Genomic DNA, 72,089 nt, shown 5'->3' with positions numbered 1-72,089 from the left:
ATCTCTACTAAAAATACAAAAATTAGCCAGGTATGGTGGTGGGTGCCTGTAATCTCAGCTACTGGGGAGGCCGAGGCAGGAGAATCACTTGAACCCCGGAGTCAGAGGTTGCAGTGAACCACGATCATGCCACTGCACTCCAGCCTGGGTGACAGAGCGAGGCTATGTCCAAAAAGAAAAAAAAAATCTCTTCCAAATCAAGTTTAATGATACTTGTCTCAATGTTGTCAGTCCTGAAAAAATCTGTGCTTTTTAAACCTTTGTTTAGTTTTTTAAAATATGCTAGACTTCATTTTGAACTTTTTCCTGAAGCTGATTATTTGAACATTTTCTTGGACTCCCAATTATGTGTATGTTGAATCTGCTTTCTCTGCCTTCTCTACATGTTGTTTTTTATCATTCATACTAAGATTATGTTAGTTTCATTTTACTGTATTTACATCTACCATTCCTGTCTTCTGTCTTATTGGAAGTGTCTTTTCTCCCTTTGTGTGCCTTATTTTTTCACACTCATTTCTGTTATGTTTACATTTTTAAATATTTGTTTTTTTAAAAATTTTTGATACATTTCACGTCTTTCTAGTGTATAGTCATCTGACTCTTGTGTCGTTACTTTGTATTCTTATTTTATAGATTCAATTGCTTTGTTACAGTATTTGTTTTTAAAAAAATCACGAGAAATATTTAAGATGATTTTGATCTATAGCCACATATTTCTGTTGAACATTATAAATTCACCAGTTTCTCTATATTTTGTTTGTTTTATAATGCTATTTTATAGATGTTGCACTTGTTCTTCTTAATTACTGATCTCTGAATTAAATAAGTTTTTGCCAAAACAGTTATTTGGGGGAGAGTTTTCTGGTAAGTGAGGATTATTTACATACGAGGAAGAATCTGTGTCCTGACCATGGCATTGTGAGTGAGTTTTAATCCCCAGCCAGTGAAATGTCCAGGCCTAGGGCTGATTCCAATAAGAACCTTCTCATTTACTTCTGTCCTGAGGAAGATGCCAACTTCAACATTTTCAAATGAAAAGTCTCCTGGTGGCTTCTTGAGGAATTGATTGGAAATAAATAAAATAAATAAATAGAGTTGTAGTATATCTTGTGTGAGTGTATAAGTCAGACTATAACTGATTCATAGGGTTTTGAAACAGGAATTGTATATTAAAATTGGCTAAAATATTTGTAACCAGCACAGTCACATTATCTCCGTAGACTGTGAAATAAAGATGTTATACTAGACCATTTAAGTGTTTCTTCTTTCCCTTACAGCATCCTAATTCACATAGCATTCTGTCGTACAATAGGAATAGTCAAGTCTCAATTATCTAAGATACTCTTTAAAAAAAAAGTGTGCTACTTTCCTCTTGGGATATATTCTTCCATTAACAGTCAATAAACCCACAGATTAATGGAGAGACAAGAGAGATGCTGACAAAAATAATGAAAGGTAGGCCCTTCATATTTTTAATTCACAATGAAATATTTTTCACAATAGCCAAAATCCATATCAAATAACTTTGTCTAGGATTATTTTGTGTCTGGATGATACTAAATTAGACTTTGATCTGTATCATCCTTAATCACTACCATCACTGTATCTGTCATCACTTTCTCTCCTGTCCTTAATCACTTAATCATTCTATTTCCACTAGCTTTTAATTAATAGATTAGAACCTCTAAAGTCATGATAATTGTATCTCAAATACACTACATATTGTATAAATATATATTCTATTAGTCTGACCTCACACTGTTATAAAGAAATACCTGAGACTGGGCAATGTATATGGAAAAGCGGTTTAATTGGCTCACACTTCTTCAGACTGTACAGGAAGCATAGCAGCTTCTGCTTCTGGGGAGGCCTCAAGAAACTTAAGAAACTTACAATCATGGCAGAAGGCAAAGCTTGAGCAGATGACTTACATGACTGGAGGAGGAGCAAAGGAGAGAGGAAGGAGGCGCTACACACTTTTAAACAATCAGATCTCGTGAGCACTCACTCACTACCATGAAAGGAGCACCAAGAGGATGGTGCTAACCTATTCATGAGAAACCACCCCCATGATCCAATCATCTCCCACCAGACCCCACCTCCAACATTGGGTATTATAATTCAATGTGAGATTTGGGTAGGTACACAGATCCAAACCACATCATATGTGTGTATTTAATTGGGCTTTCAGAGGAGAGTAGTGATACCTAAAGCAATGACCTCTGCAAAGGAAGATAGAATAAATTTTGAGATTGATCTTTTTGGTGGACTAGGGGAGATGGAAGGGCAGAAAGGATCATGGGGTAATCTCATTAAGCAGCAGAATAACATGCAAGCAAAACAGGTCTTTAAACTTAGAACCAATTTAAATTATCCAATTCTTTACCCACACACATTAAGCTAGGTGGTGTCAGGATTGAAAATAAAACAAAACTTTGTGTAACTCATAAAATGTAATCCATAAAGCTCCCAGAAAACAGATTCTAGTGTCTTAAGGCATGCTTGTCCAATACAGTCATTCCGACACCATCACATTTATGAAATCAAACGCAGAGGAATAGGGGTACTAGGGTTTAGATATGGTTTTCTTGGCCCCACCAGGTCTCATGTTGAAATCTGATCCCCAGTGTTGGAGGTAGGGCCTAATTGGAGGTGTTTGTTCTTTGGGATGAATCAGTCTTGAATGGATTGATGCCATCCTTGCAGTAATGAGTGAGTTCTCTCTCTTATTTCCTGAAAGAGTTTGCTCAAGAGCTGGGTGTTAAGAAGAGCCTGGCACATTCTCCCTCTCTTTTGATTTTTCTCTTGCCATATAATCTGCACATGCCAGCTCCCCTTGCCCTTCTGCCATGAGTGGAAGCAGCCTGAGCCCCTCACAAGAAGCAGATGCTGGCACCATGCTTCTTGTCCAACCTGCAGAACTATGAGCTAAATAAACCTCTTTTCTCTTTGAATTACCAAGCCTGAGACATTCCTTTATAGAAACACAAATAAATAAATACAGGAGGTACAAACATAAAGGGGTAGCATGAAGGAGTTATTTTGTAGTGATAGAAGAATTCTGTATTTTGATTGTGATAATGATTGTATGAATCTGTATATGGGACAAAATTGCACAGAACCACATACATACACACCTGCATGAATACATGTAAAAGTACTGAAAACTAAGATCTATAGTCCAGTTAACAGCAATGTACCAATGTCAATTTCCTTGTTTGATGTTGTACTATCATTATAATAAGATGTCATGCTTGGGAGAAGCTGGGTGAATGGTACACGGGTTCCTAGGTACTCTTTTGCACAACACTCTGAGTCTATAATTACTCAGAAAGTTTTTTTAAGCTAAGGAAAAGTTTCTATTATTCAATTATCAACATCAACATTAACTTTCAACTGTTGACCTACATTACCACAGGGGCTCCTCAGTCCTGGTGTCAACATGTTGTTTCTTGGCACCCCCACTGTTAATCTTGAGCAGACCTCCAGACCTACTCCAAATAAGCACACCGGTTGTGTAAAACCAAGTATCCTGTTCAAGATCTTTTCCTAGTTGTCATCCTTCCCTAGTTAGATTGCCACTTGAAAGACATTGGAAGCCACCATGAGACTGAGGATCTGTCTACTACTGGTAGTTCAGGGACCCAGACTGAACAAGACACAGAGGTCAGTTGGAGAATTATAAGGTCTTCATAATCTTATCAAATGTTTTTCAAGGATGGCAAATTAAATTCTGTCACTAACTTGGTTTTATTTGTTTGTCAAATATTTATTCAGTGACTTCCCAGAAAGTCCTGAAACTTGTGTAAATGATTCCTGGTTGCCCAGTGCCGACAGGATAAATTCCAAATCACTGAATCGCTCACATAAACTCTTTCACAATATTTGCCCAGTCTGCCTCTCTAGACCCATTTTTTTCTTACTCCTTTCACCATCATTCTTCTTCAGGTTACCCCTACCCCAGAGGATATGATGCATTCTATATTCATCCATGTACATTTACTTGCAGTTTCACAAATATTGCACCACCCATTGTTCCTGCTAATCACTGAGTTTGGAATGTTTCCTCTGCCATTCCTGGAATATCCCTTGTCCCAACACACACACACACATACACACACACACACACACACACACACGTTTAAGCACAGAAAACACCTACAAATCTTTTAAGACCCAGTTCAAGAGTGCTTGCTTTGACATATTCCCTAACAAACCTTTGTGATTTAGAATGGCCACTTCTTTTCAGCTCCTCCCATTAGGAGGTAGAGACAGTTTTCCCCATTCTTGATTCTGGAATGGCCCATTTAATTGTTCTCACCACTTGAATGCAGTAGCAGTGGCACTGTGTGACTGCCCAGTTTCCCTCAAGAGGCCTTGCAGTTTTTGTTCTCACCCTCTTGGAAAGCTCTTGCCCCTATATTAAAAACCTGGGTCAATATGCTGGAAAAGCCACATGGAGGAGAGCCAAGACACTCAGCTGCAAATTCCATGTTACTGCCAAGTATGTGAAGGAAACTTTCTTGGATCCTCTGGCTGCAGCCAAAACACCATGAGTAATCCCAAGAGATGCCAACAGAAGAACTGTGTGGCTGAGCCCAGATCCCAGAACAAAATCATGAACAATACCTTTTGTTTGAAGGGTCTTTGTTTTGGAATGATTTGTTACACAGCACTAGACAATTGATATAGCCTCACCCCAACTCCAATCTCAAATAACTGGTCATTCTGAATTCTGAAAGATCACAGCACTCTGTGTCTACTTCTATTATAAGATTCATATTTGACCATAATTATTTATTTCAGCATGTCTCTCCACTACCAGACTTTGAGTTCCCTGGAACTAAAAACATTGCTTGGACTTCACACTGTACCTGCATACCTAGTAAGCACTAAAATAATAATTGGTAAATCAATGAAAAACTAAAGGACTGGCCTTCCTCGGGTTGATCCTGTCTAAGTGTGTTCGTCACACTACAGGCAGAAGGAACTTTCACTTCGTATACTGGAAAGAATAGTGAACCTCATGCCTCAGTGGTGTGGCTCACCTGAGGTTAAGTTTAGCAGCAGTAATAGACTGGAACTTTTTAGAATGCTAAGATTCAATAGCCTCAGATGAACAGTATTTTACTAGCTCTGCCAATCTAAAAGCCTAGGGAACTCTTTGCTTGCAAATAACAGCATAGAATTCCAAGCAACATCCTGTAAGGCTTGGCTTCTAGTCAAAATTATAAAAATAAAAACATTTGTTTTTTACAATTCCTCTCTAGAGTTTTGTGCAGCATTATCCAGATGAAGTTGAATTATTCACTATAACCTATAGTTATTTGCATATAACTGGTGATATGGCTGAAAAAAGCAGTATCTTATCAATTATCTTCAAATCATGATTTCTCCAGTTTAGAACCATATTTTGCATATACTTTAGCTGGACTAGTCCAACTATTGAATCATTAAGTAATCCATTTCTAAGCATGGATGTTAAATTACATTTAGTTAAGGTTGCATTATTGCATTTAGTACTATTTTCATCATATGTATTACTGTTAATATCATGTTATCTTTAAAATAATCACTAGCATGAAGTTGGAAGGCAAAGAAAGATTGAGTAAGGGACTTGGAAGAAGAAATTTTCAATTCTTGTTTTGCTTTGTCAGTGACTTGCTCTTGGTCCCTTTTCATCTTAAATATTTGTCCCTAGTTTCTTTACCGGCAATGCCTTTTAATGAGAAAAGAAATGTTTTAATTAACCACAACAGTATTTGTTTATGTTAATTTAAAAATTACAGCATTTGCAAAATTTTAACTATAATCAAAATCAACAGCTAGCCTAACTTTTAAAAAAAATTCAGAATGCCTTATTGATATCTATTGGAACGTTTCATATTTGTTATCCATTTTACTTTCTACTGTTGAACAGCAGATCCTTCTGGTTCAAGAAAGGCTACAAATCCTTATTATGTTGCTGTATTTTTGGCAAAATACAAACCGAACTCCATATTAGTGAGCCTGTATTTATTTGCAAGAAAATTTAATCCATATGATTTTGAGTCATTGTCACTTATAGTAATACAAGCAAATCATGCTGCATAAGTGCTACTTGATTTCCAGGACTCCTTTTGAGCCATCTTTTGAGGTGGTCTTTTTTATTTAGGACAAGAAGGTTTATTTTTACTGGTTGAAAAAAGGCTCAAGTTTGAGTAAAAATATGGGCATTCATCACAACAGAGGATGAAAAACAGACTTCTTCAGACAAGTAACAGCATAAGTGTTGAGGAGTGTTCTAGACAGATAGAGTGACTCAGCTGTGAGGTGTACACTTTCTGGGCAAAGATTAACCCTCCTGCCAGCATAGGCCAACAGTAATAAGCAAGTCAACTTTTCTTTTCCACATTGTCCAATGTAGATAACTGGTGACTGAATTAAAAATACAAATCAAATTATTGTAAAGTGAATGTTTGTTGATTTTGTAACGTTTATGTAGGTGGGAGAGCCAGGGTTTGAATCAGTCTTGTGTTCTCTGTTGAACTGGGTGCTGAATGGAATCCACCTCAACTGGCTAGTCCTCAAACTTCATACCAGAGCAATGAATCACCTTCAAAGCTAACTCAGGGAGCATACTGGCTCCAAAGACCATTAACCCTGGGAACTCCCCAACTGAAAGGTGGGACTGTTGAGATTTAGAACTGCTGGCTTGGAGTTGTGAGTCATGTTTGAATGCCAACAACCTGGCATAAATCACGGAAGCACTTGAATTTCACATTCATTGCTTACAACAGTGTGGAAATTGCTCAACATTTATGGCAGACATGCATTCCACAGATATAAAAATAAAACTTCATTAGAAATCTTGATCTTTAATTTAGACATTGAGAATTAAATTCCAGGAGAGTCAATCTTTCTCAAACCATAAATAAGAAATAGAGTGGTTCCACTGTTTAACTTAACATTTCTTTTTCATAATCTATATGGCCAAAAATCTTAATCAAAAGACATGACATTTAGAGACAAAAAACAGATTTAAGACCCTACGCTGCTGATCACTAGTTAACTGATGTTGGAAAATCACAAAACTCTCTACTTTAGCTTAGTTTTTTCAGCCTAATGTGCATCATAGGGTTAACATCAAGATCCAATGAGGTACTATGTCTAGAAACCTTTTAGTCATTAATTTAGAATCATTCATTTATTCTTTGGCTTAATGTGCAAAATTGAGAAAAAGGCATTAGCACAAAACTTCATGCGACTAAAACCCAGGAATCTCTGAATATTTTTAACCTCTGTAGGAAAATGTTGTAAGATCTATAACACTGCATTTCAATCTGTTTCCAGGCATTAAGAACAACTATTTATTTGCCTTATAACCCAAATTCATGCTCCCCAATAAAAACTGAGTATCTAACATTAGGGTGTAAAATGCCAGCTGAAAGAGTATTCACAACCATATACAACGAAGAGTCACACTTCCAAGAAGAAAGTCAATGTCCCACTTCAGCATCAAATCTAAGACACTGCATTTCGCTTTCTCTGTACCAATATCATAATTTGTTGGTTAATCTCTTGGTTTTATTTCAAAAATGAAACTATATTTAGAGAGGAAACAAATTCTACAGCTGCTGTTGGATGCAAAAGATCTTTTTCTTTCTTGGATGCTTTAGATTTGGACAGAGAAAGGTACATATTTGAACCATATGTGAATTCAATATAATGTATTAGCTTTGATTGTGCCAGAGTTCCTAGAGGGCTCCAAAAATCAAAGGATGTGGCTGGTCACCCTAATTTTGGAGACTTGAATGCCTTTGTTCATAGTAGGAATCCAGAACAGAATGTAGCAACTTCTGTTCCTCATGATTTCATATACTCCATCCATAATCATCTGTCCTAATTCCAGATGCTAGTTTGGTTTACCCTATGGTAGCAAAATCAGTCAGTTTTCATTTTCTCAGGAAGAGAGGAGACTACTGGCAGGAGGAAGAGGAAGGCAGAGTAGAATGATAAAACCATGTGTGTGAAACATGGCTGCTTAGCCCAGTACTAGCAATCGCAATCATTTTGCTCTCTCTCTTCCATGTCTATTAAGTGAGAGTTTGGCTTGGTTGATTTCTAAGATCTTTTCTATGTCTGACAGTGAGTAATCTTACCAAATTCTTGAATTAGGCCACCACATAAAGATGAATTAATGCAAAAATGCTTGCATAAATGAAGGTATGGCACAAAAGAAATATAAAGGAGGGAAAGAGAGCTATACCATTTTAATGCAATCATGATTTTGACTTCAGTACATTCTGGAATCTACCAATCAAATCACAATATCTTCTCCCTAAGGCAGGCAATTCAGTAGCGGACATAAGAGAACTAGTGTATCAGTCAGACTCCTCCATAGAAAAAGAACAAAGAGAATATGTAAATTCACCTTTGTTTGTTTGATTGATTGTTTGAGTAGTTGCCTCATCCCACAGTTGTGAGGACTGTCGTGAGGACTGTCACGTCTGAAACGCATATGTAAGGCTCACAGTGTGGAAACTCAGGTAGGATTTGATGCCACAGATTTGATGCTGGGGCCCTGAGACAGAATTCCTCCTCCAGGATAGCCCTTAGGCTATTCTTCAACAGATCAATGGTTCAACTTACTGTGCTGTTCAGCTTTCAATGGATTAGACGACATTCATCCACATTATCAAGGGTAATACCCTTTACTTAAAGACAACTGCATCAGCAAAATACCTTCACAGTAACACCTAGACTAGCGTTTGATTAAATAACCTGCTTTTCAGTTGAGTTAACTCAGAAGACTAACCATAACAACTAGTCTAGTGATGAGTTAAAGACTATTACCTTTTCAATAAAAACATTAGGGATTCTGCAAAATAGAGTTAATGCTCTGAAATTTGTCAGAGTTTGTAGCAGATTTTACACTTCTGCCAGTCAGTGTCGATGTTTTCTTCATGCATCTAGTTTTTACTTTATTTAGTTAAAGATGCCCAGACCACTTGGTGATTGAGCAGATGACTTTGTTTCCAATGGCATTATGTATAGGAATATTTTAATAGGAACTTGTTCACAAGTCCACATTTATGCACATTTTTGAATATTTTAAAAATTACAGAATTTTTAAAATCAAGGGGCATAAACATGTAGAATCTTAGAACTGCATGGGCCTTCAAGATTATGTCGCTCTACTTTTCACTCAATGCCACAATATCTTCTCCCTTAGTGCTGAAGTTTTTAGTAGAATATTCCTGATGATGGGTAGATTACTACTTCAAAAATCAGCGGATTCTAAGTTTTAAATAGCTCATTACTGGAAAGATCTTTCACAAGATGGCCTGTGTCTATCAACCTGATAGTTCCATCCTTTGGCCATCTCTCTGCTCTGTGAAGACATGTATGATAATCTATCATCTCTATAAATCCAATCCTAGTTTCACATATGATCTCTAAAATATATGTAAACAGCTTCCTGCTTCCTTCACCATGCCTCAGGTGGCACTATAAATTGCTTTCACTCTCTCCCTAATCTCCACTATGCTCTAAAAATAAAAAAAAAAATAAAACGGAGTATTAATTCATCAGATGTTTATTGAGTTGAATCTATATGTCAGATGCTAGATGAATTTTTGGCATTGTGCCATTTATCTAAAAAACTCACACAAAGGCATTTTTAGTCAATGTAATAAAGCCTTAAAATGAATTTAAGGCCAAGATATGGGTATCTATGCTTTCAGAATAACTAAATCTTGGTTATTCCTTCACAAGAAAAAAGGCAAAAGTCGTGTTAATAAATGGATAATACTGTTTTATTCAAGCTAGATACTCATCATTGGAAGGAAATTAATAGCAATGTTGGTGAACTATGTTTGAGTTTAGGAATTTAGGAGAAAATCAGAGAACTTCTGGAGATAACCATTTTCTTTTCCTTTTCTTCATCAATCCAAACAGAATCAGAATCCATCCTTCTTTTTCCTAACTGGAATTTGAGAGGCACGAGAAGGGAGCTAAACACGCAGACTTCAGTATCTGGTGGAAAGAGATAAGGTGTCTCAAGGAAGGTTAGGTAAGGATGGGGTGTCAGGGACATCTGAATAAAAAAAGAGTTTAAAGGAGAAGCACGATGATTAAAGAGAAGAGTGCTTACAATCTTCTGGAACACCTTCCCTTCTCTGTAATTTCTTAAATATCTCAGTAATATTTTATAATTACTAAAGATATTTCTACAAATGGGAACATTTCCTTATATGTGTTTGTTCAACCTAATTCAATATGGTGGTTAAAACCTGTATATGAATGTTTAGGGCAGCTGTATCCATAATGACCAAATACTAGAGCAACCCAGATGTCTTTCAAAAGATGAATGGTTCAGCTAACTGTGCTGCATCCACAGCACGAAACACTCACTACTCAGTGATTAAAAAAAAAAAATACCAAACTACCGATACACGCAAAACTTTGTATCCAAGGAATTAGGCTGAGTGAAAGAAAAAACAAAAGCCAGCCCTGAAGGCCTACATACTATTTGATTTCCTTTATACAATATTCTTTAGGTGACATAATTAGAGAAATGGATAATGGATTGATAATTTTTAAAGACTGAGGGAGGTGGTAGGAAATTGTGGCTACAGAAGAGCAATACAGAATCTTTGTGATGACAAAACTCTTCTATCTCTTGGCCGTATCAATGTCAATATCCTGGTGTAATATTATAAGATGGTTTTGCGAGATGTTACGATTGAGGAAGACTAGGTAAAGGTTACATGGGATCTTTCTGTATTATGTCTTACTGCTGCATGTGAATCTATAATTATCTCAAAATAAAAAGTTTAATTTACATAATCATATGGGCATATTTAGGTCTGCGTCTGCATTATGTATTCTGCTTTGTTTCTACTGATCTATGTCTGTCTCTCCACCAATTCTACACTGTCTTGATTACTGCAGCCTTAGTAAGCCTTCATATCAGGTGGAGTGCTTCCTCCCACCTTATTCTTTACTTTCAAGATTGTTTTCACATTTCTAGGCTATATATCTTTTCATATTAATTTTCAAATACATTTGTATATGTCTACAAAATGTCTTGCTGAGATTTAGATAGGAATTATATTATACCTATAGATCAATTTGGGGAGAATTGACAATTGTATTACTTTGAGTCTTTTCAATTCATAAACACAGTATTCCCATTTATTTAGCTCTTCTTTAAATTTCATAGCGTTTTATAATTTTCAGCATAAAGAGATTGTACATATTCTGTTAAGTTTATAGCTAAGTATTTCATTTTCTTTACAGTTATTTTGTAAAAGATTGTGTTTTGAATTATGTGTCTAATTTTGATTTTCAGTTATTTGTTGTTAGTACACAGAAATGTGACTAACTTTTGTGTGCTGATCTTGTATTCTGAAAACTTGAGGACTTTTTGGGGAGCAGGTACCTTGAAATTTTCTATGTAAATAATTATGTCATCTGAAAATAGGGACAATTTTCTTACTTTAGAAACTTCCAACCTTTTTGTTTGTTTGTTTCGTTTGCCTTATTGTAATGGCTGAAACCTCTAGTACTATGTTGATTAAGATTAGTGGATAGATATCCTTACCTTGTTCCTAATCTTGAGGAGAAAATTTGGTGAGAAAGTCATCTACACTTAGGTTTGATGTTAGATAAAGGGTTTTTGAAGATGCTCATTAGTAAGTTGAAGAAGTTCCCTTCTATTTCTATTTTTCTGAGTTTTTTTTTCAACCATCCATGGATGTTGAATTTTGTCAAATGCTTTGCTCTATATTGATTTATATGATCTTGTGATTTTTCTTCTTTAACATGTTGATATGGCGGATTATACTGATCAATTTTGAATGTTAGGTCGGCCCCACATAGTTGGAATAAAGCCTGCTTAGTCATGGTGTATAATTCATTTTATACATTGCTGTAGTTGATTTGCTAATATTTTGTGGAGGATTTTTGCTATGAGGAATAATTGTCTACAGTTTTCTTTGTTTTTTAAAATTTGTATTTTCTTTTCAGTTTTTGGTATCAGAGTAATTCTAGTCTCAAAAAATGAGATGAAAAATATTATCTAAAATTGGTGTCAATACTTAAAAGTTTGGTAGCACTCTCCTGTGAAACCACCTGGACTTGGACATTTCTTCCTCAGGACATCTTAATTACAAATTGAATTTCCTGAATGGTTATAGAAATATTCAGACTGGTAAATCATCTTAGCTGAGTTTGGGTGGCCGGTGGTTTTCAAGGAACTGGTCTGTTTTTTCTGTGTTGTTGAATTTATGAGCTTTCAAAGGTTTAAGACATATGAATAGTCTGCTATGGTGTAGCCAGCCTCCAATATGAGCCTCAATGATTCTTGCTTCTTGCTATTCACACTCTTGTGTAGTCACCTTGCACATTATACTGGAGTTGGCCTGTGTGAAATATAGACTGTGTCAGAAATGGCAATTATGTCTCCTCCAACACTGGGCTATAAAAGACTTTGCAGCTTCTGATATAGTCTCTGTCTCTGACTATGGCTCTGAGGAAAGCCACCTGCCACACTGTGTGTAGCTCTATGGAGAAACCACGTGGCGGAGACATCAGCTCTGTGAGTGCACCATCTTGGATATGGATTCTCCAGCTCAGTCAAGGTTTCAGATGCCTGCAGCTCTGGCCAACACCTTGCTCACAATTTCATGAGGGACCATGAGTCAGGTCATTCAGCTAATGATTTTCCTTTTTCTCCAGTTTTAATTATTTGATCATTCTTTTATTCACTCATTTACCCATTCCTCCATTAAATAAATATTGAATAGACCTCTACTATATGTCATACATTATATTGGGTCTGGGAGTAAAAAGAATGTTAAACAGAATATTAAATAGAATTTTCCTTTTGTCTCAGCCCCAAATTAAGGGGCAATAGATAATTGCCCCTTTCTCCTAAAGATAATATCTTAGAATTACAACATATACCTTCTAGGGCTTAATAAAAAATAGTAGGATTAGTCCTGTGCCTCTCAAGCCAGGCAGCTTCTGGAGAAGCAACCAGTTTCTACAAACCAAAGGCCAGAAATCTAAAAGGAATTCATAAATGAGAGTTGTTAGAGTAGGAAGAGCATGAGAAAAGTGCTCTGGCCTTTCTCCTTCCCATTGGGAGGGTTTCCTCACCACCCTCAACCCTACTGGAGGGATTTTCCAAGAGGGTCTCCACAGAGATGGAGTTGAAGTGCCTCAAGAAGATTGGCAACTTATTCACCAGCCTAATGAAGTGGAGCTGCAGAACCACTTATGCTTAAATCAGTACTGCTGCTGAGCTGAGAAATTTCACCCAGGTATGACAAGCATGCATTGGGGTTTAAAGGTTATAGGCTAGAATGAAAACCAATAACTGCTTCTTTTATGGTGCATTCCTAAGGCAGGAGACTGTCTGGAGTAGCTGCCATTGTAAAGAAGCAGAGAGTGCAGCAGTAGCCAGCACAGCTTCTATGCACCTGTCTCCAAACCTTCATCCCTTGTATTTTTCCTCTTGGAGTCCCAACCATCCCTTGCATCATAAATGAAGCCAGGAACAAAAAAAAGTTATGTTGAATAGAATTTGGTAAACTTATCAGATGCCAAATTAAATGATGTGACATTCCATCTCTAGCAACAAGAAAGCTGTAACTTTGGACCTATGAACACAGAAGTGTTACAATAATTGTTCAATCACACGCTATTGGTCTAAGAAAAATAACTTGCCTTTATAAATCACTCACTAGCAGGAAGTATCTCAGCACTGAATGAATTCCGCTATATTTTCACTAGCCTTCAAATAAAATCTCTTCATCATAAGACACTGAAATGGACAGGACTGTTCATGAAGTAGAATTTAGGCTGGGAACAGTGGCTCACACCTGTAATCCCAGCACTTTGGGAGGCCAAGGCAGGAGAATCACTTGAGTCCAGGAATAAGAGACCAGCCCGAGCAACATAGTAAGGCCCCATCTCTACAAAAAATGCAAACGTTAGCCAGCGTAGTGGTGCAAACCTGTAGTCCCAGCTACTCGGGAGGCTGAGGTGGGAGGATAACTTGAGCCCAGGAGGTTAAGGCTGCAGAGAGCTATATAATTGCACTCCAGTCTCAGCGACAGAATCAGACCCTGCCTAAAAAATGAAAAGGTGGAATTCAGAAAGTCAGCATATATTTCCTCTGCTTTTAAAACACCTCTGCAAAGATATCTTGCATAATGATGCCCACCTCCCACCTCTGTGGATCGAGAGCCACCTTATGTTTGCAAAAACTTAAATTTTCCAGAACATTTTAGAAGAGGTCTGATTAGTTCTTTCTGGAACAAGATGGACTTGGTATACCAAAGACACACAGAGAGTAAAGAAGCTTGGGTCTAAGTGAAGGCTGGTCCTTTTATCTTATGTGTAACTTTTTGGGTTTTTTTGTTTGTTTGTTTGTTTGTTTTTTGAGACAGAGTCTCCCTCTGTAGGCCAGGCTGGAGTGCAGTGGCACGAACTTGGCTCACTGCAACCTCTGCCTCCCGGGCTCAAGCAAATCTCCTGCCTCAGCCTCCCGAGTAGCTGGGATTACAGGCATGCGCCACCACGCCTTATTTATTTATTTATTTATTTACTTATTTATTTATTTATTCATTCATTTATTTTGTATTTTTAGTAGAGACAGGGTTTCACCATGTTGGCCAGGCTGGTCTCAAACTCCTGACCTCAGGCAATCCACCCATCTCGGCCTCCCAAAGTGCTGGGATTACAAGCGTGAGCCACCACACCCGGCCCTTATGTGTAACTTTTAACAAGTCATTTAAGCCCTCTGACCTTCAATGCATTCATCTGTAAAGTGCAGACAATAATGTCTTCCCTATATATTATAAATACTTAGGAAGATTAACCAGTTAATATGTGTATTAAAATTATCATCACTGGGCATGCTGCGTTGGTTTCCTGTTTCTGATTTCCTACTAACTGCACCAGATTAATCATAAAATTCCACTTTCTTCATGCAATCAAAGAATGCTGACTTTGGGCAGGACAGTATTATTCTGTATCCAAAACATGCCACAGCATAGCCTCAGTCTACCCTTTTCAACCTTCAACCTCATTTCCCAACACACCACAACATGTGTGCTGTGGACTCAGGCTGAACTATCCTACAAAGTATCTTTACCTCCATGTCTTTGTTTACCCCCGAGATAAATAAAGTATACATTCTGCCCTTGCATGTTTGGGTTTTCTCCATACCCTTGAATGTTTCCCTTGGAATTCACAAGGTAGTGTCCAGGTTTTTGGCTTGAAATGTGACATTATTCATCTTTTTCCTCTCTCCTGTATTGTCTCCTTGAGGAAAGAGATAATATATTCTGATTGGTTGTTTTCTGTTTTGGGTTTTTATTTTTTGTATTTTTCACAACATAAAGAACAATAGTTTGCACATAGCAGATGCTCAATAAATGCTTTTTAAATAATGAATGTGTAATTTTAATTTCATATAAATATGAGACTTGTTCCCTGGACTCCACCTTTCAGAAGAGTGGGTGGAGACAGAGGTCGCCTCTCCTTATCTCCCTCGGAAGCTTATTGAAAAAAGAAATGTACGGCCCAGAAGAAACAAGGGTGCTGAGAGGCTCTTGGGAGAGCACCTTGGTCCAAAATGAAGAATGCAGAGGTTTATCCTTCAGGCTTGAGTAATAAATCCCTCAAACATTGAATTATTTTTCACTAGAAACAAGAAGGCATTCTTTGAGTATTTAAAAATTCTTTAGATAGCAGCAGGTCATGGGAAGCCACGCAAAGGCTGCTCAGTGCAGGAATCTGGTTCTGGGTGTCCCCCTGGGAAACCAATCTCCTGAGCTCAAGGAGATCCTCATTTCTGATTTTTTTCAAATAACTGCAAAGGAGACCTAAGTCGGAAGACTTAACCTCTTCTATGCTCAAGTAAGCCCTTAGCTGCAAGTGGAATTCAGAGTATTTCCACTTCAGAATATAACACATATTTTGGAGGAAATGGGGGATTGACTTAGCCTGGAAAGATAAGGCAGCAAGGGGATCTCAAAGGAGAATGGAGTTTTTAGCCTCTCCACACAGTGCATTACTAGGGAAATCACCAAACATGTAACATATGCACTGTGGCTTCAGCAGGGAGCCCTGGCTTCTGCTTCAGCCCTGCTGAATTCCCCTCAGCACAAAGAGAAATTTCTTTCTTTTTTAAAAATTGTAAGTTATGGGGTGCATGTGCAGGATGTGTAGGTTTGTTACATAGGTAAGTGTGTGCCATGGTGATTTGCTGCACCTGTCACCCCCTCACGTAGGTATTAAGCCCAGCATGCATAAGCTGTATTTCCTGATGCTTTTTCCCCTCCCTCTGACAGGCCCCAGTGTGTGTTGTTCCCTTTCTGTGTCTATGTGTTCACATTGTTCAGCTCCCATTTATAAGTGAGAGCAAGTGATGTTTGGTTTTCTGCTCCTGCGTTAGTTTGCTGAGGATAATGGCTTCCAGCTCCATCTGTGTCCTGCAAAGAAGGACGTGATCTCGTTCCTTTTTATGACTCCAGAGTATTCCATGGTGTATATGTACCACGTACCACATCTTCTTTTGCTTTTCTTTCTTTCTTTTTTTTTTTTTTTTTTTTTTTTTTTGGAGATAGAGTCTCGCTCTGTTGCCAGGCTGGAGTGCAGTGGCACAATCTTGGCTCATTGTAATCTCTGTCTCCCAGGTTCAAGTGATTCTCATGCCTCAGCCTCCGGAATAGCTGGGATTACAGGTGCACACCACCACACCCAGCTAATTTTTCATATTTTTAGTACAGACCTGGTTTCATCATGTTGGCCTGGATATCCTTACCTCGCGATCCACCCACCTCGGCCTCCCAAAGTGCTAGGATTACAGGCATGAGCCACCGGGCTCGGCCACCACATTTTCTTTATCCAGTCTATCACTGATGGGCATTTCGGTTGATTCCATAGTTTTGCTATTGTGAATAATGTTGCAATGAACATACATGTGCATGTATCTTTATAATAGAATGATTTCTATTTTGCGGGGTATATACCCAGTAATGAAAATGCAGAGTCAAATAGTATTTCTGGTTCAACGTCTTTCAGGAATCACCACACCGTCTTCCACAATGGTTAAACTAATTTACATTCCCACAAATAGACTTAAGATTACGCTACAAGGCTACAGTGACCAAAACAGTATAGTACTGATAGAAAAACAGACACATAGACCAACAGAACAGAATAGAGAACTCAGAAGTAAGACCGCACATCTACAACCATCTAATCTTTGACAAACCTGACAAAAACAAGCAATGGGGAAATAATTCCTCATTTAATAAATGGTGCTGGGAGAATTGGATAGCCATGTGCAGAAAATTGGAACTGGACCCCTTCTTTACACCATATACAAAAATTAAATTAAAATGGATTAAAGTCTTAAATTTACAATCAAAACTATAAAAGTCCTAGAACAAAATCTAGTAACACAATTCAGGAAATAGGCACAGGAAAGGACTTCATGGCAAAAACATCAAAAGCAATTGCAACAAAAGCAAAAATTAACAAATGGAATCTAATTAAACTAAAGAGCTTCTGCACGCAGAAGAAACTACCATCAGAGCGGACAGACAACTTACAGAATGGGAGAAAATCTTTGCAGTCTATCCATCTGACAAAGGTCTAATATCCAGAATCTACAAGGAAATTAAACATGTTTATGAGAAGAAAAAAACCCATTAAAAAGTGGGCAAAGGACATGGACACTTCTCAATAGAAGACATTTATGTAGTCAACAAACATATGCAAAAAAGCTCAACATCACTGATCATTAGAGAAATGCAAATCAAAACCAAAGTAAGATGCCATCTCATGCCAGTCAGTATGGCAATTATTAAAAAGTCAGGACTTCTTTACAAGCTGAGACATCACTTGTCTCTGGTTAGTAGGTCTGTCACAGCCGCCACTAGACATGGCTATTCTCAGAGCCAGTCCTCACTTCAGATTTCATATCATTCCTGCCTGCTTTCTACCTTGGCTCCATGTGTAAGGGATTGCTTACCACAGGAACATATATTCTCCCTCTCCTCTGTATCTGTGTAGAGAAATATGGAACATGTATTTCTAAAGAAGAAAAAAAGATTTTTTTTCAAGTACAAGGCCATTTTAATGCAGATTTAGAAAAGTAAAAGTAAAACTTACTCATGTGAACAGTTTGAACCTGCCACTACAGATAAAAAATTAAGTCAAGAATCATAACTAGCTGGTAAAGTAAACATTTACACAATTGACACATTATTAAAAAAAAAAAAATCAAGCAGCAGCTAGGTGCAGTGGCTCATGCCTGTAATCCCAGCACTTTGGGAGGCCAAGGCAGGTGGATCAACTGAGGTCAGGAGTTCCAGACCAGCCTGGACAACATGGTGAAACCCCATCTCTACTAAAAATACAGAATTAGTTGAGTGTAGTGGTGCATGCCTGTAATCCCAGCTACTTGGGAGACTGAGGCAGGAGAGTCACTTGAACCTGGGAGGTAGAGGTTACAGTGAACCGAGATCGTGCTGCTGTACTCCAGCCTGGGTGACAGAGCAAGACTCTGTTTCAAAAAAGAAAAAAAAAAATCAAGCATAGTAGAAGCAATCAACACACAAAGAAATTAACAATAGCTAAAACTCCACACAGTAGAATTGTTGAAAGTGAAACATTGAGCAAAGAATCACCTTACGATTAAACAGACAAAAAATAAACTTGATAGAAATCATTTTAGATAGACTGAAAATAAGTAAAATTATACACAGTAAATATTGATGACAATAATATTTGTTAAAATATCAAAATATCCTCAGAAATTTAGATCTAACATCTTTTTTTTTTTTTTTTTTTTTTTGAGACGGAGTCTCGCTCTGTCGCCCAGGCTGGAGTACAGTGGCCGGATCTCAGCTCACTGCAAGCTCCGCCTCCCGGGTTTATGCCATTCTCCTGCCTCAGCCTCCCGAGTAGCTGGGACTACAGGCGCCCGCCACCTCGCCCGGCTAGTTTTTTGTATTTTTTAGTAGAGACGGGGTTTCACTGTGTTAGCCAGGATGGTCTCGATCTCCTGACCTCGTGATCCGCCCGTCTCGGCCTCCCACAGTGCTGGGATTAGATCTAACATCTTTAGACACAAAATTTGGACTTTGTAGCAGTTATGGCCACAAAAGATAGTTTACAATTGCATATGAGTAAAAATTGATTTAAATTCAAATGAGATATTTTTTGTAAAATTTACACTAAAAAGGATTTGTCCAGATGAAAACAAGTTTAGTAAAATAAATTTTTTTAAAAAATTGAGGTGATTTAACTCTGGATACTAAATTGATAAAGGAAAAATAACCTTAATGTCATTTTCTCCAGAAAATTTTTTTCAGTTAAAAAAATTATCAGCACTAGTACATGTAAATATAGTGTTAAAATATACTCAGTCTAAGAACAGGCAGATGTTAATAACTGATGTGCAAAAAGGGCCAGATGCACTTCCCATGTGGAGTGAGCACACAGCCAGCTTCTTGTATAAAACCAGGAGTCGAAAAACCCTTCGTACACTCTATACTACCTCCCCTGACACTTCTTCTATGTCCCCCCTCAATGTTTGTCACCTCAGCCTCTGCTGGGGTGATTCCACTATCATGGATCCTCTCTCCAGAGAATATCCTTCAATGCCAAGCTTGCATTCTGGTAGATTGGTCTTAAATTCTGACACACACACACACTCACATTCAGCCTCACACATAAAGGTGTGGAGGTTGAAGAGGGTAACAGAGTAGTCTTCTGAGATGCAGTGAAGATAATTCATTTCTGGTCATGGAGTCTCATTTGAGTTTTACAACCCTACAACTGCAGTAGGCTCCAGCACAGAGAGTGATGAGACAGCCATCCACCCATCTCCCTCTATGAAGAGGAGAAACTGAGACTGGGGAAAGCCGGGTGACTCGTGGTGACTGGCATGACAAGTTGAGGGGGCGAGGGTAATGGAAACATTCATTGTTCTTTGCTAGTACTTCTATGGAAAAACAAATCAACATGGTTAATTACTCTTAGTCAGCCCTGCATGCAATTTAAAGGCAAGAAACATTTTTCTTTCCTGCCTTTCCATTCCACTTCTCAGAGCTTGCTGACACTTCTGGCCTTATGTTAGCACATTGCCCTGGCATCAGCATCCTGCCCAGGCCAGCCCTTTCCAGCCAGGTACCACATGCTGGCTAACCCTCACCACCATCCTGTTTCTCAGAACTATTTCTCACCTAATTCCCACGAGGCTGCTAAAAGCAGGAGCAGGAGAACGTATTTACAATAAATATATTTTAAAAGGATTTATATCTAGAATAGATGAAGTCCTAAAACAAATTGAAAAGACAAAGGCAAATAACCAATTGAAAAAATACATGAGAGACTCGAGTAGATACTTCACAAAAGATAACATCAAGATTGCCAATAATCATGTGAAAAAAATCATTCAACTGGATTAATCATTGGTAATTACTAATTAAAACCACAATGTGATACCACAACACACAACCTACAATAACTACAATGAAAAATTCTAAATGTGGCAAAGAGGTGGGGCAACTGGAAGACTGATACACTGTGTGTGGGAGCTTTAATTGAGTCAACCACATTGGAAAACAGTGTAGCAGTGTCTACTGAAACTAAATATGTAAGTGAACTATTGCTTAGTAATATCACTTTTAGTTATATACCCAAGAGAAGTGCAAACCTATGTTCACCAAAATACGTTTACTAGAACTTTCATAGTAGCATTATTCATAGTAGCCAAAGTTGGAAATTACCCAAATGCTCACCATCAGTACAATGGATAAGCATGGTGTATTTTACACCATGGAATACTACGCAACGATGAGAATTAATGATCTATAAATCTATGTACCAAGATGCACAATTGTCAAAAACACAATATTAAACAAAAGAAGACAGTATATATTTGTGATTCTAGATACAGCCCAAAAGAGCAAACAAATGTGTTATAAGTCATAGTAGAGGTTTCTCATGGGGAGATGGGTAATATCTGGAAAGGAATACAAAGAAGGGCTCTGGGGTGGTGCATAGAGTCTGTTCTTTTAGCTGGGTGCTGGATGCACAGGTGTAGCTGGTAAAAAATTAGCAAATATATTCCCGGAATATGCTCATTTATATTTATGCATATTATAGTGCATTAAAAATATTTACAAATATTAAAGTAAATTTAGGCAGAAAATTATACCAAGTCCTTACCTGCATGTAAAAACTAATTGCAGACTGGAGAGATGTTGGCTTGAGAGCAACACATGGAAAAAGGCCTGAGGTTTTAATTGACTACAGTCTCAATCCAAATCACGAGTAGAGTGTGGATGCCAAAATTAATTTAAAAAAAAAAGGGTGGTTCACTAGTATAAGAATTAAGTGTATTCAGTATGTAAAATGTTCTCAGCGACTATACAATATAGCCCTTTCATTTTACATGTGAGAGAATCAGAGCCCACAGAGGACTTGGCCCAATAAAATTTAGATTTTAAGAAAAAGAGAGCTGAACATCATGCTTTCTGACTTCCTCACCCAGAGCACATTCCTTTAGATCTGCACTTCCCAAGCCTTCCTGAGCATAAGAATCAACTTTGAAACCCTTAAAAAAAAAACTAAATTGGCCGGGCACAATGGCTCATGCCTGCAATCCCAGTACTTTGAGAGGCCAAGGCGGGTGGATCACCTGAGGTCAGGAGTTTGAGACCAGCCTGGCCAACATGGTGAAACCCCATCTCTACTAAAAATACAAAAATTAGCCGGGTGTGGTGGTGCACACATGTAATCCCAGCTACTTGGGAGGCTGAGACAAGAGAATCGCTTGAACCCAGGAGGCAGAGGTTGCAGTGAGTCGAGATCATGCCACTGCACTCCAGTCTGGGCAACACAGTGAGACTCTGTCTCAAAAACAAAACAAAACAAAACAAAAACAAAAAAAATTTGAATCTCTACAACAAGCTGAGGACACACTCTATTCCAGTCTATTCCAGACCACTGTACGAGAATTGGTAATGCGATGCTTTTGCTCTACTCATCCCTTCATTCACTGTGATTGATTAATCAGAGTAGTTTCTACTTCTTGCAAGACAGTTTTTTTGGCAGTGGTCAAAGAAAGTGAAAAATACACCATACACAATTTCCGGTCAGTGCGTATCCTCCGAATATGTAATGCTGCAAAATCATATTTCAAGTGAAAAGAGAAAACACACTAGTTTTACAAAATGAAAGAAACCTCATCGTTGGCCAGAAAATAACTAAAATACATAAGCAATAAATTTGACTCCTAGGGACCATAGTGTTCAAAACAACCCACATGCTATATAGGACAAAAACCAAGTTCATTGGCACAGGGCGTAGTGGTAAAAAGAGGAGGCCAAGCCCATAGTTTACACAAAGCTGTGTCACTCAAGTGCTGGTCTGCTGGCCCATGGCCTGGCTCCTGCCATCCCAGTCACAGGGCAGAATGGGCAATGATGGAAAGAATGGTTCTGCCCTGCTGAGGATGGGAAAGGGGCCCCAGGGGAAAGCAGGGAAGTGAAAATACAGAGAGGCAGAAGAAAAACATCTCCTTACACAAGACTAGTTTGCAAATAGAAATTACAAAGGCCATGAAGAAAAAGACTCAGAAGAGATTGCCTGCAAAATAAAACATTTCAGACAAAAATTCACTCCTGACAATATTGAAAATAATGACATTAAAATCTTCAAGATCCTTAAAAACTGGAGGTGAAAATTCATAAAACAAAAATGGTGTCATGGAACAAAAGACATAGATACTGAACACAGGTGGATGATAAAACCAACCAATCCCAAATCATAAAGTGAAAAATACAGTCATTAAAATAAAAACTTGACAGAGGAAACAAAATCTAAATTGGATACGGGTAAAGATATAATTAGCAAAGTAAAAGAATGAAGTATTTAGTAAATGACACTAGGAGAGCTGTCTATCCATATACATAAAATGTATTTTGCATATATAGTAGGCATAAATGATTTTTCTTATTTCATATTATTAATAAAATAAATTAAAATATAAATGTTAAAAACACTTTAAATCTATTAGGAGAAAATATAGGTGCACATATTTAGGATTTCAGAGCAGGGAAAGATTTATTAAAGCAAACACAAGAAGACAAAATCATAAAGGAAAACTCTGATAAACCTGACCAATTTAGACTTAAAAGTTATGCATAAATAATGGTATATAAAACAAAATTAAAGGCCACTGAAAGGAAATATGTTCAGCACATATAAGTCTACACTCAGAATATGAAAATAAATATATTCAATACAAAAATATAAAAGAATGTAATAGAAAAATGGGCAAAGTATTTTCATGTGTCATTCATGGAAAATGACAAATGAAATGGAAAACTGTATATGTAAAATGCAAGTGAAAACATGCTCACCTATAAAAATGATCAGGAACATTTTTAAAAAGTTAGACACACTTTAAAATCCACCAGATAGTCAAAAATATCAATATTTAGCCAAGAATGAGAGCAAATCGGAACTCTCATTTAATACTGATGAGAGTGTGCTAATAGAACCATCACAAAGAGCAGTGGCATCACCCCAAAACATTTATACTCTGTAGCCCAGCCATCCAAGGTGAGAATGCTTCCCTGTGTGTGTGTTTGGCCTATATAAAATCTATGAACTCTTACAGAGTAGAGATAACTATATACCAGGATGTCCCATACAACAATCTTGTAGCAAAAAGGAGAAGTAATGCAAAGGTCAGGTGGTAGTGAATAAAGACACATAGTTAGATACAAGGATAAATCACATGTGTTCATATAATAAAATATACTGCAGTTAAAAAGAATAACCTACGTATGTATTGTCATGAATCTGCCTTGAAAATATAATATTGAATGAAAAAGCAAGTTAGAAAACTTTACATGTACTGTATTTAATTTAAATAATGCAAATGAATGATATAGCTTTGCAAATATGTATAAACTTATATATTTTTTATATATGTGCATATATTATAGTTAAAGGGTACATACATAGAACTGGATGCACATCAAATACTTCTTAATCGCTAGCTCTGGAAGGGAAGGGAATACAAATTAGGAAGGACATCACAGGGGTCTCAATTTTACCTATTATTTTCTTTGCCTCCAAAAAAGTGTAAAGAAAATTGGAAAAGTATTAACAGTTGTTCCATTTTGGTAATGGATGAGTATTTATTAATTAACTGTTTTTTTCTTTTATTAAGGGAAAATACCTAATTCAGGAGCTTAGTGAGGACTACAGGGTTTCCAAACCTAGAGAATTTAAAAAGGAGCTTAAAGAAGTAGTATATAGCCGGGTGCGGTGGCTCATGCTTATAATCCCAGCCTTTCGGGAGGCCAAGGCGGCTGGATCACCTGAGGTCAGGAGTTCGAGACCAGCCTAGCCAACATGGTGAAACCACGTCTCTACTGAAAATACAAAAATTAGCTGGGCGTGGTGGCAGGTGCCTGTAATCCCAGCTATGTGGGAGACCAAACCCAGGAGGCAGAGGTTGTAGTGACCTGAGATCGTGCTACTGCACTCCAGGCCTGGGCGACAAGAGCGAGAATCTGTCTCAAACAACAACAACAAACAACAAGAAGTAGCATATTCACAAGCAGAACAGCTACTGCGGTAAGGGCACCCAAGCACATCATGTTTGGAACAAGTGAGAGAACAAGAAGGAAGAAAGGAGTCCATCAACACAAATTCTCTCAGATGCTAGAACAACTGTCACTGACTTGCATTCTTTTGCTCCAGGGTCCCTAATGAAAATCCATATATGGGTATTAGAAGATTAGCCTCAAATTAAGAAAGAATTCTCTAGCAATTACAATTTTGAAAAATTACTTGGCAATCTCAGGAGGCAGTAAGATGCTATCACTGAAGTTAGTCAAATCTAACGTGAATACAACCTGGTGTGAATACAGCTTTTGGACTTGAGTAATGCTTGGTTGGCATAGTTTGAGGTTTGGCTATGGGGAGAATGGCAAGCATGATAACACCGTTGACTCCAATAACAAGGCATTTTGCTGAGCATTTCAAAAACTCCCTTACTTAATTCTTTTTTTTTTTTTTTTTTTTTTGAGACGGGGTCTCCCTGTTTCCCCCCGGGGGGAGCGGGGGGGGGGTCTCAGCTCATTGCAAGCTCCGCCTCCCGGGTTTTTACGCCATTCTCCTGCCTCAGCCTCCCGAGTAGCTGGGACTACAGGCGCCCACCACCTCGCCCGGCTAGTTTTTTGTATTTTTTAGTAGAGACGGGGTTTCACCGTGTTAGCCAGGATGGTCTCGAACTCCTGACCTCGTGATCCGCCCGTCTCGGCCTCCCAAAGTGCTAGGATTACAGGCTTGAGCCACCGCGCCCGGCCACTTAATTCTTAAAATAACACTAGAGGTTGGTAATACTTCATTATTCTCATTTTACAAATGAAGGTGAATATCACATGCTTGGTAGAGATTTGAATTCAGATTGTTCTGACTCTAAGACCTGAACACGTCATTAAGTTCCTTACGACCATTAGAATGTCAAGATTTATGAAACCAAAGAACTAGATTTCTAGTTGTGAAATTTAAGGTTCACCAAGGATACATGTCTTGAAGATGTTAGGGCCAATTCAGAGTCCCTGAAGGCAAACCACTTAAAAGTGAACTTCAAAGGGTACTATTTGGTCTCGTAAAGTCTAGTTTTAATGCTATGAATGTTACGGACTCTACAACATCATATAAAGTTGCAAAAAAAATAAACAAATAAAACCTGACAAAATGATAGAGGGATTTGTACAAAAGAAGAAATAAGTACAAAGCCCAGTTCTGGAGACATTTGGTATCTGTGGGTGTGGATATTTCACCATTTAGTGATCCCATGACCCTACACAGTCCACATTTTCAATGTACCCCTTACTCTACTCCTGTCATATGCTCAATCCTTATCACTTGAAAAATCTGTGAAATATTCTATATTCTCATAGCCTCAACCAAACCCTTCCCACACAGCTAACTGCCTGGCATTCATTTTATCTATATCTGAATAAGAGAGAAGTAGATGAGTCAAATATGCCAGAATTGTAACCTATAGTGTGAAGGAAGTGTAGGTGTTTGCAACGCCAAGTTTCGCTTACTCCCCTAGGCGGGGGGACCCTCTGGGGATGACATGGAATTTTTCCACTTAGCCTCGTGCCTATGTTGGTTAAGAAGGGCACTTCCCCAAGGATACTATGTCCAGGTAGGGGAAACAAATTACAAGAAAATTAAGCCCAGACCAAAAAGTACCTGTCATTGAACCCTCATGGCCATGCAGATTCCTCAAAGAGAACCTGAAGGACTCAGTGAGTTCTGGTTCAGAGTTTGGGGTCAAGGGTCAGACCCACAACTAAAGGTGTTTTGTGAAGTAAGAGAAAAAATGGTGGGAAGGGGTGGGTGGCACAGTGGTGATGTGGGTGCTGCCGTGTCTCAGCCACATCCAGTGAAAAGCTCATCACTAGTGTTCTGGGACAGCCTGAAGGAGGACAAATGGGAGCAAACACAACCTCTCCAGCTCAAGAAGCTCCCTTAACACTGATTCTCTTGCCTGCCTTCCTTTTATCTCTCTCACCTCCACGGTGATTAGGATGCTCAGTATGTTAGAGGTCATTCAAATGACTTTGCTAATGAAGACTTAATTTCCCCCAAATATGTGCATGGAAATAGAATCAGGGTAGCTATTGGATCCCAAAGTTTTGGTCTCCAAGGAGTACATCTCCAGACAGCCACCGAAAGAAGCCAGTTGGTCAGAGCCCAGAGAGGTAGCTGTGCAGAATGTTCAGGGCACTCTGGACCTTTGGGCTTCTCTGTCCAGGACAACTCTCAGGCCCTCATGGTCGCAGTGGCTCTTCAGCAGGGATTTCTCCTAAGCCCAAAGAGCAGTCAGGACTGGGTACTGAGGAGATTTTATGAATCCGAGCAAGAGCGACGGAGAGAAAAACGTTCTTGGCAGGAGCTTAAATTTCTGATTCTGGAAAAGGATTCTACTCAAATTTCTGAAAATTACATAATTTTAAGTACAAAGTCCAGGCTGGGCATGGTGGCTCACGCCTGTAATCCCAGCATTTTGGGAGGCTGAGGTGTGTGGATCACCTGAGGTCAGGAGTTTGAGACCAGCCTGGCCAACATGGTGAAACCCCGTCTCTACTAAAAATGCAAAAATTAGCCAGGCGTGGGTATGCACCTGCTTAGGAGGTAATCCCACCTGCTTAGGAGGCTGAGGCAGGAAAATCGCTTGAACCCAGGAGGCGGAGGTTGCAGTGAGCTGAGATCGCACCACGGCGCTCCAGCCTGGGTGACAGAGTGAGGCTTTGTCTCAAAAAATAAAAAAAGTAAAGTAAAATAAAAGTACAAAGCTCTATGTCATTATTCATTCCAGAGAAAACTTCCCTTTGAAAAAAAAAAAGTACGAAGTCCTATGTAATTTTTTGTTACAACCCATCTATGAATTGAGGGCCTCGGTAAGCTCCATCTGAAACCGGCATCATGAGATTTGCATACATAAGGAGAGTTCTGAGACCGGGTGCATACTTGTGGTTAAAGTCCCATTAGAATAGCTCCTGTATAGAATACATTGTACACACAGGCTGTAAACTCAGACAGTGATGGGCGAATACCAAGGCTAGGAGCCACACGCAAAGACACTTGCAGGCATGTGTCTGGAGCAAGTAAACCTCTGAGCTTCAATTTTCTTGTCTGTAACAATGAAAGAGTCGTAATTACTCTAACCATCTTGGAAAGGTGATTAATTGTGGCAATCAAATAAGGTAATTTCATTGTTCTCCCCAGACTGCTACAACTAAATGCCATAGACTGGGTGACTTAGACAAAGACATTTATCCATTTTTCACAGTTCTGGAGGCTGAAAGTCCAAATCAAGGTACCAGCGACATGGTTTCTGGTGAGGGCTGTCTTCCTAGATTGCAGACGACCATTGTCTTGCTGCAGTCTCACATGGCAGACAGACCGAGCTCCTTCTTGTCTCTTCCTCTTCTTATAAGGGTGCTAATCCCATCATGGGTCTCCTCTTGGGACCTTACCTAAACTGAATTCGTGTCTGAAGGGCCTAACCCCCCAATACCATTATGATGAAAATTAGGACTTCAACATATGAATTTGAGGGGGTCACATTCAGTTCATATCAGTAATAAAATGAAAGTTTTTTAAAGTTATTTAGAACTCTGTAAATCCACTTGGTATTATTACCACCACCATTACTAATGTGAGCTTCATATAATATGTTAGAGCCTGATACAATATCCTGTAATTTTCTTTTCCTTAAGGATGATGGCATTTTGAGGAAACTTATAAACATGCTCTAATCCCTGTCCCCATCCCTACTTTCCACATGAGAAAACAGATAAAGCTGGGAAATCTGGGTATAAATTCTACCTTCATATTTTAATAAGTATTATCCTAGAACAAGTTATTTCACCTAAGACTTTGTTTCTTCATTTGTAAAAGAGAGACAATGCTGATAACACCTACTTTGTCAGAGCTGTGAAGTTTAAATCACACAATGTATGTTACATGCATACATTAGTCCATATTAACACAGAGTAATAGCTTGATATTGTTAGTGTTAAATGTCACTGAATGCTAATGCTTCTGTTATGTTTTGTTATTATTAATGTTATTGTTAATCACAGAGTTGGACTACATACCAAGTCTCCTGACATCTGGTGTTCTTCAGAAAAAGACGGCGTTCTAATCTAGCAAAGCCAATTAAGACTAAGAACAATTTTTTTCTTAATGACAAATCTTACTAGGTCTTTTGCAGCTGTGTTTTTTCCATCTAAACAGTAAAGTTGAGTGCAGGGGAAAGCTAGTTTCTGGAAGCACCCATTAGAAGGGCAGTAAGTAGAATAGGACTCAGGTTACAAAGTTGAGTAGGTTTTAGTTGAGCCTTGTTGCTAAGATACCTGTATTTTCCCGAAAACCAAAGGCAATATAACATCTAGTTTGAAGCCATACAGAAAACTTCCCTGTGCAAAGAAACATCACTGGATCCTCTCTTCTGCAGATAGCTCGCTGTCGAGGGGAGTCTTTTCTCACATGGTATTTACTTTCTCTCTGTACTAAGTCTATTTGTTACTGCTTAGAATTGCTACTTTTCTAAAACGAGAACAACCACCACCAAAAAATCAAAGTATGAGTGCCCAGTCAGAACCGGTAGGGTTACCACTGAGTGTTCAACGACCAAGTTCTCTGCTAGAGGGAGACTGAATGTTTGCCTCATTCCCAGGCTTCCTCAGCCTAAGTAGAAAAAGTTAAAGGATTACCCCTGATGAATGACTGATGCTCTCAGCAGGCATGGGCTCCAAGCCAGAAATCAGCCCTATGTACAGACAGCAGCCGTGTCTGGGGTTGCTGGACGTGGCTGATAACAGGACCGGAAACCCATCAGAGACACCCACCCCCTTACCTCTGGGCCTCATCAAAATTACCTGCCAAAGAGACTCTGCTCCAGACCAGCACCTTGTCAGCCTGTTTTGTAATAGAAAACAGCTGTCCCTGTTGAGAGGGAGAGGTGGAAAGAGTGAAAAGAATGGAGAAAATGTACCATTCATAACTTTTCTGGTTGTGCAGAACTGAAAGTTGCAATCACAGGGCATGTAAAAATGGGAAATTCTAGGAACCCTGTGGGAATGATAGTATCCTCCTCTGAATGGGGCTGATAGGAAATCACAGCTACTGAATTTAAATCCAAACATGACTGTTGATCCTTAATAATGGTTTTTGAGTAGAAGCTGAACACTGCTTAGCAACATCCCAGGGATAGCAGAGGCAAAGTGGTAGAGAGTTTTGATCAGGCAATTCAGGTAGGGAGTAGAATACTCATTGCTGCTTCTTCCTGTTTGTTGCTGTAATCTAGTGCCTACAACAATGCCTATTGTGTGGCATTGTGCTCCATAAATACTTGTTGAATGAAGAATTAATAAAATTTATGACCTGCATTTTCTAAGGCTGAGCAGAATGAATTTTTCGGTTCATTTGATCACAATTTGACTCAATGTTCTGTCACTTACTAGCTCTGCTGTCTTAGGAAAGTTCCTCAATATATCCAAACCTTAGCTCATTTTTCTATAAAATTGGGCTTGAACAGTTACCTTATATGACTTTAAAGATCACTAAATTAAATAGAATGTGTTCTTAAATATCTTTCATGAAAGGTAAGCTCAGTAACTGATAAAAGTGATCATGAACTGTGTGATCATTCGGTCCCACAGTAGCTATTAATGTACATAAATGATGCCCAGATTTACCAGGACAGGATAAAAGTAATACCACAAATACTAAGAAATGTTAATATCAGACTGTTACCTCGTTAATAGTAGCCAGAGGGAAGGGTCCTTGCATGTTTCAGCGACATCCTAGTTATTTACATCCAGAAGAGGTTTCACCAGGCACATTATATAAAGAGCTCACCAAGAAACAGTGGGCTGAAGAGACCTTGCACAGCCAGCTAACACCAGGGACAAAGATCATGTGAAAAACGAGAAGCCAGCTGTGACAGGGGCACTATCAGTATCACTGGTTCTTGCATTTATAAAGAGGCAATTTAGGTTTTTAATTAGATCAAGTTTTCTGACTAATGAAATAATCTCTCTGTACAAGCATACATACACACATGCAGGTACCCAATATACATAGAAAAAAAGAGTTAATTCAAGAATAGGAAAGGGATTTAAGATCATTCAAATCGAGATCTTCAAAATTCGAGTATACGTATTTTACTCATAACAGGAACAGGAAGCTGTGAATAAGGAGCAGTCATAAAACAAGAAAGATGTCTTTGAAACCAAGATTATAATTTCCATCTACATGCAGTTGCTTGCTCTCTCTCTATCTCTTTCTCTTTCTCCCTCTCTCTCTCTCTCTCTGAAACTTCCATATGTCTTCTATTAACAGGACACTTAATTCCTGGTGACGTATGTATCAAATTAGAATTCTAGCCCTTCTATATAGTCGCAGGTTGTCTGTCATCTCTCCCTGAATGTTTCCCAGTCCCCCACCTGCGGTTCCCTGTGGCTTGTTCAGTAAGAATACGCCACTCAGCTTTTCTAATGGGTCTTCTGATGGCTCTGAGTGATGAGATCACTAAGGAAATACTTTAGTGCTGAGAGACTCACCCTGGGCCCAAACAAAGCCCACCTTCTGATGTCAGAAGGGGCACTAAGAAGTGAATCAGCACTCTGTCCTATCAGGCTTTCTAGTTATGAAGAACAAGAGGTGAATAGCGCTGTCCTTGCTGTGCACACTCGTATTCCTCTGAAGCCCCTTTGATACAATAACTTAGCTGGTTCTCTCTGCCTCTCAGAGCATGGAATCTGTCCTACCAATGGGGAGATTGTGTGTTTTGAAAACCTCCTGTGGGTGGTTCTGATACAGAACACCCCCCCCATCCAGCACTGGATTAGGAACTAAGGGTCAAAAGGCACATTGAATGGTGGATGTGAGGCTTCCTAGGCCTCTTACTTCACAGACCTTATGGAAAAGCAAGTTTGGAAATGAATGAGCCCAGGATGAAAATTTAAGTCTCTGTAAAACATCTTTCATCTACAAAGAAACAGTTTTTTCCTCTACCAAAGTCATTTCAGATACATATGTCTTCATTATGGTCATCTGGGTATTTATAAGGAATACCACGTCCCTTGCATTTCAGGTGTGTTGTAGATTAAAGATTATATTATTTCCCTTTTATCTTTATCATCTCCAAACCTCCTATACAACAATTGAAAAGGAAGTGATACTGCAAACTCTCAACTTTGTTGTGAGGATAAATTTACTTATATTACATAAGATATCTAAAACAATAAAAGCTGCTTAATATATAAAAGCTATTATCATAGTTAACTTTTCTTTTAGTCTTATGACTACATTGTGTAGTCAATATTGTATAATCTGGATTGTGTAGTCATACAAAAATGCCATCTTCACAATACATTTCTAATAACCTGGAAAGCATTCTGTCATTTTCTTAATATTGGCGTGATTCTTGGGTTTGGTTAAAAGGGATTAGAAGAGATTCATTCTCCCCGTCTGTACTAAAAATACAAAAAATTAGCCTGGCGTGGCGGCAGGCGCCTGTAGTCCCAGCTACTCGGGAGGCTGAGGCAGGAGAACCACGTGAACCCGGGAGGCGGAGCTTGCAGTGAGCCGAGGTCGTGCCCTCCAGCCTGGGCCACAGAGCGAGACTCCGCCCCCGCCCCGCCCCCAAAACACTAAGGAGATTCATTCTGTGTTTGGTCTCTTTTCTCACCTGTTTGGACTTGTCACAGCCCTTTCCCTATAATGAATCTGATTGCTAGGAAAGAGTCCGTTGTGAAACATGTCTCAATGTTACATTTATTTGCAAGATATTCAGCTTTACTCTACTCGTTGGCATTGTTCTCTCTAATGAGATCAATGTATGGCCAAACTGAGTCACTGGTTCCTTCCCTTCTTCCAAAGAAAACAACGGCAATTCCAAGGAATTCTTTTCTTTGTTAGTTTTTAGCCTCCTATTTCATTTCTATTATAAATAGCATCAATTATCTGATGTGGAGCTGACAGAGAAGTTTGCCTCCCACGAATCATTTAATTCAGCTGATTCAGCAAAACATTTGACCAAGAGTGTGCATGCGTGTGTGTGTGCACAGACTCCAATGCCTGAGTTTTAATATAAGCTAGATACAGGCCATTTGTCTCCGGATTAATGATAAACAAGGTTAAGAACACAGTTGCTAAGTTTTGTTTCATTTGGGCCTTCTCGAGCTGCACTTAGCAGATACTAAGTTATAATGACCTCTGGAAAGTTCGCAAGTTTCCAGGGGTCCAGGACAGTAATTGTCTCTTAATTGTAAAAACAAGTGCTGCTGAAGAACATAAGGTCAAAGGAAAATCAGGAATCAGGACTTTGTACAGAAAAAAAAGTGAATACAATAATGTTTATTCATCTATGAATCACTCATTCATGATTTTCTTTTTATAATATCATCAACAGAAATAAAATGCCTTATGTTTAAATTTTCACTGTGCTTGTATTTCAGCATCATCAAGAGATACTACTACTGATGTTTTCATTTTACTTTCCTCGGATCTGCCTAAATTCAGTGTCTCTCCTAGAAAACCAGTCAACTCATGAAAAACTGTTTGTAAGAAAACGTTCTCGACACAAAGAAAAATAAAGGTTTGAGATGATAAATATGCTAATTACCCTGATCTGATCACTATACATGATACGTTAGAAAACATCACTATGTACCTTGTGAATGTGTATAATTATTATATGTCAGTTAAAAAAGGGAAAATGTGTTGTGCTTAATTATAATAAAATTTAAACAGATTGATGAGAATTCAGATGTTTTCACTGATGTAAATATTACTTAATGGAAAAAAGGACTCATAAAAACCGTTCCATACTTTTTTTTACACCGAAGAGTTAATCCATGCTGTTATAGATACTACCCTGTGAGACATACAAATGCTTTTCCAACTTATTGATTTCAAATCAAAGGGCAAAATATACATTAGTAATGATTATCTGCAAAACTCTCCTCAATGTGAATGTCAGTATTTACGTGTTAATGTCAGTTACAAAGATCCCTAAGCAGAGATTTGGGATGCTTTATATTCATGAATCAAGCTCTAATTTAGGAGTTCAAGATACCGCAAACTGGCTGAGTGTGGTGGCTCATGCCTGTAATCCCAGCACTATGGAAGGCCAAGGCAGGTGGATCACTTGAGCTCTGGAGTTAGCCTGGGCAACATGGTGAAACCCCCCATCTCTACAAAAAACTACGAAAATTAGCCAGGCGTGATGGCCTATGCCTGTAGTCCCAGCTACTCAGGAGGCTGGGAGGATGGCTTGAGTCCAGAAGGTGGAAGTTATAGCAAGCCGTGAATATGCCACTGCACTCCAGCACATGTAACAGGGCAAGACCCTGTCCCCTTCCCCCTCACAAAAAAAGAAAAAGAAAAAAAATCACAGAACTACATTACTGCATATATGTTTGTGTAGGATTTACTTTTAATGTAACAACTTCTTGTTTCCCAATAAACTGAAATCCTACACTGAAAAAATAAATCCAGTAACTCACAATTATGTGTTTTAGCTGGCCAAGCATGTTTGTCATTTTAAAATAAAATACAGTGTTGAAAAAAAAAAGTTATACTATCTTGGCAATTGTGTTTCAGTATTGTAATGTGTTGGTATCAGAAGAGATTGGGTAGATCTCAGCACGTTAAGTTACATTTTATTATAGTTCATCACATTTAAGAAAAAATTAACTGAAAATGCCATTTTTTTTGCTATCAGCATGGAAAGGCCTCAGTATAATAAGTACCATGAATTCTCTTATTGAGCACTTACTGTGTGCCAGTCAATTGACACTGTTGCCACGTAGTCTTTTAATATCCTTATGGTGTAGACAGATTGCTTTTATTTACATTTATAGATGAAAGTGAGTTTTGGAGAGGTAAGGTAACCGTACGCAAGTTTAAAAAGAAGAAAAAAGGTAGTAAGTACAGTAAGTAGAGGTGCTGAGAATTAAACCCAGCAGCATATGACTCCTTGGACTATGCTAACATCTCTGCTAGTCTCACTTGCACAAGCTGGCAAAAAAATAAACCAATGCAAGGAGCAAAACTAAAACCAAGAGATCTCATGCACACAAGATGTGCACATAGACATCTATGCTTAAGGAATCATCATACACTAAAAGGCCATATGTTCATACGTTTCCAGGAATTTTTCCTGAAGAGTTGATGGAAATGTATCCTTTGAAGGGTATAATGTGCCACCAATCTTTACCATTCTCCTCCCTCCCATTGCTCTAGTGTCTTGTGTTTTAAGGCGAGTATGCTGAACCAGACCTCTGAGTAGCAGAGTCTGTAGGTAAAACACACATTCATATCATAGGTCCTAGGGAGGCTGTGCGCCAATGTATCCATTCTTTTACATGCTAGATCAAAGGCTGTAAACATTGATGAGATGAATGTGATCATCTTAGCAATGCTGACATGTACGAATGTGGACGAAGATCAAATTTGCTTAGAGTTGTCTTTCTTTAGCTCTTTCTCGTTTAAAATCTATGCTTGGAGTTTAAAAAGAGTTCAAAGCAAAAGTTAAACAATTTTAGATGAGTTCTCATCTAAGATAAGACCAGTAGTATCACCAACACAATCAAACTGGCCCCAAGCAATGTTCCCTTTGAGAATTCTTTTACCAGAAACTTTTAACCCTCATGTATTTCAGAGGAAAACATTTTGTTTATACTTATTTCAGCAAACGTGACTGAGTAAAACTGATGGGCTCTTTAAGTTGTTTCAGTAGATTTGATTTTAAATAAAGATGCTGTAAATTAAGAAGCCTTTTAAAAATTCAACTTTCTAAAGATGTCAAATTTTACTGGGTCTGTTAAAAATCAAAGGAAATGTTCTAAATAATATTTCAACTTGCAAAAGATGTTCAACTAAAACCTGATGGAAAATAGCTAAGCATGGACAGCTTTACAGCAGAGGGGAGATGAGGCAGGGCTAGTCAGGACTAAATGAGCCATGAAAATCATTCAAATGTGGGTTCCAATCATGGCTGCACAATCGCCTTCTATGAGACCTCTGCTCATTATCGACTCAGAAGTCAACTTTTAAGAATGTATAGAAGATTAAATTGAGATAAGATATGTAAAATGCCTGGCACATGGATCACACGGATGTGTAAATTAAATGTACTACTATGACCAACTAGAGTTCTAGACCAATAGAAAGTGTGATACTGAAACATACAAATTGGAGGGTAGCGCATAACAGTTCAGCTGCTGCTTTCGACAGTTTTAGCATGCTGCTCAGGAGGTTGTCCTTGCAGCAGAATCATCACACATAAAAACCAACAATTCCAATTGGGAGAAAATTCACCCTACTCTCACCCCTCCAACAGAAGGGTGATGGTTGTACTCTGAAAGGTGTCTGGTCACAGACGGAGAAATTTCTCTTAAAGTCTAGCTCATTTTTATCACATTGGATCCCAGAATGAAAATGGATATTCTTGTGGATAAGAGCATTGATTCTAGGTCTGCACTGCCAACATTCAAATCATGGCTCCCTTCCTCAGATCCAGCTCTATAATTTATAGGGCCCAATTCCAAATGAAAATGCAGGGTCTCTTGTCCAAAAATCAGGGGTAAAGTGTCATTACGAGAAAAAATTAAAATTGTAAATTATTAGCACAAATGTTACCATTCATCTTTACATTGTGCATACCAGTTTAAATGCAAATCTAAGACCATTTAACTTGTGTGCAGAATTACTTAAATTACACAATTTGTCTTCCACAATTCAGATATTCATGTGTTTTGTTTCTTTTCAGAACAGTGGAAACTGCACTTAACTAACTCAACTGTACTTCTCGATATGTGCACATTCTACCAACACTCTCTACCTTTGGCTTACTGATAAGTAAAGAAGGACGAAAAGAAAAAGGAATTATGGCTCGTCCTATCTTTCCCTTTCCTTCTATGTCATCATTACAAGCATAAGTAGTTGGCTAATACAGGGAAATAACGTGAGTAAGCAGGGGTGTGATAAAATGCGTGGGCATTCCTTAGAGACACGCCACTGCCTTCTTTTTGTGTTCAGCGCAAGTTCTGGTTTGAACAGAAAGTGCGGCCTCATGGGGCTGCAGGGCCCATGCTTAGTACCAGATCCACCATGCTTACTTTGTATTTGCTTTGAGTCTCTCTGCACTCACATGCATTAGGGATCCACTGGAGTTCTGTGTTCAACGAACATCATCAACACTATGTGTGGTTGGAGCAATAAAAAACAGTGGACATCTATATTGCACGTACTTCCTCTGCTCACACGCACATTCCTGTCACATTGAGCTTCAATGACAAAACACAAATTCAAAGATAAAATTATTACAACTTCCAAGACAGTAACAGCGGAGCATTAGACCAAACATGCAATCCTTCTGAGAATGGGGCCTCGTGTGATTGGACGGGCTAAACACCCATAAAGTCGGCCCTGCGCTTACTAATTGTGGGAGCTCAAGTATATTTGTAAACCTCTCTGTATCTCAGTTTCTTCTTCTGTAATTTAGGAAAAGGAAAATGATCTTACCTATCCTATCTTATAAATTTGTTGTGAAAGCAAGTTTACTAATGTATAAAGTGCTTGAAATAGTGCCCGGCACAATACAATTAATAGCTATTATTGTTATTGTATGATCATCATCATAAAGAATTTTTTTAGTGGGGTAGGATCTTAGAGTTGTGTCCTTAAAACAGCATTCAAGAATAATCCTTGAATTTTATATATCTATACCATCCTTGTCCTCAAACTATCACAAGGTTTAAAAATTATTTTATAATATAGTTTCTCTACATTAGCATGATTGACATTTCTGGCCAGATAATTAGTTCATTGTTGTGGGGTGTTATCTTGTAGATTATAAAATATTTGGCAGCACGTCTGACCTCTATCCATGAAAAGATAGTAGTACCCTCTCTCCAGTTATGACAACGAAAAATGTCTTTGGACATTGCCAAACTCCAGGGGGCAAAATCCTCCTCTCCAATCCCACTTTCCCATTGAGAACCACTGCTTTGTCATTACATAGTGTGCATCTGTCCAAGAACATTTAAGCTGTCTTGCCAAACAAGTACATCAAGGGCCAAATACCACCCCCACTCGCAAGCAGCACTCTCAAACTCTAACACAGCAGAACCCCAAAATGACATTCTCCTTAGGTTCACCGCAGCCCTATAGCAATCTGCCTTTTCTTCTCACTTACTGAGCAGGGAGATTCAAGCTGTTTAAAAAAAAAAAAAAAAGTGGAAAGGTTCATTCAAGTCTGGGAACTGTCAAACCTCTGATAAGCCAGTCCAAAGAGACAGAAGTGAATTAGCTCTTGCTCCCAGGATGGGAAGCCCTAGGAGGTATTATTGTCTAGACGATGCTCCAGCCCTGCTCCCTCCTCCCTCCCCTGCTGCCGAGGACCTTGGCATGCCTGGGCTCAGACAGAGCCCTTATGGAAAGTAACATGAGGATTGTGCTGACTCCAGTGAGTTTGATTTATCAGGACTACTGGCATTTGCAAAAGCAAGTGGTCTGTTTGGATGAGATGTTTCCCAGGCAAAACGAAGAAAAAAATCTGGCTGGATTCTCACTGCTCTTGGAACTTCTGAATGTCATTGATGCTTTTCAGCAGAGCAAAAACAAGAGGCATTTTTATCTGCAGGAGACTGTAGGTGTCCCAGGCATGTGTGGCCCCCAACGCGCATCACCTCCTCAAGCACTTTAGAGTCCTTACACCAAGAATGTTAACAAGCCCACACTCTACACTGCTCAACTCTGCTTGCTCTGTAGCCTTCCTCACCACACTCTTCTCCTCAGGCCTCCCTCCATTTCCCCTCCCCCAACTCCAGGTCCACTCCCATCTGTTTTCTGTTAAGAGTTCATTTTCAGAGTGCAGGCTGGTGGAATTCAGAGTTCAGACCCCCTCGAGTGATGAGAGTCCTGGGGCTGCTGAAGGTCCCTTCACGCAGTCCCTGCCACCTCCCCCTCCTTTCCCTCCCTATGCCCCATTTGCCCTTGTGCAATAACATGCTGGAGCCCACATCTGTTTTCAATTCCATGTTCATTTGAACTGTTCTGGGAAAATGGAGGCTCTCACTAAAGGCTAGGGTCTTAAAGCAACAGCATGAATGCAAACAACTTCATTGGACCAACAAAGGAACACACACACATATATATATATATCTCCTTCCATATGCAAGCTGGAGCTTTTTCATGGAGGATCTCTCTGTCTACACTGGTTCCTGGGTGAGGTAATACATAATTGTGGACTCTAAATTCCTTAATTCTTGGTTCCGATGGTCATCTCTTGCCCAATTTCCAATGTGGGAATGTTGCCTGAATTCCATCCACAATCTGAATTAACAGAGTAGACGTTCCCAGACTCCTGTCTTTGGCTTCAGCTTATTGTCTAATCACAACAGTAGATTTTTTTTTTTTCTCATTGGAAAAATAATGTAGGGGATTTTATTTTCATTATTTGTCTCTCAGTTTATTGTCAGAATAAAAGATGAATAATACACAGTGGGTTTCTTTTAGTAGAGAAGACTAGTGGTATGCTCAGCCTTCAAGCAGAGCATACAGATGACCTTCTACAGAGAGGCAATGGTACATCCTCAGCTAAATATCCTGCTTCTTCTTGAGAGAAGTCTATTTGATCATAGTTATGAAGCCATTACCTATATCTTACAGGTCACTGCTAGGTTGTGGAAAGAATTAATTTAAAAAGCTTCAGAGTCCAGAAGATCCTGGAAAACAAGCTGTGTCATCATAAAAAAAAGCCCTAGTGATAGGAAGTTACCATAATAAAAAGAATTTGTTCTTTCAGGAACTGGGGAAGTAAAGGTTGTTTATTTGTCATTATGGAGAATATAAATGCTTTTATTTCATCCCTTCTCCAAAAACAACCTGAATGTTGTATGCCCCTGATCTTTTGATGAACACACGAGTCACAGGTACAAGTAGGAGAAAATTATTCACTCAAAAAGTATTCATGTTAATTTAATATTCATATATTCCACATCAATAATGCAACTTTCATTTATTATGTACCTTATATATAACAATATGTAATATTCCACCCTGACAAATATTTGTGGAATAATTATACATTCATATGTCTCATAGGTTATATATGTATGTATACACATTTATTCAATAAATATTGAGACAGTATATATTAGTAACCCTAATGTATAATAAACTATATATAGTATGTAGATATTGTATGAATGATGTAAATATATGCAAACATGTTAAAATGATGCATATAAAATTAATGTAAAATTATATTCTAGAATGTATAGAATAATCAATATGTAATAGATTCATATAGACTACTGACATTCATTCAACAGCGATTTAAGGCACTATAGCTTGGTAGTTTAGAATTTGGGCTCTGGTATCTGATTTTTCAAGTTCAAATCTTGTTCAAATCCACTTAATCATTGTGTGACCTTGGCAAGTTACTTCACCTAGCTGGGTCATGATTTCCTCATGTGTGAAATAGACATAATGATATTAGCTACCCAAAAGGGGTCTTAAGAGATTTTAATAAGTTAATCCCCCAAAAATTCTTTAGAGAACTCTAGCATGTGGTTAGAGTTTGATCAACATTAAAAGTTATGTGCTCCATCTGGGCAATGCTAGAGTTATGGTCTAGGGAGGGAGGGAGACAAGCACTAAAATGGGGGTGAAGAAAGTGAAACAAGTGGTCAGGTGCCACTCGTGGAGGAAGGAGATGAGGAGCTTTCTTTCTAGCCCCAGACTCTTTTACAAGAGAGTTCAAGAAAGGGTTCCTATTTACTGAGAAGTAGAGTTACCACTGAGTTGACATCAAGAACCAATATTATTATCAACTTTCTCTATTTTTTATTTGGTTTTACATCGATCTAGAATGTAATTGGCTTGATTCTCACCCAAAGTTAGTAGGTTTTGAGAGAAGAAGGATTTGGGCATTTAAAGTATCACCCACTAGATTTACTACTTCCACAACAAACCCTACATGTAAAGCTGCTACAAAAAGAATTTTACATAGTGTCAACTCTAAAGGTTTTAACCTAATTTTAGGTTGGTATTAAATTTGAAGCCTCAATATTTTATTCAGGAGACTCCTCACAACCTTAATTCAGCCTTCGGTTGGAACTTCAGTTGAATTCAAGAAAGCCTCTTTCTCTCTAATAAAAAGCTTATAAGTCAGGTTTCTATAAATAATATCATTTTATTTTCATTCACTCAACTTCCCAGCTAGCTCAGGTATAATTTCTGATATAATTTCACCTATTAATAATCTCAATCCCCTTCTTAGACCCTGCTCACTTTAACCTATAAATGATCCAGAGGGTAAAGGGTACAAAGGTGTACAGATGAAAAACAAAATATTTTTTCAGTCCCAGGACCTGTTTTAGCTTCCGGTATCTTATCCCAGAACTCATATTTAACCAAGACTTAATAAAAATGAATCTAGTTCTTCACCACAAAGTCTAAAGAACTTTGAAACTCCATATGTTTTAAAAGAATCTCTTAACAAAGGACAAAATGTCCTTGAAGAAATAGTTGCTTAATGAGTTCTTCAAAGGAAAAAACTTCCATATAATCTCTTTTTTTAATTAAGAAGAAGCAAAGTTAAAAAATAAAAAATAAAGCCTCCCAGATAATGAAAGGAAAAAACGTTGGGAAACAAGACCATATTAAATTTGCCCAGTGAGGTAGGAAAATTAGGTTCATAGGGGAAAAAGTAATGCGCTCAGATCTACAGCTATTGATCACGGTAAGTTTGAAGAAGATGAGATCAGACAGGGTTAAAAGATCGTTGACTCAAAAAGCAAAGCAGCAATATAACAAGTGTGTTTTGGAAAAGAGACCTGAGTTCAAACCTCAGATCTATCTTTTACTAACTATGTGACCTCGAGTCATTTGCCTAATAAAATGAACTTTAGCTTCCCTGTTGATTCCATGCCACCTGTTTGGCTCCTTGCAATGGTTGGCAATCGGTCTCATTAATCTCTGTGAACCATACCCAGCACATGAGAATTATGAAATGCATGCTACCTGTCCTCATAGGAAATCAACATGTCACAGTAGAAAGAGGACAGCACTGGAATTAGGTGGGTGGAGTTTCGGAGACATGCTATTCATTGACCTGCTGTGTAATCTTGGACTCAGTTGTCTCTTTTTAAAGAGGGGTTAATAATACTCACCAGGCATGACATTAATACAAATTGAATCAAATGACACCAGTCTCTGGCTCATAGTATGTATTCAACAGAGGGCGGATATTTTATCACTTCCATGGGGCAGAACAGAAGAGAAGTTCCAGTATTACTTCAGACACTGCTTCATTAGGCCCCACCTCAGTGCTCTCCATGGACAACCAAACATGCTCAAATACTCCAGGATGGAAAAACTCAGTCAGGCGGAGAGGTAGGAGAGCTTTAGAGAGACGGAAATTTAAGAAGATAAAACGCTTCACCAGTGGGTGGCAAATATATAGATACCCTGTTTCCCAAAATAGCTCTGGGTCTTGGGGTGCCGGGGTAAGCAGGCTACCATCCCACTTCCATAGCTGAAAGCAGAAGAATGCCTGCCAGGGACAGAAATGCAAGAGAAATGTGTTTATCTTCTGAGGAATACTTATAAAATAATTGGTGAGGGGGGTCTTCTAGGGTTACATTGAATGTATAAACTGTTTATTTTTGCAGCACTGATTGGGAGTGCATGGAGAAGGGCTAATGCACTTGGGTTCAGTGTTTACTCCTTCTAAGGGGCTGTACCCAGGGTTCATGACTGTGCAGTTATCTTCTTTCTAAAATAGATATTATTCCCCAGTTTTTCTCCAGTGATACCAAGCCATACCATCTCACTCCATTTCCCCTCTTTTTAACCCAGTGGGTACAAGCAGAAACCAGCAGCCCATGCCCACAAAAAATTTAGGGCAATATTCACATGTGGGTGAATAGTCACATGTGACTCTCTTGTACTCACTCCCACTAATTGGTTGGAGGAGGGAGTGACTGTTTTCAATCAACTCTGCATTAACTTGAACTTGTCCCTGCATCAAAACATAATGCGGAGGATATTTTTTCTCAAAAGATTTATCGTAACTAATTAATCATCATGACCATAAAAATCTGTTCATTTTTGTGAGGCATAGAAATTATGTGAAATCTGTCCAATAATGTTAATAAGAGTTACACTGAACGAATGCTGATTAGGCACCCGACATCCTTCTGAGTGCTTTGTAGAGATTAATTTATAAATTCTCACAGCAGTTATTCTATGTGATTTAATATTATTATCCCTATTTACAGATAAGGTAACAGAAGTACGGAAAGGTTAACTGTCTTGTGCAAGACACTTAAGAAATGAGAGGAGTAAACTATGAAGCTGCAATTTGGAATGCAGGCAAATCAGGTCAGGGCCTGCTATTTAGACCCTGCTGTAGAAGACTGCATTTTTACCTTGACCATAGAAATGTATTAGACAGAGGAGCATCAAGAAACACTGGAAATCCTGCAAACCCACGAGGTCTAGCTCTCAGCCTTAGGACGAAGGCCCATCTCCAGGTTTGTTCCTCCCTTGGGTATTGCTATGGTTTGGCTGTGTCCCCACCCAAATTTCATCTTGAATTGTAGCTCCCATAATTCCCACTTGTGGGAGGTACCCGGTGGGAATTAACTGAATCATGCGGGCAGGACTTTACCATGCTGTTCTCATGATAGCGAATAAGTTTCACAAGATCCGATGGATTTTTAAAGAGGAGTTTCCCCACACAAGCCCTCTTCTCTTATCTGCTGCCGCATGTGATGTGCCTTTCACCTTCTGCCATGATTGTGAGGCCTCCCCAGCCACTTGGGGCAAGTCTATTAAACCTCTTTCTTTTGTAAATTGCCCGGTCTTGCATATGTCTTTATCAGCAATGTGAAAATGAACTAATACAGGTACACTGTCTCAGTCCTACAGGCAGTAACTTCTCCCTGGAGCTACTATTTCTGTGTTCTTTAGCCCCTCTTTTCCCTGTACTAGTCCATCCCTTGTCACTCCAGTCTCCTGTTAATCCCCTATTTCTATATATTAAACTGTCTCTGTTCAAATCCCTCATGCTTCCTGCCTCCCCAGAGGACTGGCCCCAAAACTTGCTCAGTGCCTCCTGTCCTACTCTTCCCTTTGCAATTGCTTCAGCTGCTCTTGACTCCTCGCTGTTCCTCTGGTCTTCCACCTGTGTTCCCACCTGAGAGCTTTTGTACTTGCTCTTCCCTGGAAAGACTTCACACACACACACACACACACACACAAAAACACCTCTTAGATTCGATAAATGAATGTATTGAATTCACAGGATACAAAATAAACTGACAAAAATTAGTAGCATTTCTGCACACCAAAAATGATCAAGCTGAGAAGCAAATCTAGAAGGCAATATCATTTACAATAGCTATAAAAATAAAACAAAATTAAATTAAATACCTAGGAACATATTTAATTAAGGAAGTGAAAGACCGTTACAAGCAAAACTACAAAACAGTGATGAAAGAAATTGTACATGGCACAGAAAATAGAAAGCATTCCATGTTCATAAATCATTCAAATGACCATACTGCTCAAAGCAATCTATAGATTCAATGCAATCTTTATCAAACTATCAACGTTACTTTTTTACAGAATTAGAAAAACAATCCTAAAACTCATATGAAACCGAAAAAGAGCCTAAATAGCCAATAAAATCCTAAGCAAAAGAACAAAGCTGAAGGTATCACATTACCTGACTTCAAATTATAATACAAGGCTATGGTAACCAAAACAGTATGGTACTGGTGTAAAACTGGACACATAAATCAATGAAACCAAACAGAGAAACCAGAAATTAAGCCATATCTCTATAGCCAACTGATCTTTGACAAAGTAGACAAGAACATACACTGGGGAGAGGATACCCTTCTCAACAAATAATTCTGGGAAAATTGGAAAATTGGATATCTATATACAGAAGAATGAAACTGGACCCCTATCTCTCACTATATACAATAATCAATTCAAGATGGATAACATACTTAAATGTAAGACCTGAAACTACAATAATACTAAAAGAAAGCCTAGAAAAAAATGTTCTAGACATTGTTGTAGGCCAGGGGTGTACAATCGTTTGGCTTTCCTGGGTCACACTGGGAGAAGAAGAATTGTCTTGGGCCACACATAAAATATAATAACACTAACAATAGCTGATGACCTCATAAAAGATACTAATGAAACATAATGTTTTAAGAAAGTTTAAGAATTTGTATTGGGTCACATTCAAAGCCGACCTGGGCTGCATGTGGCTCATGGGCTACAGGTTGAACAAGTTTGGTCTCGGCAAAGAATTCATGACTAGGACTTCAAACACACAAGTAACAGAAACAAAAATAAACAAATAGGGCTTAATTAACTAAAAAGCTTCTGCATAGCAAAAGTAATAATTAGCAAGGTGAATAGGCAACCTACACAATAAAATAAACTATTTGTAAACTATGCATCTGACCGGGGACTAATATCCAGAATTTACAAGGAACTCAAACAACTCAAAAAGAAACAAACAAAAACCAGAAACAATTTTATTAAAAAGTGGGCAAAGGACACGAATAGATATTTTTAAAAAGAAGACATACAAATGTCCAACAGATATATGAAAAATGTTCAACATTGCTAATCATCAGCAAAATGCAAATCAAAACTACAATGAGATATCATCCTAACTCAGAATGATTGTTATTAAAGAGACAAAAATAACAGATGTTGGCAAAGATGCAGAGAAAAGGGAGCATGTATAACTATTGGTGGATATGTAAATTGTTTCAACCTCTATGGAAAACACTGTGGAAATTTCTCAAATATCTAAAAATAGGACTACCCTTCAATCCAGCAACCCCACTACTGGGTATCTACCCGAAGGAAAAGAAATACTTGTATCAAAAAGATACCATCACTAGCATGTTTCTTAGAGCACCATTCACAATAGCCAAGATATGGAATCAACCTAAGTGTCCATCAATGGATAATTGGGTAAAGAAAATGTGATACATATACACAGCGGACTACTATTTAGCCATAAAAAAGAATGAAACTATGTCTTTTGTGGCAATATGGATGGAACAAGAGGCCATTATCTTAAGTAAAACAACTAGAAACAGAAAGACAAATACTGCATGTTTTCACTTATAAGTGGGAGCTAACTAATGTGTACACATGAACAGAATGTGCAGTAACAGACAACAGACGCTAGGAAAGGTGGAGGGGTTGGAGGAAGGTGGATGAAAGAAATTAATTAATGGGTACAATGTATGTTAGTTGGGTGATAGATACATTAAAAGTTCCAGGCTGGGTGCGGTGGCTCAAGCCTGTAATCCCAGCACTGTGGGAGGCCGAGGCGGGCGGATCACGAGGTCAGGAGATCAAGACCATCCTGGCTAACATGGTGAAACCCCATCTCTACTAAAAATACAAAACATTAGCCAGGCGTGGTGGCGGGCGCCTATAGTCCCAGCTACTCGGGGGGCTAAGGCAGGAGAATGGCATGAACCCAGGAGGCGGAGCTTGCAGTGAGCCGAGATGGTGCCACTGCACTCCAGCCTGGGAGACAGGGCAAGACTTCGTCTCAAAAAAAAAAAAAAAAAAAAAAGGGTCTGAGTTCATCACTTCGCAACAAACCTATGGACCAAAATTACATTTGTACCCCTTAAATTTATAAAAATAAAAAATACAATACCAAAAATTCTAAAAAATTATGAGGTGGTTTGAACTAAGTAATGAAAATAACGTAAGAACATCAAGATGAATCAATAGAAAGTATCCAATCTGAAGAACCCAGAGGAAAAGAATAGCGGGGGAAGTATCGGAGACCTGTGGGACAATATTAAATGTTCTAAAATATGATTATTTGAAATCTCAGACAATGAGGATACAGAATGGCAAAAAAATATTTTTCAAAGAATTAACAACTGAAGTTTACAAATTTGAAGCAATTCAGAAATTTAAAGAATGAAGAAATTCAGCCACCCAAAGGAGCTAAACATGAAGATGATCATACCTCAACATATCACACACAAAGTGCTACAAACCAATATTTTGAAAGCAGTCAGAGAAAAACAACACGTTGCATACAAGAAGAAAATGATGATCAAATAACTATTAACTTCTCATCAGAAAGAAGGGAGGTAAGAAGACAGTGAAAAAAATTATACTGGTAATCAACAGATTAAATCAACCAAATAATTGATAAGATTTAAGAAAACTATGCAACAAAATATGTTTAACCTTAAGCTTAGATTTTTTTCAGATCATAAGACAATAAAGCTACCAAATCCAATAAAGGTAGACAACTACATTCTCACCTTCACTCTGTGTATTTGTGTTATTTTAAAATATTTTAAAGTAATTCATGGGTCAGTACAGAAATCATATGAGAATTGATAACATGTTTCAAATGAATTGTAATAAAAGCAGTGCTAAAGTTCTTAAAATGAAACGTATAGTCTTAAGTATCTATTTTAGGAAGTAAAAAGTATTTCTTAAAAATGTTACTTCTATAGTTTAGAAAATTTGACTAATTTCAAGAAAAATAGAAGAAAATAATAAACATGAAAGAATACATTAATGAAACATTAAACAAAACAAACCATCAAAAACAACAGAAAAGATTAGTAGGAAAATGAAATACATAAAATGTTGACAGGATTGTTCAATGCAAAATGGAACTTTCAAGTAATTAATCTAAGAGTAAAAATGCACTATTCACAATAGCAAAGACTTGGAATCAACCCAAATGTCCATCAGTGACAGACTGGATTAAGAAAATGTGGCACATATACACCATGGAATACTATGCAGCCATAAAAAAGGATGCAGCTGGAAACCATCATTCTCAGCAAACTATTGCAAGAACAGAAAACCAAACACCGCATGTTCTCACTCATGGGTGGGAATTGAACAATGAGATCACTTGGACACAGGAAGGGGAACATCACACACCAGGGCCTGTTGTGGGGAGGGGGGAGTGGGGAGGGATGGCATTGGGAGTTATACCTGATGTAAATGACGAGTTGATGGGTGCTGACGAGTTGATGGGTGCAGCACACCAACATGGCACATGTATACCTATGTAACAAACCTGCACGTTGTGCACATGTACCCTAGAACTTAAAGTATAATAATAAAAAAAATTTTTTGATACAATTGCAGATGACATGCGTTTTTAAAAATTAAAAGACAATATAAAGAACATTAGTGTGTAATAAATTTGAAAACTTAAATGTAATGAAACTTTTACTAAAAAATTATTTTAAAACTCCTCAAGAAAAAATTTAACAGACAAAACAAAATATACTCATTAGCCATTAGAGAAAAGGAATCCATGTAGATTCTACTTTCCACTAAGAAAAAGTAACAGAAGTCATTTTTGCCTAGCCACCTGAAGCAAACAAACAAAAAGAAAACAGACAAAATACCTGGAACAATTGAATATCAGGCAACAAAAGATTATGATCTGTCAGAGAGATCTAGGAAAGCAATGAGCTGAGGCCTAAGACCTTCCTACCTTAGTCTTTATAGAGTGTGTCCAGGATTTAATCTAGGAAGAGGCAATCCAGATGAAGACTGAAAAAATTCTAAGTTGAGAAGACAGAACTGAAAATCTGGGATTATCAATATGACTGGACTTCCCGGAACAGAATACCAGAGAGGAGGGAGCCACACAGAGAGAAAACTAGAGACAAGCAGAAAATTATCCTTGATTATTCAAAAGAGCACTCATCAGTATATGTGTATGAGGAAATTACATGAGACAGGAGAAAGAGCATCCAAAATGATGAGAAGAAATAGTAGCGCACATTCTCACTGTATGGGAACACTGCCTGGATTGCTCCAGACAGAGAGAAAACCTTATAATTTATAGGGCATTAGGTAAAGGTCTCAGAAAGTCTTACCTCAACAGTGGAACATAACTAGGCCTAGACTAAATGCTGTTCTTTTCCTACCCAACAAATCTCCAAAGCAAGCAATAAAAGGATCAAACTGTTCACAGGTATCTCAAGTCTCAAGATGAAGTTCAGAAATATTTAAAGAAAATATCCAGCATCCAACCATGTAAAATGTATAAGATCTGGAATCCAATTCAAGATAACACACAACAAGAGAAGCAAGTAAATATGACCTGAATAAGGAAAAAAATCAATCAATCAAACCTAATAAAGAAAATTGACATAGATGTTAGAATTACCGGATAACTGTGCTTCAAATGTTCATAAAGGTAATAGACACCTGAGATAAATAAAAATGAAATCATACGTCTAGAGATAAAAACTGCAATGTTGGAGAATAAAAATACCTGAATGAAGTATGTTCTTTCTATGTCTAGTTTGTTAAAGGTTTTTTATCATGAATTGATGTTGAATTTTATCAACCCCAACATAGCAAAGACCAGATATGACAGAACCACAGCTAACATCATACTGAATGGGGAAAAGCTGAAAGCCTTTCCTCTAAGAACTAGAACAAGAAAAGAATTCCCATTTTCACTACTACTATTCTACATAGTACTGGAAATACTAGCCAGAGCAATTAGGCAATCTAAGAAATAAAAGGTATCCAAATTAGAAAAGGGGTAGTTGAATTGTCCCTCCTTCTGGATGACAAGATCTTATATCTAAAAAAAAAAACTAAAGACTCCACCAAAACACACTTAGACCTGATAAACAAATTCATTAAAGTTATAGGATACAAAATCAACAGACAAAAATCAGTAGCATTTCCGTTATACCAATAATGAACTATCTGAGAAGGAAACCAGGAACGCAGTGCCATTTACAGTAGCTGCCAAAAAACAACAAACAGTAATAAATTTAACCAAAGAGGTGAAAAATCTCTGCAAGGAAAACTACATAATACTAATTTAAAAAATTGGATAGGACACACACAAATGGAAAGACATTCCATGCTTATGGATCAGAAGAATTAATATTGTTAAAATAACCAAACTAACCAAAGCAATCCATGGATTTAATGTAATCCCTATCAAAATACCAATGTCATTTCTCACGAACCAGAAAAAAAATCCTAAAATTTGCATCAAACCAAAAAAGATTCTCAATGCCCAAAGCAATCCTAAGCAAAAATAACAAAACTGGAGATATCACACTACCTGACTTCAAAATGTATCACAAAACTATAGTAACTTTGCATAGTTTGTGTCAACATGGTACTGATACAAAAACAGACACATAGACCAATGGAACAGAATAGAGAACCCATAAATAAATCCACATATTTACTCACAGTCAAATAACTTTTGACAAACTCACCAAGAACATACATTGAAGAAAAAACCGTCTTCAGTAAATGGTGCCAGGAAAATTGGATATTCATCTGCAGAAGAATGAAACTGGATTACTATCTCTCACCATATACAGCAATCAACTCAAAGTGGATTAAAGACAAATGTAAGATCCGAAATTATAAAACTGGAAGAAAACATAGAGGAAACACTTCAGGACATTTATCTAGGCAAATATTTTATGACTAAGACCTCAAAAGCATAGGCAAGAAAAAAAAATTAAAAGATAAGACTATTTTAAACTAAGAAGCTTCTGCACAGCAAAGAAAATAATCAGCAAGTGAATAGACAATGTATTGAGTAGGAGAAAATATTTGCAAATTATTCATCTGACAAGGGATTAAAATAACTCAACAGTAATAAATAAACAAATAAAATCAATAATCTCGTTAAAAAGTGGGCAAATGTCCCGAATAGACATTTTCCAAAAAAAGACATACAAATGGCCAACAGGTATATGAAAAAAATGCTCAACATCACTAATCGTCAGGGAAATGTAAATCAAAACCACAAGGAGATATCATCCTACCTCAGTTAGAATGGCTATTAAAAAGACTAAAAACAACAGATGCTGGCGAGGATGCAGGGAAAAGGGAACAGCAAATATGTAAAAACATTATGTATCAATTAAAAAATACACTGAAAGAGATGAACAGAGATTAAATATCAAGATAAGTAATCTTGAAGACATTATAAATATCCAAGTGATTCACATAAAAGAAAAAATAATTTCTAAGATGAAAAAAGCATCAGTGAGCTCTGAAACAGTTTCAAGTAAGCTAACACATGTATCTTAAATTCCTGAAAAAGAAAGGTAGTGACAGAAAAAAATATTTTAAAAATAACAGTCATAACATTTCAAATTTTGAGGAAAACTACAAATCCACAAATCTAAGAAGCATAATCAATCTCAAGCACAAGGATTATTTAGAAAACTACACCAAGACTGATTATAATCCAATTGACTAATACTAGTGATAAAGAGAAAATCTTAAAAGGAGCCTGAAGAAAAAGGAACGTTACATAAAACGTAAGGTTGACAGCAGATTTACCGTCTGAAACAATGCAAGCACAGAGACAGTATAGCAACATCCTTTAAGTACTGAAATAAAACACTCTAAACCTAGAGATGATACAATGTACTGTATCATTGTAATGTAATGTATCATTACAAGTTAAAATAATGCATCACTAAAAGACCTAAACCACAAGAAATGTTACAAAAAGTCCTTAAGGCAGATGAAAAATGATAGCATATGGATACGTGGATAAACCAAAGAAATAAAATACTATTTAATCCTAATTACATAGGTAAATATATTCAATTGTTTATTACTTTAAGATTTTTAAAAGATAATTGGTTGTTTAAATAGACAAATAAAAATATAAAGTCTATAATGCATGTATAATTGAAATTCAAACTATGATAACAGAAAATAGATTAATGGTTCTCTGGGGCCTAGGTTAAGGTAGAGATTTGGGAAGCCAGAAAGATAAATTACAAACGGACAAGAGCAAATTTGGGGAGATTACAGATGCTTTCACTATCTTAATGATGGTCATGGCCTCACAAATATACACAGATATCAAACCTTTTCCGATTTTACATTAAAAATAGAAGTCTATAAGCAAAGTCACTGCGTTAAGGTTTTATAGCAAGTTCAATTTAACTATCCAGTAATAAATAGTCTCTATTTTATAAATTGTATCAGGAAATAGAAAAGGAGAGAATTATCCCCAAGTCATTTAACAAGGGTAATATTACCTTGAAACCAAACTAGAATAAGGTAGCATGAGAAAGGAAAAAGTTTATATTAGGTTTGGGGCAGATTTGGTACTTGGCTGGGAGTCCTCTGCTGAGAGAAAAGGACTATAAGGATATTCAACAGAACCTCCTGTGCAGTTAGATTTACAAGGGCCCCTGAAATCCACTGCTGGCTCCAGGGCAGGGACAGACCTCAGTCCCCCAACCTACATATGCCCCAGCTGTTCCACTCTTGAAGTTTACCAAGCAAGCAACTGTTTAGAGACAATTTAATTGTAATGCGCCCTCATAGCTAAGTGGTCTTTTATTAGCCCAAATGGAGTCCCACGCGTCAGGAGGGGTCACCTTCTCCCAATTCCCCTCCAGTCTTTCCCCATTAAAGTGAAATACGGCTTTAATATAGTCACACCTGGGGGAAGTGCTCTCTTAGCCGGCAGCCATGGATGCCCAACCCTCCCCTATTTAAAGGTTGCCTCTTATTTCTTTATTCCTCGGGGCTGGGTTTGGCAGCTTTTTGAATGATCAGATTAGTTTTAAAGTCAATAGAAACATAGCATACGAAATAGCAAAATCACTTAAGTGCTTTGGAGCTGACTTCAGCCATAGTTTAAGTGTAAAGAGATTGGGGGAAGACAGAACAAATAGCCCATGAAAACTAGTTTTAGAGTTCTTTATTCAGTATATGTTTGGGGAAATTGCAGGATAGACGACTCCAACAAATCCAGGTTTTAGTGTCTCTTGGGCTCCTGAAGCCTGGGAAAGGCACAGTGGGCCAAAGGATGCTAGCCTCAGTGTGTGTGGGAATGGCAGGGGATGGGGGTTAGGAGAACAGTTTATAAAGAAAATGGTTCAAAGCTCTACTTTGATTCCTAAGGTAAAGTACGCTACCAGGAGGAACACAGAGCTCATTCAGGGCACAAAGCTCAGATTAAAATGTTTCATCAGCTTTCTAACTTCCAGCACGCTCCCACTTGGGCACATCTAGCAGCCTGTGAACACCCAGAACTCTGCTGCTTTGGGTCACCAACAATACACTGAAACCAGTCAATGACGATTTTCATTCTCAATCATGTTAGCGAAGGCTCAGAACAGTTAACAACTACGAGAAGGTCCCACAGCCCTCAACTCTTTGACTCCCAAGTCTGTGTGCTATGGGAGTCAGTGGATGAGAATACGTTCCTCTCTTGTTGTATTTTCTCGACTCTCACTTAATTCTAAAGGTGTCTTTCATATTTCCAGCCTCCTCCTTTTTGAAGTCAACAGTATGGCCTGACAGAGTCACTTAGTAGCTTTCCCCCAGTCATGGGTGATCAAATATTCTTTTGCATATTTGACATATTTATATTCCTCAGGAAGTTGTATCCACTGGCCCATATCTTCAGTCAAATATAAGTTTTATGGTTACAAAGTTCTAAATCTCTCTTACTCTCACATTTAAATTATCCCAGATCTTTCTGGAGATTCAGGATCTACAGGAACCAGCAAGTGTCTCTAAGCTGTGACTTGAGGAATTTGATTTATTTGGCTTTTTCTCCTTTGAATAGCTTCAGTGTTCCTGCTACAGGGAAAGGCCACAGAGTAAACAAAATAAAATAACTAACGAAATCTAAGTATCTAATTCCAACAGAAGAGAGAGAGAGATCATGTAGAAACTAAAATAAATTATTTTGATTTACTATCTGAAACCTTAGATCAAATTTCTGACGACTTTTATTCACACATTCATTGCATCATTTTTTCCTCAAAGTCCACCTTTACTTTTGAACACAGGCTGCTCTCAGAAACCGTGATATCACTGAGCACTACTGTATTCCTCTTTTTCCTTGAAAGGGCCACTTATTTACTTTGCTTCTTGAACAAAAGCCCCAGTGCCTTATAATCAAGACCTGGTCTTGCTTAATGCCATGAGAGTGAAATGGATGTAGGGACAGTTTATTATTTTTCTAATGATATTCATATGAGCTGCTGCGTTCCCACAAAGACAGGGCCAGGCAGGGTATGCTTAGATTTTATGAGAAAGGTGTAATAGGCAATATTTTTCCTATCTGTCATTCAGGTCCTTGAAAATGAGCCACTGTGGCATACCAACTAGGAGATACTTTAGGTCTAGAATGTGGACCTTCCTCTGTAAAGTTTCCTCACATAAATAGGAAACAGAAGATATTCTAGAGCAAAAGCAAAATTAAGATGATCTGCACTTACTCCAAATATGGAGAATTCAAATTACATATGGAAGATCTTCTGAACAGGAAGCAATGAGACCGGAGAGTTCCCTGACCCCCTCACAGGAAGTGCGGGAGGGGTGTGGCTTGTCTGTTTGGCCACCACATGCTCAGAACCCTTCCAGGAGGGAGACCATTCAGACAGGCAGGCGCAGGAGCCAGGATGAGCACTTTTGGGCTCCAGCCCCACAGTAGCATCTGGGGAGAGTACCTGCAACTCCTGAAACCTTGACGGGCATGTTACAGTGCTCCTTTTAGCTCTGGCATCCGCAGACGGCTTCAACGTTAACCAGCTCAGTGCCATCTTGGTACCGGGGTTCTTGTCTGGCATCTAGGAAGAGTCAGGTCACACAGACAAATTGAAGGATGGTAAATGCGGGGGATTTTATAGCCAGATGGAGGGGGCTCTCAGCGGGATGAAAGGGGATGGAGTAGGAAGATGATCTTCACCTGGAGTTCAGCAATCCTGCAGCTGATCTCCTCTCCGACTGCCCCCAGCTGAACTCCTCTTGATGTTCAGATGCTTCTTCTCTTCTCTCCTTCTTGGCCTTGCCACTCTTCTGTTCCTCTGCTCTTCTGCTCGTGGAGCCTGGCGTTTGGAGTTTATATGGGGACGGGATAGAGGGGCATGGCAGGCCAAAAGGCAACATTTGGGTGCAGAAACAGGAATGCTTGTTCCCATTTAGGGCCGTGGGTTTCCATGCTTGAGGCTTTGCTGGGGAATGGCCCTCTTCTACCCAGTATCTACCTGCCTTCTGTTTGTATCAGCAACATCAGTAGGATATGGAATTATGTTTCCAGACGACTTCTGAAAATACATGATATCCATCAGGGCGTAAGACTTCATAAGAAGTACTTAATAGAAATCGTCCCTAGCATTGAGAAGAAAGAAATGAAGTTAGCTCCATCCACTGCAGGCCCTGAACCCATGGGACAAGGAGATAAAGGCAAAAGCTCATGTTCCTTCAGAGTAGCAGGTTTTAGCAGGGAAGAGTATAGCCAGAGATCAAAGAAACTCATTAGAAAAGATGACAAGAAACCTTCCTGTTTAATACTGCTGTACCTTTTCCACTTATTGCTGAGATTTCCTCTTCTGGAAAAAAAAAAATCATAGAGATTCGGACATTGTCTGGCTTAAGTAAAGCTTAAGACAACTCTGCTTCAAATTCTTCTTTCATCCACCCCCATTTATTTCTGATTGACATGACACTTCCAGCCTCAAGAAGTTGACAATCATTGGATAAGAGGCAACGCAAGAGGTTCCCCTGAGAGGAAGTAAACAGGAGATAAATGGGGAAAAACGGTAATACCACATTTCAGTGGCAGGAGTTAGTAAAGTGCTTTTATTTCCTTCTCCCTTTATCCCTTCAGGCAGCCACTACAGTTCTACTCCTTTGATTCTCAACCCAAAACATCAAATCCTGATCTAAGTGAATCTTTTTTTGTTAGAATGTCTTCCCTTTCCCATTTGTGTGAAATGCCTAAATCCTGACCTAAATCCAAACCGAAACTGCCTCCTATCTGCTGTGCTATGCCTCTTACTCTCCATCTCCCACTTCCATGGCCCAGAAATATGAGTCCGTCACCGTCTTCTCTCTGTGTGTCCTCTGATCTGCTAGACTCTGATTGCTCACTCCTGACTTTTGCCCAGTAGAAATAACACATTACGCCGGCCACGTTAATACAGCCATCCTTTTCTATCTCTGTGTATGCAGAGTAGTGGGGGCAGAGGTGGTGAAGAGAAACAGGACATAGGGAGGAGGGCTGGGCTTAGAGGAAGGAAGGCTAATGACAGAGCAAAAAGGGAAGAAGGGGTAAATGACTCTCTTCAGACAGAATGAATACATTCTAAGCCCCAAGATTTGGATTTTCAGAAAGGGCTTATAAACCCTCCCAACTGAGCTTCATAGAAACAGATTTGGTATACTAAGCTTGAGCTCACAATTACAGTGTTTTATGCATGAAAGCGCCAAGTCAGAGAAAACATGAGTAGATAATGGGGAAGGAGAGAGAGAGAAAAGAAGCCGTTGCCCGAGTTTTAACTGATGAGAAGCACACTGTCAGGTTCTGCCCTGGGGAATACCAGTCTGGCCATGTGTCTGCGGGTATGCTAGATGAAGAACACAGGGCAAGGTGGGCAGAGGAACACCCTCGGTGTACCCAGAAATGGGCTCATTTGCTGCAGGAAAGCCGGGGCCATCTGTTCCTTTTCAGTTTGTAGAAAATATCACTTTAGTCCAAAAGGAGACTCCATATTTGGCCACTTTTAATAGCTCCACATAAAGACATGTTACCTGTTCACAGGCCGAATATTGTTGATGACTTTTGTTCATTAAAAAAAATAGGTTTATGTTGAGAACACTTCAATTCAAATACAATTATATTATAGATAATTTATATACAAGAAACTATTGTTAATTATTGTCTCCCTACTGTACTACAGATTAGAACATATTGCTTCTAACTAACTGTATTTTTGCACCCATTAACCAACTTCTCTTCATGCCCCCTCCATAACCTTCCCAGCCTCTGGTAACCACCATTCTACTCAGTACCTCCATGAGATCCATTTCTCTCAGCTTCCACATGTGAAAGAACATGTGGTATGTGTCCTTCTGTGCCTGGCTTATTTCTCTTAACATAATGACCTCCAGGTCTATCCATATTGCAGCAAAGATAAATGTCTGACGTGGTGGATTTCTCAATTACCCCGATTTGATTATTACACAGTTTATACATGTATCAAAATGCCATATATCCCCTAAAATTTGTATAACTATTATGTTTTAAACAATAACATTTTAAGAGCAAATAGATGAAAAATAGATTTAACTTTCTTTATCTAAAAAAGTACAAATACACACAAAAAATAAGCCACCAATAATCCAATTTCGAATATGAATACAGATACAACACATACAAATGCTAATGTGTGCATATGTAGGCAGATAGATAGATAGATAGATCAATAATAGGAAAATAGATATAAGAATGTCATATACGAGGGAAGATTGTCTTCCCCTTTGCCTTCTGCCCAGGATTAAAAATGTGTTGTATATTTTTTCTTTACGTTTATAGATTTTTAAATTTAAATTATAAACAAACTCGAATTTCCTTTATGTATAGCATTTAATATCAAAACCTAATGATATATTCTTCTAAATTTATTTCCAATATCTCCAAAAGTATTTAATATAAAATGTATTTCCCAGTGATTTTGAGACACATTTATCACATACTAATTTCTTATATATTTTAAGATTTCTTTTTTGACTCTATTCTCTAACACTAATTTATTTGCCTCTTCCGGTGCCGAAATGTTTGCTTTACAGCTTGTACTGACCCACATTTACACTCTCATCTGACCTTTAGAATTAATTTGCATGATTAGTGCCAATATCTATTCCCCAGGGTGAAAAGTAATTGCCTTCTTGTTAGAATTGCTATTCAAGTTTGGAAAAAAAAAAAAAAAACAGAAAAAAAAATAGCAATTGAAGCATCAACACGGATGTTTGATCTCAGAGGCAATATCAAGGCCGAGGCCTCTTAGATCATCATAACCCCAATGTATTTATATCTATAGTAAAATGCACATTTTTTTGGCTTTGAAGCTGGATGAATTCACATTAAAAATGTAAGTCTGCCATTGAATATGTAACGTACTTGGTTTCTCTGAGGCTCAGTTTTTTCATCTGTAAAATCGGAAAGATAATACCTTTCAGGATGATGTTGAAATGTGCTGTGTAACTGGCATAGCAGGTGCCCAACAGAAGTTAGGTCCTTTATCCCTTCTAATCGTCAATTCTCAGTCACTTGTCCAGCTGTGTTTACTCAATTGTACAGCTCAGCATTGTTATGAGAAGATTGCAGTTGATTTTATAGTGTTGAAATTGATATAACAGGGATAGGAATGGGGAAAGAAGGTCACAAGCAAAGCGCACCCTTGCTTTAAGGAGCTTACAGTCAAGTGGGTGAACAAAAATATTTCTTGCATGTTTTAAATAAAATAATCAACATAGTGATTTTGTGGAATTTTAAAATATGTTTTTAGAGTTGCAAGTTAATAAAACTTTTCCTTCTTTTAGATAATTTTAGTAGGGAAAAAAGAACAATAAAGTTTCCTCTAAAAGGACCTTCACATGAGCCTCCATAGTTACAGTCAAGAGAAAGTCAATGAACAGATTTGTAGTTTCTAATACTTGGAACATAAGTTGTTGAACAGAAGATGAGAAAAATGAAACTAAAAGTGTATTAGTTATGTAGTTCCATAATAAGCCATCTCACAACCCCTTCAAATAAAGTAGTTTCTATATGGATCCATAATCCAGCAGCCAAAACCACATATATTCCAAATTCATAGTTCTGAGTTTCAAGACAAACCCCTGGATACTTCTATCTCTTGACAATGGCCTCAGTGGTCAAGGCACTGACTATATTTGCCTTGCCCCCAAAATGCAACTTTGCTGTACCTTCACATGGGTGAAACTGTCTTCCTCATGAGATAAGTAAAACAAATAAGTGGTATTTGGGGGAGACCTGTAGACTCAGAAATCTCAATATTATTTCCACCTTGGGTTTATTTTTCTGTCTTTGGGGCATATAATTTACGTTCATCTAGCCTGCAGGTCTTCAAATTACTATATTCTCAATAAATTTATATTGCAGTTGACAGGCAGAAAGAGCCTCTTTTAGAAGGTCATATTTTCTTTCTTTTATGCATTCAGATATCCCAGAAGCCCACAATTCTGCAAAATGTACCCAGCACTCTCCAATACAGTTTTACTTTTTACTAAATGCCCAATACTACAGCCTTGGAAAGCAAAGTTTAAATGCCAAGAAACAATAGTTCGCAGTTTAACTAGTTGCTTTAATTCTATATAGCAAGAATTGTATACTTCCCAGACTAGGACACAAAGTCTCTTATTGCTTTCAATCCTACCTCTTTGACTAGAACCATTTCACCCTTCTCTGTCTGTTAATTATAATCCCCCACTCCTGGCACAAAATTCTGAAACAGTTACTCTTCTTCTGGTTGCACATGTTGGAAAAGCCAACTAATGTTGGCTTATACACAAAACTAATTTATTATTCATGTAAGTATATTTCCAGAGATAATACTGGCTTTAAGTGTAGCTTGATTCAGCAGCTAATGAGGACCTGACTTTTTTCTGCCTTCAGCATTATTGCCTTTATCCTAAGACTAGCTTTTCTTGAGGTCTTATGATGACCGCCAACAGGTGCTGGGGCTGCATTTTTTTGTTGCTCAGCTCCGCATAAAAGTAAGCCTTTGCCAATCATTACCAGCAAATATCCAGAGATTCACTTTCTTTAAACAACTTAAATTACATCTCTACCTTGTTACCTACTCTTGTGTACAGGGAATAGAGCGTATTGCTTGGCTTATCCCAGGTCATATTGTACGTCTGTGGATCTGGAGGCATGGCCAAATTACCCAGAACCAAATGGATTTCTAAATAGTGACTGGGAATTCTGGTAATGGGAAAGTAAGGAATGGTTGCTAAGGAGGCATCCAACAAATTTCCACTACATTTCAATAGTGCCTTTCCTTATTGGATAAAGATCAGGTACATTTAGTTAACTACTTTTTTCCCTTAGCAATGAAAACAACGCAATTCATTTCTAGTCTGGGAATGGATATCACCCAAACAGTGTTGTTAATTGGATATACTGCATGTTAAACACAGACATACAAGGTAAAAAAAAGTCAGTTTACAAACACAGATAATTTGTAACAGTCTTTAATTCATATTTCAGGATTTTTATACTTGGAATACTCTTCTCAGAGATATCTAAATATCTCACTCCTCCTCTTCATCTTTTTCCCTGAAGGTCTCCTCTTCAATGAGGCCTTACCTAAACACAAGTCTCTTCCCCTGCAACGTTTCCTATCATTCTTCCTCTTATCAGCTTTATTAAGATATATTTTATATATCACATGTTCCCCCATTTAAAATGTAAAATTCAATAGACTTTCAGCATAATCACCAATAGGTGCAACCTTCACCACAGTCCAATTTTGAACATTTCATCATCTCAAAAACAGACTCTGTAGCTTCTAAGTGTTGTCCTTTAGCTGCGTCAGCCCTAAGCAGCCACACATCTACCTTCTGTATCTATATGTCTTTCTGGGCTTTCGTGAGAATGAGATCATACAGTATATGGTCTTTTGTGACTGGCATTTTTCACTTAGCAGAATTTATTCAAGGTTCATCCACGATGTGGCATATATCACTACATATGCTCCTTGAGTTACAACGGAGGCATGTCCTGATGATCTCCTTGTAAACTGGAAATGTCATGAAGCCAAAATGTATTTAATCTACCTAACCACCAAATATAGTCACCTAGCATAGCCTACATTAAATGTGTTTAGAACACTTAAATTAGCCTCCAGTTGGGCAAAATCATCTGGCAACACAGCACACTATAGAGTATCATTTGTTTGCTCTCAAGAACACGTACCTGACCAGAAGTTTTGACTCACTGCTGCTGCCCAGCATGGGGAGAAAATATTGTATAGCGTATTCACTAGCTTGGGAAAAGATCAAAAATCAAAATTCAAAGTATAGGTTCTACTGTTTGTGTATCATTCATTTTTTCATTAAAGTCAAAAAATTGAAAAGCTGTAAGTCAAATCATTGTTGAGGACTGTCCGTATTTCATTCCTTGTAACGGTTGAATCATATTTTATTATATGAATATACTATTTTTTTTATTCATGTGTCTGTTGATGGATGTTTCCGTTATCTCCACCTTTTAGCTATTGTGAATATTGCTGCTACAAACATTTGTGTACAAGTTTCTATATGGGGGAACACATATTTTCATTTCTCTTGGATATATTAGTAAGAGTTAAATTACTGGGGCATACAGTAGCTGTATGTTTAATCATTTGGGAAACTGCCAGACTGTTTTCCAAAGTAGCTGCACTATATCATATTCCCATTAGTAGTGTATGAAGGTATTAATTTTTTATACCCTTACCAACACTTGTTATCTAACATTTTTATTCTAGCCATCTTGATGGATGTAAAGTGGTAACTCCTTGATTTACCATGGTTATTATTTATATTTCTCTGATGACTAATGATGTTGAGCATCCTTGCATGTACTTGTGAACCATTTATATATCTTTCTTGGATCTTTTACCTATTTTTAATTGTGTTATTTCTCTTTTTATTGTTGAGTTTTAAGAGCTTTTTATATGTTCTAGATACAAGTCCCTTATCAGATATATGATTTGTCACTATCTTCTCCCATTCTGTGGGTTGTCTTTACACTTTCTTGGTGGTGTCCTTTGAAGTACAAATGTTTAGTTTGATCAAGTCTCATTTATCTAATTTTTCTTCTGCTGCTCATGTTTTTGGTGGCATCTTATACATTCTTTGCAAATCCAAAGTCATGAAAATTTACCCTTATATTTTCTTAAAAATGTTTTATAGTTTTCTGGTTTTACATTTAGGTCTTTGATCCATTTAATTTTTACATATGGTGTAAATTATGATCCAATTTCATGCTTTCACAGGTAGCCATCTAATTGTCCCAGAACCACTCATGAAATGACTATTCTTTCAGTTTTGAATGGTCTTGGCATTCTTGTTTAAGATCAGTTAACCATGGATAATAAACACATCAGTATGTGTTTATTTCTGAACTTTTGATTCTATTTCATTGACATATATGTCTATCCTGGGGATAGTATCATACTGTTTTGATGACTGTTATATTGTATTTAGTCTTGAAATCAGAAAATGAGGGTTCTTCTATTTTGTTCTTCTTTTACAGAATTATTTTGGCTTTTCTGCATTCTATATAGATTTCAGAATCACTTTTTCTGTTTCTAAGAAGAAATAATCTGTCATTTTGATAGAAATTGTATTGAATCTATAGATCAGTTGGGATGTATTATTAACTTAACAATGCTGAGTCTCCCAATCTATAAACATGGTATGCTTTCTCATTAGCTTATACCTTCTTTAATCTCTTTCAATAATGTTTTGTACATTTCAGAATATAAGTTTTATGCCACCTTTGTTAAATATTTTTAATGTATTTTATTATTTTGATACTACCGTGAATGAAATTGTTTCTTTTATTCTATTTGCTGTTAATAGCAAGTATGTATCAATGCAAATTTTTTTTTGTATATTGGCCTTGTAATTCTGTTAATTTGTTGAACTCATTTATTAGTTTTAATAGTTCTTAGTAGATTCCTTAGAATTTTCTCTACACATGATCATTCAGTTAATTGAAACAGTTTTACTTTTTCCTTTCAAATTTGAATGCATTTTATTTCATTATTTGCCTAATTTCCCTGACAAGAGCCTTTAGTATAATGTTGAATGGAAGTGCTGAAAGCAAACATCCTTGTCTAGGTCCTGATATTAGAGGTAAATCGTTCAGTCTTCCAGTGTTAGATATGATGTTAGCTGTGGGTTTTTCATAGATAGTCTTTATCAGATTCAGATATTTTCCTTCTATTCTTAGTTTATTTATTGTTTTTATTAGGAAAGAGTTTTGAATTTTGTCAACTGTTTTTTCATCTACTAAAATGATTATGCGATTTTTAAATATTGATAATATGTATCACATTAATTATTTTCAGATGTAAAGGCTAAATCCCACTTGGTCGTGTGTGTAATTCTTTTTATATGACACTGGATTCAGTTTGTGAGTATTTTGTTGAGGTTGTGTGACTCTATATTCATGAGTCATTGTTCTGGAGTTTTCTTGTGATATCTTTGGTTTTGGTTAATAGAATGAGTTGGGAAGTGTCTATCTGCTAATTTTTGAAAACAGAATTGATATGAATTCTATTTTTTAAATTTTGGGTAGAATTTAGTGGTCAATCTATCTGGGTCAGGGCTTTATGTTGTGGATAGTTGTGTTTTGTTTTTAATACTTTAATCTCTTCACAGGTTTATTCAGATTGTGATTTCTCCACGAGTCAATTTTGGTGGTTCCTAACTTTCAAGGAATGTGTCCATTTTATCTAATTCGGGGGTCCCGTACCCTGGGCCACACAGCAGGAGACTAGTGGAGGGCAAGGGAGCATCACCGCCTGAGCTCCTCCTGTCAGATCGGCGGTGGCATTAGATCCTCACAGGAGCGGATCCCTATTGTGAACTGTGCATGGGAGGGATCTAGGTTTCATGCTCCTTATGAGACTCTAACTAATGCCTGATGGTCTGAGGTGGAACAGTTTCATCCCAAAACCATACCCCACCCCCCATTTGTGGAAAAATTGTCTTCCATGAAACCAGTCCCTGATGCCAAAAAGGTTGGGGACTGCTAATCTAATTTATTTAATATGTGGGTATACAATCGTTATTAGTATTTCTTCATAATTCTTTTTGTATTTCTAAGCTTAGTAGTTTGTCTCCTTTCATTGTTAGTTCTGGTAATTTGTGTCTTCTCTCTCTCTGTCTCTCTTCTTGGTCAATTTAGCGAATGTTTTGTTTATTTTATTGAGTTTTTCAAAAACCATTCCTTGGTGTCACTGAATTTCTCTGTTGTTTTCCTGTTCTCTTTTTCATTCATTTCTGCTGTAATCTTTATTATTTTCTTCTTTCTGTTTGCTTTCTGATTAGTGTACTCTTCTCTGTTTAGTGTATTAATATGAAAGGTTAGATTATTGAGCTCTTTCTTCTTTCTTAATGAAGTTTTCAAAAAATAATTGAAGAACACTTATAACTTAATTGAAAGAGAACATCAAGTACTTAGCAAATGAATGTTTAAAAAATAATCCCCAAACCAATATAGTACCTCATCATGAGATTTGTGTACACCAGAGATAAAGAGAAGTTCTAACATCTTACAGAAAGAGGAAATAAAGGAAGAAAAAACCACAATGTGAGAATCATAAATAAAAATTTAATTAGACTTCTGAATAGTGTTACTGGAAGCCAAAAGGTATTAGAACAAGGCCTTATTCAAGATTCTGAGGGAAACTGATTTTTAGTCTAAAATTCTATAACCACAACCTAACACATCTGACAGAAGAAAAGCAATGTTCTCACATATTAAAAATCTAAAAACAAATTGAAGAAAAAAAAATGCAGAAAGCCTAACTTCTAATCCTATATTTCTGGAAAAGTGGCTGTAAATATGGCTACAGCATAGTGAGGGAGACTGTGTGTATATGGGCGCAGGGGCATATGCCGTATCTCTGTGCCTTTCTCTCAATTTTGCTGTAAACTTAAATGTGTTCTAAAAATCGTCTTAAAACTTTGCTTAGGAAAAGTGACTTAGTCTTTATACATTCCACTAGAAGGTTATAAATCCATCCTAGTAAAAAGAATAAACCACTATGGTTTAAAGGGCTCATATCCTAGTAGAAATATTTATGCTCCAACATGCCTCAGATCTTGCTAGTAAGAAAAGTCTGAAGCACCACAAAATTGACTTTCTTATTAAGGTCCTTAGAAGAGATAAGCTGATGCACAAACACCTTTTAGTCTTTGTCAGAATAAACTTCCTTCCTAGACAGATGGCAGATTGCAAAACGTCAGGTTAGCTTTGAGGCTGATTAATTCAGATGGTGTCAACATAAATAGCTGTTGACTTGTTGTGGAAAACCAAACTCCAAAGCAAGACCCAAATATTTTATTATATGCAATTTTGTTTTCAGATCATATTTCCTGTGTTATTCCTGCACCCTGTTTTTCTTTTTTGTTATTACTACCAATATTTGCATGTAAACAGGATCTCTGTTGCTTAGCAATTCATTACTTCTGTTTTTTTCTTCTCTGCGAAATTGGCTTATTTTTGTAGTAGAGAAGAGAGCTGTCTGATTTCTCTCCCATCTACAAAGTTTATCCCATTTTGAAATCTGAACATAAAGTTTGTTTGTAGAACAAGTCACTCAAATGTTCTTCAGACTTTTGTTTGTATTTCAGTTCTCACTGGAAAGGGATTGAAAATATCATCGCTTTTGACCACTGCTGCTTTCTGCCAATTTTATAGTTACTCTATACCTACTTCAGTCAATGAAGATCCCTGAAAGCACATGCATTAAAATATGTTTAATAATTGGGAAAAATTAGAAGAAAACAGATTCCATGAACAGGGGCTAGATAAGATGTGTGTTGAGTCCATGATCCAAATGTCCAGTGCAACCCTTGTAGAGCTATTAACCGTGAGACAGACCTATGTGAGAAAATGGAAAAATGACCAGAATATATTTAAAAGTAGGGAAGTAAAAGCAAGTGGAAATACAAAATGTATAGTATGATCTCATTTATATATATAAGTTGGGTGGTGAAAGGACCTATTCAGACCTGTCTTTTATTTTATACTCTGTGTCCTGTTGAGAGAGAGAGTGTGTGTGTGTGTGCGCACGCGCTTGCTTTTCCTCTACAATGAACTTGTATTGCTTTTATAATTAAAACAAAAAATACCCAATATAGTCACTGACAGGCTCTTATTTTCCATCTTTCTGGGTTTTGATAGCTGTCATGACAGCAGGAGAAACAGCAAAGCATAAAGTTATGGGAAGTCATTCTTGGCATCCTACAGAGTGATAGCCTCAAGGGGATTCTTTGTCTCTCAACAAGTCTCACTGACACATGAATATCTCATCTGCAAGATTCCCCTGGAAATGAGAATCCAAGGTTTAGAATATAACCTCTTATGTTATAGAGTATACTTTCTAATGGCAGTGAACACTGGCTTCAGTACCAGCAAAAGGAAATGACAAACAAGATACCTGCTCTTCAATAACTACACAGGCCCATGCTTTTTCCTTTCATGTTCAAATAAAATAACATTTTTAGGCATCTTAGATAATATGTGAAAATCAATTGCTCAACCACCCAAAAGAAGTACCATTCCCCCCAACCCAAAGAGAATCAACGCATCATGTTTGCTAGTCTGAATATTTTTGTCTCCACAAAATGCGTATGTTAAAACCTAATCCCCAAAGAGATGTGTTAAGATCACTTAATAAGAAGTGATTGGGCCTTTGGGAGGTGATTAGGTCATGGGGGCTCCACCCTCATGAATGAGATTAGTGCCCTTATAAAAGAGGTCTAAGGGACTTGTTCATACCTTCTACCATGTGAGGACACATGAAAGGTGCAATGTCTTAGAAACAGGCCCTCACCAGACATTAAAACTGCCACAGCCTTGATGTTGGACCTCCTAGCCTCCAGCACTGTGAGCAATAAACTTCTGTTGTTTGTAAGTAACCCAGACTAAGAGAGTTTTTTGTTATAGCAACCCAAACAGACTCAGGCAATATTCAAGCAGAAAAATTTCTGTGCAAATGAACTCAGCTCAAACTAAACCAAGATCTTTATCTAGCAAAGTGACACCCAGTGCTACTTTCCAATATAAGGACCTCTTCTGAATTCTAAGCTGACATAAATTGGCTGGAGGTATAAAGACTACCATGACCATTGTACAACTCTCTGGTGTTCTTTGCATTTTGACAAATGAGGCAATGAAAATTATAGTTATTATTTATAATTAACAGTTTTTTTGAGATCCTCAGAGTGAAGTTTATATCACTGGGTACCTGCTGAAGAGAAGGAAGGCTTTGTGGTACTGGAGAAAAAACTTTGGACTAAGAGTCAAGTGAAATGAGTTCTCCTGGCCTTACCAATGTGAGTGAATGTGAGCTAGACATTATTTTCCTAGGCCTTAAGAATTTTTCATTTGAAAAACGTAGAACTAGAACAGATGATGCTATATATTCCTTACAATTCTATAGAAACTTGGTTCATGATGATTTCGCAGGGTCTGTGTTGGTTGCGCAAAATCCCCTTATGTATAGTCTATTACTTGGTGGAATGCCTATGTGACATAGCAAAATTTCTACCCCACCCTCTCTCTGCTTATCTTTTAAAGATAGGACGCTTGCTACGAGACGTTCCCTTTGTACTCACACCAGTTGAGACTGGTTAGAACCAAGATAGCCAACCAACGACTTCAAAAAGACCTCAGACTTCATTAGAATCTCATTTCCATGCTAAATGACGTTCTCCTCGCACCATGACAATTGACGATCACCCATAACAGTGACTGGAAGAAGCTGTAAAATAACAAAAAGGAAGGCAACACTACTTGTTCCAAGAAGTTCACTGCCTATTCCTGGAAAATACAGGAATATTCCTCCCCTCATTTTTAATGTCCAACCCCTTCATTAAAGAGGCCATATCTTTAATTTTTTAATTGTTTTATTTTTATTTTTAAACTTTTAAGTTCAGGGGTGCATGTGCACATGTGCAGATTTGTTACATAGGTAAACTTATGTCACAGGTGCTTGTTGTACAGACTAGTTTGTCACCCAGGTAGTATGCCTAGTACCCAATAGTTATTTTTTCTGATATTCTCTCTCCTCTCACCCTCTACCCTCCAGTAGGCTCCAGTGCCTGTTGTTACCCTCTTTGTGTCTGTGTGTTCTCAGCATTTAGTTCCCACTTTTAAGTGAGAACATGCGGTATTCGGTTTTCTGTTCCCACATTAGTTTGCTACAGATAATGTACTCCAGCTCCATTCATGTTTCTGTAAAGGAAATAATTTCACTCTTTTTTTTATGGCTGCATAGTAGTCCATGGTGTATATGTACCACATTTTCTTTATCCAATCTGCAATTGATGGGCCTTTAGCTTGATTCCATGTTTTTACTGTTGTGAACAGTACTGCAATAAACATAAACATACATATGTCTTTATGGTAGAACAATTTGTATTACTTTGGGTATATACGCAGTAATGTTATCGCTGGGTTGAATGGTAGCTCTGTTTTCAGCTCTTTGAGGAATCACCACACTGCTTTCCACAATGGAAACTGTATATTTTAACCCACTCACACTTCACTAGTCGAGAAGTTGATTTGTGAGCCACCTTCCCGCTTCTCCGTTACCTGGCCAGCAAATAAAGCTTGCTGTTACTGACATTCACTTTCAGTTTTGTGTATTGACTCTGCGACACTGAATGGGGAAAGATCCCACCTTTTGGAGCTACCAAGGTTCTGGTAACAGTACTGTACTCAGCTCTAGTTTCCACGGGCAGGTTACCGGTGGGTTCAGGACATGCTACCCAAAATATGGCGCCTGAGAAAATAGCAGAAGGGTAGCCTTTACCTTCCCCTTGCTCTTCTCCCCTGAAGCAGGTTATAAGCCCTTTTCAAGTGGTACCCTCCCTATACCCAAAGGAAACGAGCATCCTTATCTCTGAAGACACAGGGATACAAGGAAGAAACTGAACAAACAGACTTTGCTGAGTTCCTCCCAGCATATTATGATTAGATTAGACCCTTTGTCCTCTGTCACATTTCCTCATGACTGCCACTCTTCATCAGACAGAAGGAAAATGCACAGGCTTCCCTGTTTCTCTGGTTATCCATTTCTGAAGGCCTCTGAGTCACACAAAACTTATGTTAAATACATCTGTATGCTTTCTTTTTGTTAATCTGACTTTTGTTACGGAGTCTCAGTCACCCTGGTGATGAGAAAGATATTTCTCTTCCCCTACAATACTAAGTTCCAAAGTTACCCTTTTCCCCACATACCCATACACCTTCTTCTTGCCATTAAACTCTCATTCTCAGTTATACTCAGTCAGTTATCTTGCAGGTTAAATCTGCTAAACCAAGTCATAATAAGTTGCTTGCTAGTAGGAAGCAGAGTCCTCTCCCCTCTAAAATAATTAAATTGAAGTGAATCAGTTCTTGAAGCCTCATTTTCCAATAAGATACTATTAATATAAGTGTACTGATGGCTTTTATGCATTCAAATCCAAAGAATAGATAAAAATTGAGCAATAGGCTTTTGATAGGGCGGAGCACTTATGCACCATATGATGTTAACGCAACTTTGAAGGAGCGCTAAAGGAAGTAAGAAATATTATTTAAAAATTAATCACTTAAAAGCAACAATTAAAAAACATTGGAGATCATCTACCTGTTGGCCTGGTGATTGATTCTGGGGCCAGCTTATTGCCATTGTTTCCACAAACAGGCTGTTCCACACTGCCACAGGGAGGCCGTTTGGTGTGTAAAGACTTTGGCGGGTGCAGGGCCCACTCTTGTTCACTGGTTTGCTTTTTTTCTCTTTTTACTTCAAGAACCTTCACAAGCCTTTCTTCACCTTAGCAAAGCGCCTTAACACAGGTGAATTTAGTTGCTTCCTTCCTTCTCCTTCCATTTTTTGTTTCCTTTGACAAGCATGAGCCTCCCCACTCAGCTCCCTCCTCTCCATGGAGGTAATGGGAGAAGGGAGGTTGTTGTTGAATGTTTTGCTGTGACATCTAAAATCTAGGGAACAATTTGGAAAAGAGCAAACCACTTTGACTCTCTCCCTTAGACCACCACAAAAATAGTGTCCCTTCGTGTTCTTAGGTGGCTTGTACAATTTCAGTTGGAGAGGATCATTCTTCAGTTGCTTTTGGTAAGGATGAGAAAGAATCATCCAAGCACCAGGATTTAAATATTTTTGGTGGTTATAGCTATGTCACTACCCAGAAAAATGTATGGGCATATGTACATATGTATGTATATCTATCCATCTATGTCTTTTTTATTCAAATGTGTGTGCGTGTGTGTGCGCATCTGTGTCTAACCCTTAGAATGTTACCCTATCGTCCATCATCCCTTTGCCCATGAGCTTCCATTGACTTGTAACTTCCACATAAAACACCTTGATGATCTCTTCATTAGTAACACAATATAGCCCAGACCCCCATCTCCTTGTTTACAAGCTTGAAAGGGGGAAAGATAATCTATCTGATCACTAAAGAAACTAAATTTAGGCCCAGAGTCTTTGCAGAAGAGTGAGAATTATTCTATGGCCATCATATGGTTAGGCTTTGTGTCCCCAACCAAATCTCATCTTGAATTATTATCCCTGTAATCTCATAATTCCCATGTATCCAGAGACCAGGTGGCAGTAATCGGATCATGGGAGTAGTTTCCCCCACACTGTTCTCGTGATAGTGAGTGAGTTCTCAGGAGATCTGATGGTTTTATCAGTGTTTGGTAGTTCCTCCTGTGTTCACTCTCCTTCCTGCCGCCTTGTGAAGAAGGTGCCCTACTTCTCCTTTGCCTTCCGCTATGATTCTAAGTTTGCTGATGCCTCCCCACCCATGCTGAACTGTGAGTCAATTAACTCTCTTTCCTTTATAAATTACCCAATCTCAGGCAGTTCTTTATAGCACTGTAAAAATGGACTAATACAGGCTGATGGTATTTCTCTCAGAAGACACAGCACTAAACCACTACATTCTACTTATGGTTTTATATTCCCCTCATGTTACCTTCCAACTTTGGATATTATGGTATTTCAAATGTGCAATAGAATCACCTGTAATCCCAGCACTTTGGGAGGCCAAGGCAGGCGAATCACAAGGTCAGGAGTTCAAGACCAGCCTGGCCAACATAGTGAAACCCTGTCTCTACTAAAAATACAAAAATTAGCCAGGCGTGGTGGTGTGTGCCTGTAGTCCCAGCTACTCAGAAGGCTGAGGCAAAAGAATCGCTTGAACCTGGGAGTTGGAGGTTGCAGTGAGCTGAGATTACACCACTGCACTCCAGCTTGGACAACAGAGTGACACTTTGTCTCAAAAAAAAAAAAAAAAAAAAAAGAAGAAAGAAAGAAAAAAAAGAAAGAAGTGAGTTGGGAAAAGATTATAAAGGTCTGTAGTGTTATGAGTTCACTGCATGTTTTCTGTCATCTGCATGTACCCTGTGCAATGCTGTGTCTCAGAATGATAAAGAAAAAAATAGTGAGAAAAGTCTTTGTTTCTTAAATTATCATTGTTATACAAATAGTACCGTATTTCACTGTTCACTGGCATGTATTTAAGAAAAATGCTTTAAATTCAAAATAGTAATTTTTTTCTATTTCTTTATCTACTGGACTCCCTTTCAAAAACATTAGAAAAAAATTAGATCTAATATCAAAACCTGAAATTTTATTTTTTTGGAAAAAGGAAGGCCAAGTGTGTTTAGAAGCTTCCATAAATGAAGTGACCTAAGGATAGATATCAACAAGAGGAGAGATACTGATCACCCAATGCGCCTGTACAAATTACTTTATAAGAAACTTAGGGTTTAAAAGTGTACATACCAACGATGACTGGAGAGGTGGGAAGTTATGAATGGTGGAATGTCAGAAACCAGTAACAATAGAATCAAGAAGGTTCAGGCAAAAGAAAACAAAAAGGTTTTTCTAGCTGCATTTCAAACAGAAAGATGAATGTGAAATGTAACTACTTGGTTGTTACAAAATATCATCAGATGAGAGGAAAAAAAGACGAAACTCCATAAATAACATTTTACTTCTCTTTTGCTTCTAGATGAGGGGTGGTTTAAACTTAAAAAAAGATATTTAAAACTCAGTAAGAGAGGTTTAAAAAATTAAATTTAAAGAAGAGAGGGTAAAGGAGCATGTAGCCACTTTTAGTAAATTCATGCCTGGAATAATAGCTTCTCAGAACATGGGCACCCTCTGCATGTGTGAGGGTCAACATATAACGTGTAACCTTGTAAAAACTACAGATAATTAGAAAGTTCCTCAAAAAATAGGGATAGAGATACATCCTATTTTCAAAAGAGAAAAACAAATGGATTTCTGAACAATAGACTTAACATTGATCACACAACACAAAAGCTATATATGAATTCCAGGTGTTATGATTGTAAATATCCATGCTATTATAGACACTCTAAAAGAGAAAGATACATACCAATAAGCCTATCATTCTAACGAAAAAAAAATTCATTTTTGTTCAGACTTTCCCAGTCCTGCCTACACAAATGTAAAACATTTTTTCTCATTGTCAGGTAGTAGGTCAACATTTTAAAATGTTATTCTTTCATTTATCAGTAGATCAATATTAGGAGTTGTTTGGCTTTGATTTTGCATTTTTAGATTTCACAAGCATAACTTTAAATGAATATATAATATTCTATCATGTAAATGTGTACTAATTTCAGTGGTTATTCATTTATTACTGAACTTTTTGGGCTTTATTAATACTCCCCAAATAAAAATATGATGTATATAATTTTTCTCTTAATTTCCTGGAAGAGTTTATTTGGACACATTTCCGAAAACGGGTTTAGAAAATCAAATGTTATGAGCACTACATGGATGTAGAGAGAT

This window comes from Papio anubis, chromosome 12 (assembly GCF_008728515.1).
Source record: "Papio anubis isolate 15944 chromosome 12, Panubis1.0, whole genome shotgun sequence".
NCBI lineage: Eukaryota > Metazoa > Chordata > Mammalia > Primates > Cercopithecidae > Papio > Papio anubis.
The sequence above is the reverse complement of the archived record's forward strand: the minus strand, read 5'-3'. Positions refer to the sequence as shown.